Below are 72089 nucleotides of genomic sequence, written 5' to 3'. Positions count from 1 at the left end.
CTCCTGCCCTCCGACCCAGCCCGAGTGGTCCGCATGCCCTCCGACCCAGCCCGAGTGGTCCGTCTGCCAGGGTCAGCCCGAGTGGCCCGTCTGCCCGGCGCAGCTATCGGCGCCACCAAAGTGGGCGACGTCGAAGGTGGAGCGAGGTCCACGTCCTGCACCTGAGCCACCTCCAGGATAGGTGGGTTGGGGAGGGAGGGTGTAGCACAGTGCCGTCGGTGATGGCAGCCACCCTCCCTTCCCTCCCTTATTGTTTAGGGGTTATTGTTTATGGGTTTTTTTGTTGGTGTTTTCTGTTGATAGGTGCATTCCAGGGTCTGCACCTTGAGGGGGGGGGTACTGTCACGTCCTGACCAGCAGATGGAGCTATTGTTTTAGTTTTGGGGTCAGGACGTGGCAGTTTTGTGTATGGGGAATGTTTGTATTGTTGATTGGGACTTCCAATTGAAGGCAGGTGTGTTGAGTTGCCTTTGATTGGAAGTCCTATATAGGTGTGTGTGTTTTTCTTTGGGGTTGTGGGTGGTTGTTTTGCACTGCGTTTTTTAGCCTGCAAACTGTTGCTGCTGTCGTGTTTATTGTTTCCTGTGGATGCTTTACTCCTTTTGTTGGGTAATTAAATATGAGTATTCACATACCTGCTGCGCCTTGGTTCATTTCTGAAGACAGCCGTTACAGGTTCATAGATAGGTTCTGAACTAATATGTATACCCACAGATTGGCTACATAGCTAGCTACACATGATCTTCATCAAATGACACTCCTAGGACATTATGTTATACAATACATGCATGTTTTGTTCAATCAAGTTCATATTTATATCAAAAACCAGCTTTTTACATTAGCTAGCATGTGACTAGCATTCCCACCGAACACTTCCGGTGAATTTACTAAATTACTCACGATAAACGTTCACAAAAACATAACAATTATTTTAAGAATTATAGATAGAGAACTCCTTTATGCAATCGCGGTGTCCGATTTTAAAATAGCTTTTCGGTGAAAGCACATTTTGCAATATTCTGAGTAGATAGACCGGCCATCACAGGCTAGCTATTTTGACACCCACCAAGTTTGGTACTCACCAAACTCAGATTTACTATAAGAAAAATTGGATTACCTTTGCTGTTCTTCGTCAGAATGCACTCCCAGGACTTCTACTTAAACAACAAATGTTGGTTTGGTTCCAAATAATCCATAGTTATATCCAAATAGCAGCGTTTTGTTCGTGCGTTCAAGACACTATCCGAAGGGTGATGCGCCGGCGCATATCGTGACAAAAAAATTCAAAATATTCCATTACCGTATTTCGAAGCATGTCAAACGCTGTTTAAAATCAATTTTATGCGATTTTCCTCGTAAAATAGAGATAATATTCCAACCGGGAGAAGTTGTTTTCGTTCAAAGACTCAAAGAAGAAAATGGACTCTTCACGTGCACACGCGCGCCCCCGTCTCATTGTTCTCAGATCGACCACTTACCAAATGCGCTACTGTCTTTCAGCCAGTAACTGCAGTCATCATTCAACGTTCTGGCGCCTTCTGAGAGCCTATGGGAGCCTTAGAAAGTGTCACGTTACAGCAGAGATCCTTTGTTTTGGATAGAGATGACAAAGAAGGCCAAGAAATGGTCAGAGAGGGCGCGTCCTGTTTGGAATCTTCTCAGGTTTTGGCCTGCCATATGAGTTCTGTTATACTCACAGACACCATTCAAACAGTTTTAGAAACTTTAGGGTGTTTTCTATCGATTTCAAACAATTATATGCATATTCTAGTTACTGGACAGGAGTAGTAACCAGATTAAATCGATTTAAAGATTTAACCTGTTAGGGCTAGGGGGCAGTATTGACACGGCCGGATAAAAAACGTACCCGATTTAATCTGGTTACTACTCCTGCCCAGTAACTAGAATATGCATATAATTATTGGCTTTGGATAGAAAATACCCTAAAGTTTCTAAAACTGTTTGAATGGTGATTCCTTACAGGAAGTGCCCTCTCTGACAAGATCTTGTTCTTCTTGTCTCTGTTTATTGAAGACTGAGGATCTTTGCTGTAACATGACACTTCCTACGGCTCCCATAGGCTCTCAGAGCCCGGGAAAAAGCTGAATGATGTCGAGGCAGCCCCAGGCTGAAACACATTATCGCGTTTGGATAGTGGCCGGTCAGAGTACTCTGAGACTCAGGCTCGTGCACGAGGGCATGAGATGTTTTTATTTTCTCTCTCTTTGTACGTATACACGCTTTCCCGGTCGGAATATTATCGCTTTTTTACGAGAAAAATGGCATAAAAATTGATTTTAAACAGCGGTTGACATGCTTCGAAGTACGGTAATGGAATATTTCGATTTTTTTGTCACGAAATGCGCCATGCTCGTCATCCTTATTTATCCTTTCGGATAGTGTCTTGAACGCACGAACAAAACGCCGCTGTTTGGATATAACAATGGATTATTTGGGACCAAACCAACATTTGTTATTGAAGTAGAAGTCCTGGGAGTGCATTCTGACGAAGAACACCAAAGGTAATAACATTTTTCTTATAGTAAATCTGACTTTGGTGAGTGCTAAACTTGCTGGGTGTCTAAATAGCTAGCCCTGTGATGCCGGGCTATCTACTGAGAATATTGCAAAATGTGCTTTCACCGAAAAACTATTTTAAAATCGGACACAGCGAGTGCATAGAGGAGTTCTGTATCTATAATTCTTAAAATAATTGTTATGTTTTTTGTGAACGTTTATCGTGAGTTGGAGTAGCAGTGGTCGAGTGTTTTAGCAGTATGAGTACTACAGTCAAAGTGTTGATAAAACTTCGGTAACGTTATCCTCAAATTTGATTTGTTAAAATTCCCAGCTACAATAAATGTGGCCTCAGGATATGTGGTTTCCAGTTTGCATAAAGTCCTGTGAAGTTCTTTGAGGGCAGTCGTGGTATCGGCTTGAGTGGGAATATACAACATTTTTGGAGTTTATGGCACCTGGTATTCCCAGACGGTCTCCCATCCCAGTTCGAACCAGGCCCGAGCCTGAACAGGCGTATGGCCACAAGTACGTTCTTCTCCCCAAATTAGGTCCCTTGGTTTATCTCTGCAACTCCTCAATGGCTCTGCTGTTCACTGGGGCTGTTACTAGAATATATTATTAATTTATTGTCTTTAAAATGTAAAGATAAATGATGCTCTGAACGAGATGGTTCCATGTACTTAAAGGCAACAATTTTATTCCTGTACGGTTTCACAAAACTAACAAACAACAACTTTAGGTTATCGGTCTAGAGGGTTCCAATGCAGCAGTCAGGCTGTCATTTACATATTGAACTGTTTGTGAGTAGTATGTCAACATGTACAGTATGTTTTACTCAACTGGTTTCAACACCTAGAACTGAAATGTTAGACCTGTGGCAGACCCCTTACTTTGTTAACTAGAGTGATTCATAAACCGTATGTTTTTCAGCTCTTGATCAAGGGAAGTATAAGGACTATACTTGAGATCTGTGCACTTTACTTCTGAGTTCATACAGATTTTGACAAAACTTTAAGTTACGCATGTGCATCTCAAGTTAGGATTCGGCCCTTAATGAATTAGGCTTGCAAATAAACATGTGAGGTTTTGTGGAAGTCATCAGTAAATATTTTTACCGATAAAGTGAATGAAATAACCAACATTGGCTGACAAGGTAAAAAAATGTTGCATTATGAATGGTCATATCATGTTTGTGATAGCAAAATGTAGGCATCGAGGTGCATAGATTACTGTAGTGTTGCCGGGAACAGAATTACTTGGATTAGATTGCATACACAACATCACATTTATGTACATTCTAAAGAAATTTAGATAATTGCAATTACCTAAAAAGGGTGATCATAGGTCTGCCATATTTTGGACCTAACTATGTAGGGCAGGTGTAGCCAATTATTCTCCTGGAGAGCTACTAAGTACGCAGGCTTTTACTCCAACTCCGTTGTTACACCCCTGCTGAAGTGCTGTTTAAGAACCTGTTGGGGATAGGGGGCAGTATTTACACGGCCGGATAAAAAACGTACCCGATTTAATCTGGTTACTACTCCTGCCCAGTAACTAGAATATGCATATAATTAGTAGATTTGGATAGAAAACACTCTAACGTTTCTAAAACTGTTTGAATGGTGTCTGTGAGTATAACAGAACTCATGGCAGTCAAAACCCTGAGACAAATCCTAACAGGAAGTGGAAATCTGATGTGTGGAATCACTTTCAAGCTTTGCCATTGAAACACACAGGGACTTATTAATCATTTAGCACTTCCTAAGGCTTCCACTAGATGTCAACAGTCTTTACAAAGTGGTTTGAGTCTTCTATGGTAGAAACTGACCCAAAGAGAGGCTTGGGAAGTTGGTCACAGGGGGAGGGCCATTACTACTATGACGCGGGCGCCCATGGGAACCCTTTTGTTCCGAAACGTTTAGTAAGACAATGCAATCGTCCGCCTTGAATATTATTGAAGCTCTGGTTGAAAAAGGCCCTAAAGATTTATGTTATACAACGTTTGACATGTTTGAACGAACGTAAATATATATTTTTTGCACATTCGTGATAACAAGTCCCGCGCGCTTCAGTACATTATGAGTAGCCTTCGGAACGCGCTAACAAGAAGGAACTATTGGGACATAAATTATTAACTTTTTCGAACAAAACTACATTTGCTGTGGAACTGGGATTCCTGGAATTGCCTTCTGATGAAGATAATCAAAGGTAAGGGAATATTTACAATAGTATATTTGATTTTAGATGGTTCCAAGATGGCGCTAACATGTATCGCCTAGCCTATTTTTCTGAGCATACCACGTCGTTTATTGCAAAGTGTGATTTCCCAGTAAAGTTATTTTTAAATCTGGCAATGCGGTTGCATTCACGAGATGTTAATCTATAATTCTTTGAATGACAATATTACATTTTAACAATGTTTTCGAATAGTAATTTTGTAAATTGTAGCGCTGATCCACCGGAAGCATTTGAGGGAAAATATTTTCTGAACATCACGCGCCGATGTAAAATGCTGTTTTTATATATAAATATGAACTTTATCGAACAAAAAATGCATGTATTGTGTAACATGATGTCCTAGGAGTGTCATCTGATGAAGATTGTCAAAGGTTAGTGCTGCATTTAGCTGTGTTTTGGGTATTTGTGATGCATGCTAGTTGCTTTGAAAATGGCAGTGTGATTTTTTTGGCAGGGTACTCTCCTAACATAATCTAATGTTTTGCTTTTGCTGTAAAGCCTTTTTGAAATCGGACAACGTGGTTCGATTCAGGAGAGGTGTATCTATAAAATGGTGTAAAATAGTCATATGTTTGAGAAATTGAAGTTATAGCATATAGAGGTATTTGTATTTCGCGCGACGCGATTCCACTGGCTGTTGACTAGGGTGGGACGCAAGCGTCCCACGTTCCCAGACAGGTTAACTGACATCTATCATTCTGTCTTTGTTCTCTTTGTGTACTCTGTACCCTGGGCCTGTCCCTCCTGTTGCCTCCAGAGTCCTCCTATGAGTGTTACTCCGTGAAACCTGTGACAGGCTCTCCCAGCTCCTGCCGCCGGAGCCCCCGCCTCCTCAACAACACCTACAACGTCCTGACTGAGGACAGCTACACCTGGGATGATGAGGGTAATGTCTCCCTCACCCCCTCCAAAATAAAACTGTCCTACAAAGAGAATCTAGTCAAGTCAGTTGTTCCAAAGAGCTATGCCATGTAGAATCCAGACCTGGGTCAAATACTGTATTATACTAATATGTTAAATACCTGTATTGTGCTTGATTTGGTTTACCAGATACAATGCAACCAATGGAATTGTCCGGGAAGTGCAAACTTCAAGGTAAATCAAGTGTAACTCAGTATTTGACCTGGTCTGGTTGAATCTCTGAGGTATATATTTTAAAGTGTAGAACGACTATGGGTATTAAGCTAGAATTTTTGCATTGGATGCGTCTCAATCTACCGATGTCGCACTTCTACATCTTGGTGAAAGTTGACAGAGCTAGAGCGGTGTTTGAGTCTTCTCACAAAATCGTCTGTAGTGTCCTAACAGTTTGGCCTACACACTATTATTACCCCACAATGGAAAGATGAGACTCTCACAAACACAATGGTGTTCTCTGTTTTTTGCTGTAAGTGTCTTGGGACTAGTCTGAAGATTGTTCTGCCAACTTCTGTCTGTAGTGTCGAACAGTTTGGGCTACACACTAAAATGATCCATCGGGAAAGGCGAGATCTCACGAACATGTACATGTTGGTTATTTTGCTCTAGGATGCCCACAGGCCTCACAAGACTCATCTGAAGGTACCCCGGTACTAGCTGAAAAAATTTGTGGAAGTACAGTATATATGAAGATGGTTTAGTGCCAAAAATAAGGGGTTACATACATGTAAAAAAATATATATATATATACACTGCTCAAAAAAATAAAGGGAACACTAAAATAACACATCCTAGATCTGAATGAATGAAATAATCTTATTAAATACTTTTTTCTTTACATAGTTGAATGTGCTGACAACAAAATCACACAAAAATAATCAATGGAAATCCAATTTATCAACCCATGGAGGTCTGGATTTGGAGTCACACTCAAAATTAAAGTGGAAAACCACACTACAGGCTGATCCAACTTTGATGTAATGTCCTTAAAACAAGTCAAAATGAGGCTCAGTAGTGTGTGTGGCCTCCACGTGCCTGTATGACCTCCCTACAACGCCTGGGCATGCTCCTGATGAGGTGGCGGATGGTCTCCTGAGTGATCTCCTCCCAGACCTGGACTAAAGCATCCGCCAACTCCTGGACAGTCTGTGGTGCAACGTGGCGTTGGTGGATGGAGCGAGACATGATGTCCCAGATGTGCTCAATTGGATTCAAGTCTGGGGAACGGGCGGACCAGTCCATAGCATCAATGCCTTCCTCTTGCAGGAACTGCTGACACACTCCAGCCACATGAGGTCTAGCATTGTCTTGCATTAGGAGGAACCCAGGGCCAACCGTACCAGCATATGGTCTCACAAGGGGTCTGAGGATCTCATCTCGGTACCTAATGGTAGTCAGGCTACCTCTGGCGAGCACATGGAGGGCTGTGCGGCCCCCCAAAGAAATGCCACCCCACACCATGACTGACCCACCGCCAAACCGGTCATGCTGGAGGATGTTGCAGGCAGCAGAACGTTCTCCATGGCGTCTCCAGACTCTGTCACGTCTGTCACATGTGCTCAGTGTGAACCTGCTTTCATCCGTGAAGAGCACAGGGTGCCAGTGGCGAATTTGCCAATCTTGGTGTTCTCTGGCAAATGCCAAACGTCCTGCACGGTGTTGGGCTGTAAGCACAACCCCCACCTGTGGACGTCGGGCCCTCATACCACCCTCATGGAGTCTGTTTCTGACCATTTGAGCAGGCACATGCACATTTGTGGCCTGCTGGAGGTCATTTTGCAGGGCTCTGGCAGTGCTCCTCCTGCTCCTCCTTGCACAAAGGCGGAGGTAGCGGTCCTGCTGCTGGTTTGTTGCCCTCCTACGGCCTCCTCCACGTCTCCTGATGTACTGGCCTGTTTCCTGGTAGCGCCTCCATGCTCTGGACACTACGCTGACAGACACAGCAAACCTTCTTGCCACAGCTCGCATTGATGTGCCATCCTGGATGAGCTGCACTACCTGAGCCACTTGTGTGGGTTGTAGACTCCGTCTCATGCTACCACTAGAGTGAAAGCACCGCCAGCATTCAAAAGTGACCAAAACATCAGCCAGGGAGCATAGGAACTGAGAAGTGGTCTGTGGTCACCACCTGCAGAACCACTCCTTTATTGGGGGTGTCTTGCTAATTGCCTATAATTTCCACCTGTTGTCTATTCCATTTGCACAACAGCATGTGACATTTATTGTCAATCAGTGTTGCTTCCTAAGTGGACAGTTTGATTTCACAGAAGTGTGATTGACTTGGAGTTACATTGTGTTCCCTTTATTTTTTTGAGTAGTATATATAAACCTCTAGTGTTTTCAGTGTGGCTTTTGAAGCAAATTCAAAGCATATCAAAATTCGGAACATGAGTGTAATACATTGTCTTTTCTCCAGTCCTCACAAAGTGTGGGCTCATGGGCAAGTAGAGGATGTAACAGGTGTCGTTGGGTATTGATGACCAAAACGCAGCAGGAATGTGGATGCTCATCTTGAATATTTATTTTAAATAAAGTGAACACCAAAACAACAAAACACGACAGTTTAACAGGCTATACTCACTACAGCAGTGCTAAAGACAACTACCCATATAATACCAAACCAAACACACAGCTATATATAGGACTCTCAATCAGAGGCAACTAGAAACACCTGCCTCCAATTGAGAGTCCAACACCCAATCCTAAACATAGAAAAACTAAACTAGACAGAACGTAGAAATACATACAAAACACAAACCTTCTGCCACGTCCTGACCAAAACTAATACAATTACTCCCTCTGCTAGTCAGGACTTGACAGAGGAAAGCAAATACGGAGGTGAGTCATATTCTCTAAATGTTAAATTACATTACTTGACCTCAGAGAATGACATGTTCCATATTAAATGTGGCCATTAACTTTGTTTAAAATGTTTGTTCCAGGATATTACATCAAGAAATTAGTAGATGAAATCTGTGTACACACATGCACACACTTCTGTTTACTCAGGATATCAAGACTTTTTGCAAGGAGACAGAAATTATGCTGTGATAATGAAAAGGGTGGAAGTAGACCACAAGAAGAACAAGAGAAAATTATAATGGAGATTATCTTACATTTAATTGAATAAACACATGTAGACTGCACTTGCACATAATGTAACATGAGTTACAAAAATCTGGTCATAAAAAGGTTATTGGGCTCAATTGAGCAGGTATATATGGAACGCCGTTTGGGTCTTTGCGTGTCAAAAAGATACACGTCAAATAACACTATTTAACGCGTCAAATAATATGTAAACTATATGGAAATGTTGGCCAATCACTATATGAAAAACTTCTCATTCATCATCACCAAACAACGACTAAGTCATGTCGAACCTTGAAAACATGAGAGACCGCTTTTTAAGTTATGCCAGCCAAGTGCAACCACCCTAGGAGGATCGGGTGGTTCAAAGGTAGGATTCATTCTGGTAGGTTAGGTAATACCTGGCAAAAGCCAACATTAACCGGCACAACTACCTAGTAACGTTAGCTAGCTAATGATTCCAACAGCTACCGTGGGGTGCGCGAGTATGGGCGGCGTCGATTATGCTGAGTGTCATTATTGTAACTTTTATAACGTTTGCACGTCAGATTTAAGTCGTTCAGGAGACGGAATAATGCTGGTGTCCAAAGGCGGCAAACCCGGAGAAGCAGGTTGATAACTATGAGGGTTTGCCTGGTCGCTGACCCTACCATCCGGCAGCTGAACAGGATAGGTACATTTTCCCTATATCCATGTAGTACATGAGGACACAGTGCGATGCACAGTGCTTGCTTTGTAAGTAAACTAGGTTTGACTCTATCTTGTGATTAAACATAGACTTATTGTAGGTTATTTTACTGATTTAAAGATCATGGACTATTTCCCTGTTTTATATTAGGATACTTTTTTATTAGATTTAAATAATGTTTCCATATCTCAGTATCTTTAGAGTATCCTGTGAGGCAGATCAAAGTGCCCTATGGTCAGGAGAGCAGCTTCTTGAAGGTTTTGGGGGAAACAATTCCCCCAGATGAATCCAAATGTAGAGGCCTTTAAGACAGACAGGAAGCTCGTTCCCCTACAAAAAAAGGACTGTTGTCAAGACAATGGAGGACAGAGATAGTGTGGTTGAATTGGTGGCTCAACAATTTGTCCAAGGGAGCTTGCAGGTAGCCTTGGAGCAGTAAGTCAACTCTGTCATAAATCTGTGAAGTACTTGTCATTACCTCCTCTAACATAAGTATTTTTAATCAGTCCACCGCCCTAAATCAATACACATCACTATATTGTCCTTAACACTTATTTTAAGTATACATACTGTCTCTTAACCATAACAGGCTCAAATATCGTCTCAACTCTCTTGGGCTGCTCGAAGCATTGGGGAACCACCCAGACAGCTTCCGAGCACTTTTTGTGCACTCCATAAAGCCTCCCACTGCCAGGGACCTGCGGGACCTGTTTAAAGTAACCTATTCCATACCTGGCGGCAACCGGCAGTGTTTGGAGAATGACACCATCTGCCACTGGTTCAACTGGCTGGCTGAGGTGCAAGGTAAAATAGTAAATTGTTCAAGTTTATCGGTAACTGCATATTTGTGATTTAAATGTGTATTTTAAATGTTTTACTGTGTACTCCTCAGATGGAGAATGTCCTCCTCTAACAGTGGCGATGGTGTTGGAGTTTGCTCCTGGGGCAACGGTGGTGCCACCCCTTGGGTTTGAGGACACCCCGACCGTCGAATTCCTCCACACAGCGCGAGGGCGTCTCGCTGGGCAGCAGAAGAAAATGTACCTAGAGGCAAACACGTGTGCTGTGACACTAAGGCTGTCACGTCCTGACCAGTAAAGGGGTTATTTGTTATTGTAGTTTGGTCAGGACATGGCAGGGGGGTGTTTGTTTTATGTGGTTCGGGGTTTGTTGGGATATGTGTTTATGTAGAGGGGTGTTTGTTTAGAGTATTCCGGGGGGTTTTGGTTATGTTCTATGTTTTGTATTTCTATGCTCTGTCTATGTTGTTTATTTCTTTGTGTTGGCCGAGTATGGCTCTCAATCAGGAACAGCTGTACATCGTTGTTGCTGATTGGGAGTCATACTTAGGTAGCCCTGTTTCCACCTGTCCTTTGTGGGAAGTTGTTTTTGCACTGCTAGGGTTAGCCTGCAAAACTGTTTAGCTGTCATTCGTTTTCTTGTTTTTGTTACGTGTTCAAGTTTATTAAAATAAACGTTAAAATGAGCACTCAACCCGCTGCGCCTTGGTCTACTCCCTTTGACGGCCATTACAAAGGCTCTCTCTTCATAGCACCTACAATGCCTTTAGGGAATTCATGACCTCCGGTATTGTGAATTACCCACATTTTGGTGTTGCATAAAAACATTTTTACGATACATAATTGTCACTAGTAGCACTAAACTAAAGTAGCAATTGAGTGTTTGAAAATGTAACTGCGCATCAACATTTAAGCATTTATCTACTTACATCTGTATTGTTTCCATATTGTCTGTTATTCACTTAATGATCATTAAAATTCAATTATACAATCCTAATTGCTTGTCTTGGTGTTAAGGTTTAGTTTATTTAGAAACACTTTACTGACACTTCACTAATAACCAATATCCTTTGCTGATATTGACTGAAGTACTGCTGCCATATTGCAGCCAACTCATCCAAATCTGATAATTTGATGTCCTACATTAAGAACAAATTAACTTCAGCCATTATCATTTCATTAGAACTACATGAAATAAGGCTTCCCATCCACTGCATTAAGTGACAGCTCCACTTCTGGGAACTGCACCTTCGTAGTGACTTATCGAATCTCAAATGCATTGATCTAAGAACTAGATCCATTAGTCCTAGGCTCTCCAACCCTGTTCCTGGAGAGCTACCCTCCTGTAGGTTTTCAATCCAACCTCAGTTGTAACTAACCTCCTTAACTTATTAAGCAGGTAATTATTAAAATCAGGTGCACTAGATTAGGGTCGGAGTAAACCTACAAGACAGTAGCTCTCCAGGAACAAGGTTGAGAGCCCTGCACTAGTCCATCTTCAACCACATAATTTGAGCTGTCACAATGTGTCAACAATGTTATGTTACTAACTGTAACAGGTTGCTGTTAATCACAATTATATCAAATGTAACGGGGGCGAACCACTATCTTCATAGTTTATTTTTTTAACTATAGGGAGTTCTCCACACAATTATTTATTTTAAAAATTTATAAAAGTCCCGATTGGGCATTACAAAAATGTAAGTTCTGTTTTAATAATGTCCATTCAGAATGTTCTGTTGTCCTCCCACAGCAGGCACGCTCTGAAGGCTCCAATCCAGTGCTTGCAGTAGGCCTCTCCTGGGTCATGTTGTACTGAGTGGAAGACAAATATTGTGTCAGCAGATGGAATGTTGTGCTAAAGCGCCATAGAGCAAAATACAATAACCATAGGCCGTATATCTTAACAGTACCTGACTCTCTCCAAATATGACCAAACAGAATCGTACTGGAATGGGGAAGTACTTAACTTTTGTTAAGGCCACTTGTGTCTAAACTCTGGTCCCCATCCGTTTAGAGTTGAAGATGTCTATCATATCTTTCTAGAGACCAAATCGTACAGTGTGTGAAAGAGGGGGAATGTTAGTATTATAAAATGTATAATAGTATTATAAAAATTAACTGATTCAAAGGAACGAGTGGCGCTGAATATATAGCGTCCAATCCTTCATCCCAGTAGGGGAGTATCAGGGGTGTAGAAAGTCAGGTTGGAGTAGGAACGAGTGGCGCTGAAGATATAACTGCCATAACCCTCTGTAGATTGTCAACTCCCAGGCTGCCTCTGGGGCCTTCCAATGGAATTATTGTCTGCAACAGTTCCATCTGTGTATTGCTGATGGTCAACTGGATTTGTGGCACAATCACCCATTCCGACCAATAAAGAGCTGCGGCGCCAGTGGTTGGGGGAGCTGAGGTGGTGGTTGGAGGAGCTGAGGTGGTGGTTGGAGGAGCTGAGCTGGTGGCTTGAGAGCTGATGGTGGTTAAATTTGGGGCGAACAAATCCCTTACTGCTGTCAGATTGGCCCTCTGCATTGCCAGGGAACCCGAGACGAACAACTGCAGAGGTGACTGCCGTTGTTCAGTCCTCAGCCCATGGTGGTTCCACTGACTGGCAAACACAGCAAGATCTCTGTTCACCCATGGTAGGAACACAAAGTGCAGTGCCCACAGGTGCACCTCATTGTTGATGTTGATGATCTGCTCAGTCTCCAAGAAGGTGAACAGGTCATGGTAAACGTTGGAGACTCCATGCCAGACGTCTCCCCACAGCCGCTCTATCATCTGGTTGTGAATGCTCCTTCCTCTGAGGGCACTTCCCCTCTCACCACCCCTGAACTGCTCCATGAAGGCACAGATACGGTTGTTTTCACCACCCGGTCACATCTCACCCGGGATGGTAATCCATAGCTGGTGATGGCTACTTCGAATGACTCCATGACTGTGGCACTCCTGTTGTTGTCAGAGGCCTTCAGAAACACAACAAGTCTGCTTTAACCATCCACAGCACCATGGATAACAATCCTCCACCTAAAAAACATGATACGTTTGTCTTCCAAATACTTTTTATTCTCTTATAGTGACACCATTCTGTTTTTATTGATATCAGCTCTTTGATCCTCTCATCCAGCTGAGTGTCTGACAACAGTGAGTAGGACCTGAAAAGCTGAAAATGTCTAAATACAAAAAGAACACAAAAAGATACATCAATCAGAAATGTGATCAAATCTAGAGAGGATGTAGAGATCTCCCTCTTGTGTTACAATTGTTTTATTCAATTACGATAACTTACCTCATGCGCCGCTTGACCACAGAGTGCGACACATTGAGAACATCTGCCATTTGTCTGATGGTCATGTGACAATCTACGAGGAACTCAAGCTGCTCCTTGGTGATGTGATACTGCCTTCCCCCCAAAGGCGCTTGTTAGGATACTGAAATCAAAAAAATTGTTGTGACATATGATATACGAGTGAGAGTGTAATCAATGTGTAATAACTACGTACAAAATTAATGAACGTGTTAAATTATTATGTGACGTGGAATCATATTCAGGTCCTGATTGATAAAGAAGCTTATTTGACGTATCAAATAGTGTTATAATAGTATCTTTTTGACACGCAAAGACCCAAATGGCGTTCCATAGGTATAGTGCGATATTTGTTATGCAAAAGAGCAAAGATCATTGGAAGAAGTAGAGTAAAATCAAGAACAATTTAATTTGAAACTCCAAAGATGTGTGTTAGGAGAAAATGTAACTGTCGTTTAATACAATCCATGGTGTAAAGTACTTAAGTAAAAATACTTTAAAGTACTACTGGAACTGTATCTGTACTTTACTATTTATATTTTGGGGAACTTCCACTTTACTATATTCCTAAAGAAAATAATGTACTTTTTACTTCATACATTTTCCCCTGACACCCAAAAGTAATTGTTACATTTTGACAGGAAAATGGTCCAATTCGCACACTTATCAAGAAAACATCCCTGGTCATCCCTACTGCCTCTGATCTGGATGACTCACTAAACACAAATGCTTCGCTTGTAAATTATGTCTGAGTGTTGGTGTGCCCTTGGCAATCTGTCAATAAAAAATGAAATTAAATTGTGCCTTCTGGTTTGCTTAATATAAGGAACTTGAAATGATTTATACTTTTACTTTTGATACTTAAGTAAATTGTATCAATTCCATTTACTTTTGATACTTAAGTATATTTAAAACCAAATACTTTTACTCAAGTAGTATTTTACTGGGTGACTCACTTTTACTTGTCATTTTCTATTAAGGTATCTTTACTTAAGTATGACAACTGAGTACTTTTTTCACCACTGACTACAATACACTCAAGGTCTTTGTAAATTGTATAGGATATGTCTTCTAGTCTATTAAAATGTTTGTTATTTTGCTCACTGATCACTGCTATTTGCTTGTGCAAGATGTCACCCATAACCCTGAATATAATAAATCAAAATCAGTCATATTCATATTGTACATTATGCACATCGGTTTTTATGTGTTCTTGAAATACCTGCATTTTTATTGTTAGCTGATCTTGACTTTTTTTGGAACTGTCCAACGTGACTTATTTTTCTAGATTCCAGTATTTTGAATACAATTGCAGGGCCATTAAAGTAGAAGTGTGAGACCTGTTTTTTCTCACCAAAATGACAGCTGCAACTTTAATCTGTATATAACCAAATGGACAACATGAATTTGTTATTATACCTGAACTAACTGGAAGTTAATTTTAACTACAGAATGATAAAGTGCAATTTTTCCTGACGAAATACATGCCAAGTGCCTTCTTTAGCTTAGCAAAAAGCATGCTGTGCCTGCTAAACAAAACAGGGCTACATATCAGTAGAAGCGGTAGACTGCTGAATCCTTAAGCACAATAAGGAATTGTTAAAATACAGGAAAGTGTCTTTGACAGACGAAATGCTGCTGAAATAGAAAAGTCAGCACTGTGTTTGGAAGTCTATATGATCATGGTAGTACTGAAATGAAAACACTCTGGACAATGAATTGTATTCAGTGTTCATTTTTCTTGGGAGGAATATGGGAAGAAGGTACAGTGCATTCGGAAAGTATTCAGACCCCTTGACTTTTTCCACATTTTGTCAATATACACATAATACCCCATAATGACAAAGCAAAAACTGGTTTGTAGAAATATTAGCAAATTTAGTAAAAATAAAAACCAGAAATACTTACATAAGTATTTAGACCCACTACTCAGTTGAAACACCTTTGGCAGTGATTAAAGCTGAGTCTTCTTGGGTATGATGCTACAAGCTTGGCACACCTGTATGGCACACCTGTATTTCTCCCATTCTTCTCTGCAGATCCTCTCAAGCTCTGTCAGGTTGGATGGGGAGCGTCGCTGCACAGCTATTTTCAGGTCTCTCCAGAGGCTGGGCCACTCAAGGACATTCAGAGACTTGTCCCAAAGCCACTCCTGTGTTGTCTTGGCTGTGTGCTTAGAGTCGTGGTCCTGTTGGAAGGTGAACCTTCGTCCCAGTCTGAGGTCCTGAGCGCTCTGGGGCAGGTTTTCATCAAGGATCTCTGTACTTTTCTCCGTTCATCTTTCCCGACTAGTCTCCCAGTACCTGCTACTGAAAAACATCCCACAGCATGATGCTGCCAAAACCATGCTTCACCGTAGGGATGGTGCAAGGTTTTCTCCAGATGTGATGCTGGCATTCAGGCCAAAGTGTTCAATCTTGGTTTCATCAGACCAGAGAATCTTTTTTCTCCTTTAGGTGCTTTTTTTTCAAACTCCAAGTGGGCTGTCATGTGCCTTTTACTTAGAAGTGTCTTTAGTCTGGCTACTCTACAATAAAGTCCTGATTGGTGGAGTGCTGCAGAGATGGTTGTCCTTCTGGAAGGTTCTCTCATCTCCACAGAGGAACTCTGGAGCTCTGTCAGAGTGACCATTGGGTTCTTGGTCACCTCCCTGACCAATGCCCTTCTCCCCCGATTGTTCAGCTCTAGGAAGAGTATTGGTGATTCCAAACTTCTTCCATTGAAGAATGATGGAGGCCACTGTGTTCTTGGGGACCTTCAAAGCAGCAGACATTTTTTGGTACCCTTCCCCAGATCTGTACCTCGACCCACTCCTGTCTCGGAGCTCTACAGACAACTCCTTCGACCTCGTGGCTTGGTTTTTGCACTAACATGCACTGTCAACTGTGGGACCTTGGTTTGGGGGCGGCAAGTAGACTAGTGGTTAGAACGTTAGGCCAGTAACCGAAAGGTTGCTGGATTCAGTCCCCGAGCTGACAAGGTTAAAATCTGTCATTCTGCCTCTGAACAAGGCAGTTGGCCTCCTGGGGAACAGTGGGTTGTCATTGTAAATAAGAATTTGTTCTTAACTGACTTGCCTAGTTAAATAAAGGTTAAATAAAATTACAAAAAACTTATAGACAGGTGTGTGCCTTTCCAAATCATGTCCAATCAATTGAATTTACCACAGGTGGACTCAAATCAAGTTATAGAATCAAGGATGATCAATGGAAACAGGATGCACCTGAGCTCAATTTCGAGTCTAAATACTTATGTACATTTATTTTATTTCACCTTTATTTAACCAGGTAGGCCAATTGAGAACAAGTTCTCATTTACAACTGCGACCTGTCCAAGATAGAGCAAAGCAGTGCGACACAAACAACACAGAGTTACACATGGGATAAACAAACGTACAGTAGAGAGAATAAAGTAGACGGCATCGGTCAAAATCGTGATTTATGACCCTATGTCCGGCTGGGGCGTACATGCCCAAATAAGGGCATCCGGTCAGGACATCCTGGCGGGAAGGTGTCACGTGGTTAGGGTCATATAGTTTCATCCTGTTCTGTCACGTGTTAGAGTGTGTGTTATTTTATATCTATATTGCATCTCTTTGAAGTTGTCATGATGATTGATGTGTAGGGACCTTGTTGAGCTGGGGGGGTTGTGTTTGAACATTTCAAAGAGGATGGCCCCAAACCCCCCCTATTTTATTGCTATTAGGGTTGTTGTCTATGAATTAGGAATGTCCGGGGGGCTATGTGTTGGAGGCAGACGTCTTATAAATACGCCCCAGACACACATGCGGCCCCAGAACACTAAACAAGATTTTAAAAATAAAACCCTGAACATTAAACAGAAAATTATGTCTCCTAGGCCAATTGCGAACCCAATGATAAAAGCATCTAGGATCTTTGGGGTGAGGCCCCAGAATGTTTTAAAGCGTTTTTGGATACTAGTGATGGCCATATGACTTATATGTTCAAACCTGAGGATTCAACGGTGAAGATTTTCACAGACAGCGGCCCCAGACCCCTTTATCATGCAAAACCCGGGGGGTTTTCTCCTGCACTGCGTATGAGAGACTGGCTTAAGATACGGCTAGCGCTCTGTCAAATTGAACATGCCCTGAGTGCTACAAAAGTACCAGGCTATGCATTGGAAGAGTTTGTGGGAGGTCGCGATGATTTGAAAGCCATCCGGATCTCTTCAATGGCTTATAGCCCCGACTCCAAAGTGACAATTTTAGCATGTGAACAATTTGATAGTACAAATGCGACGAAGTCTGTCAGTTCATATGTATTTTCCAAAGCCTGCAAGGATGTGAATTTTTTTATGCCTGTGTTTAGCTTTAAATGGAGGGATTACCCTATATTTATAACCCTGATGAATAAGCTGGACAGTATTTTCCAAAATCGTGAACAATTACGTCGATGGCCGTTTCTATCCTTAAGACACACGGGCAAGTGTCTACAGGCCTGACGTATGATCTATCCCTGGAGTGAAAACTTACCGAGTCTTGACGCTGGGGAATTGGACACAGACAGCGGGTGGGGTTCAGTGACAACCCTATAGCCGGGCCCGTTATCTGTAAGAAAGGAACAGTAAAAAAAATGTTTTGTATTGATTATTCAAAGGTCTGTACTAAATATTATGAATTAAATAAATGGTTTTAAAGCTACCCCTTAACGAACGGGAATCTGTCATTTCTTCAAACGTTGTTTTGCAGAAAAAACATTAATGCATGTTACAATATTGCACAGTAAAACATTTTAAGTGATTATTGCATGTTTAAAAAGGTCAGTACTAAAGATTTACAATTAAATAAAAGGTTTTAAAGCTGTATCTCACCTTTAACGGAGGGGCTGTGCATTTTCGAGCCATCCCCAGGCATGGCCCTGAGAAAAAAGGATTGTGTGTGTGCGCTGGGGGTTGCGTGCGTGTGCGTGAGTGTGTTTCAAAAACAAAAAGGGGGGGGGGGGTGTCTCTGCATGGGTGGCTTTTGAGACCAGAAAAGTGTGTGTGAGTTTGTTTAGGATTGGGTGCGTCTTTTCAATTGGGGCTAGGCATTTTCAATTGTATTACCACACAAGCCTTTCAAATACGTATTTATCTCACCCCCAAGGATGTGGGGGGCTAAAAAAGTTAAAAAAAAAGCCCAGGCATAAGATATCTTGTCTAGACGACATCCTAAGGGTTTAAAACATATGTTATTTTCTAATCAGCGCCCCACAAGCTGCGCTATGAAGCATAAATGCAATATCGGCAGACCGAATATGTCGAGACACCTGCCTGTGGTTTTTGGATATCTAGACATTCGGGAGTACTTTATATGACCCTTTTATGCACACAGGATGTCGCCCGAAAAAACGGCACCCCCCAGCTCTGTAAACTCATTGCTGAATAGTGAAACTAGCCAGTCGATACGACAGCCTAAAGCGCAACTCAAAAGACTCCCGGCCAACAGACAGAAGAGTTATCAGGCCAACAGATAATCGCTGAATCGGTCCTAATGGAGCTTTCTGAAGGTGAGTTAGTGAAAATAATATATTAGATTTGGAGAGGTATTTTCAGGGAATTGTATGGATATAAAAAATTTGACATCGCTATTCTAAAACGGATGGACAATGATTTTTAGGTAATATGTCAAATGCACGTATTCTTATATTTTAAAAATGATATATATATATATATATATATATATATATATATATATATATATATATATATATATATATATATATAGTATAAATATATGTTAATATTATCTAACGTCTGTAGGGTCTCAATCCTTTACACAGATGCTCCGGGGAATAGATGATTGGGAACAGCATTCGTTAGAGGGGGATTCTCAGAATCAAACTGCGTGCAGCCCTTTAAGTAGCCAGTCCCCATTCCACTATTGTCGACGTAAGTCCAATAATAAAATCCCTAAGTCTATTTATACATTAAAAACAAAAAGTGTGAACCCTATATTAAAAGCTATTTTTGTGTTTACAGCGGACAGACCCAAAAGAAGGATCAAGGGTGTTTCATGTACTCTGAACGATGACATCGATGCTATTCTACCGTTCTGTTCGAACGGGTTTACCCTAACTCCCCCCAGGAACCAAGCTACATATTTCCGAACCAAACATGGCACAACATGTGCGCAAGTGCATTGCGCCGAATCCCCCCGGCCCGAAAAGTTACTGCCTCAAGAAACGGCCCTACATGGACAAGGTATGAAGCCATTATATATGTTATTAGTAATACATCGTTTATTATAATTTATACATTTTTATGATTGAATATGTTAAAACAATGACAAATAATGTTTTTTCAGACTCCAACGAGACATGCCCTGCAGAATCTGCAAGGCCTGGTGAAAAAAGTCTAAAGCCCCTGGTTTCCGCGATTCGTCAGAACAGCCCGCGTCAAAAAAGCCGAGGTAATTTAATTATGCATTGTTAATATATAGTATTATATCTGAAATGTATTTGACATTTTAACCTAATATATTACATGTTTAACAATCTATTTTTATGTACATATTATTTTCTTTCAGACTCCTCCCCGGCGTATAACGGCACAGAAGACCATACACACCGAGAAAACGCGGATGATTTCGGCGCGCCGACATTCACAATAAAACAACGAAACCGGATGATTTCAACGTTTTAAATGACATTCCAGAGGTAGACGACTGGATATTCTGTAACGCAGCCAATCTTGCGTTTAAAAAACGCAAATACAGGCGCTAAAAGCAGTTACCGAAATGGACGTGCCAATAATTGAGACAGTTGAAAGCCTTTTGGCGAAAATACCCCCGATCTACAAGCTTTAATTGAACGGATGAACGAGGGTGGGGTATCAGACATAATTCCGATAGACGAAAATCTATTTTCCCAAATTCCCGCCAACCTAATTGAAATAATTAAACATATGAACGAGTCAGGAACAACCGATGAAAAACAATTATCACAAATTCCGCCTGCCCTAGTTATTTTAATAAACCAGATGAACGAGAGCATGAGATCTTCTACACTGGAACCCGCACATACCCCGCCATTAACGGCCCTTGTCAGAAGTGTCTGAAACGCAAAACGATGTTTTTGAGGAATTGGAAAATTGTCTAATAAATCAGGAGGGAGATGGTCTTGATAGAAGTGTCAGGGTTGTGTACAGAAATAAATTCAGCAATACAGAGATTAGACAGTTTTTCAATTTCACATGGTTTAATCAAAATCTCGATTATGCGTTTTTTTACGTGATGATTTTGGATACTCTGAACGAACTGTTAGACAGGGCCAGAGATTATGGTGAACCTCGTGATGTCTTACAGTTGGAAATTTGTGGAGATAGCATGCAAAACACTGTATCTCTTATTTTACCCAATGGTGAAGCAGATCTTGAACAATTTATAGCCCTGCTGGAACAACTTGTTCAATCAAATGTATCCGTCATAGCCGATAGGTCGCTAGAGCTTGTAGTGCAAATAATACAGCAACCCCTGGGTGGTGGGGGGCAGAGAAGGAAACTAGATAGCCTAATGCAATCAGAAATCATAAACAATAAAAGGGCATGCCTCATAAACGTTCATAATCCCGGTAATAAGCTATGCTTTGCAATAGGCCTAGCACATTTACTAAACCCTGGATGTATGGATCTAGAGGCATTACAAAAGGCTAGAGAGCTGGTCTGGGCATGCAGGATGCAGTGGCATTCTCTGACATAGTCAAATTTGAAAACTTTCTGAACATCAAGATTGTGGTTTTGTACCACAGTAGAGCTAATGCCGCTCTCTTCAAATTCCAAAACAACCCCCAACCTCATCCTCAGATTCTGTACTTTTATGTGCAAAACAACCATTAATATGCTGTTACCAACATCGGAGCGTTTTTAGGCGCACCGTATGTGTGTCCAGCCTGTCATATCGGCTACACCCGAAAGGGGGGGCACTTGTGCCGTTATAACTGTTCCGTATGTCTGGATGAAAATTGTCCGATGCAGCCCTTATACCTGACACCCTGTGCCGATTGTCACCGGACATGTCACTCGACCTACTGTTACGAAAAACACAAAATTGAAACATGGCACCCCAAGGCCTGTAAATCTGTAAGCAGTTGTGATATTAACAAGAAATGTCCAACATGTCAATGCAATTACAACCTCAAAATAGACAGCCCTAAACCTCATGTGTGTGGAATCATACATTGCCCAATCTGTAAAGGGCCTTTGAAAAGCAGACTCTGAAGTGGTTCAAGAAGTGCCACACGAGTGTTATATTCAACCCTTGGCTGAAGATGAACATTCAGAGAAATACTTTTTTATGATTTTGAGACTAATCAACAATCAGGGGTTCATTTACCTATTTTTGTATCTACCATGACTTTCAAGGGGGATAAGTGGTCAGCACAGGGACCCAATTGTGCACTCCTCTTTCTAAAACACTTCAGAAAACCCCTGTACAGAAACTTCACGTTTATAGCGCATAATTCTAGAGCATATGATTCGTACCTTCTTTTGAACCCTCTGATACAGCAAGGCGTTGCACCCAGTGTCATAGGTCAAGGTAGTAAAATCTTGTGTTTCGTAGACCCCGCTTTCAACCAGAGATACATTGATAGTTTAAGCTTCTTACCTATGTGATTAGCTCAAATGCCCGAGGCCTTGGGTTTTGAGAACTCTGTGAAAGGTTAGTTTCCCCATTTTGTTACATCTGAGGAGAATCTACACTATATAGGATCTTATCCGAGACCCGAAATGTACAGTTGTGATCAAATGTCTCCCAAAGAGCGAGAGAGATTCATGACATGGTACGAGACAGTATGTCACAGCACTTTTGATTTCCACAAAGAGATGGAGTCATACTGTGACAACAACGTGGTTATCCTGCGCGAGGGGTGCCTCAGATTCAGAGCAGAGGTCATCAAAGATGCAGGCATTGACCCTACAACTATTGCATCGGCATGCATGAAAACCTATCGTACACACTTTCTACCTACAGCATCTATAGCTATCCCCTCGCCTGACAACTACCGATGCCAATTCAAGTCATACTCTAGTGGCTCCATTCAGTGGTCGGAGTACTTGGCCCAGGATAAAGACATTTTTATTCAACATGCTTTGAATAGGGGTGAGAAGGCGTTTGGGGCTTATCATGTAGATGGATACACACAGATTGACGGTGTTGAGACCGTGTTTGAGTACAACGGTTGTTTCTTCCACGGTTGTAAATCTTGCTTTGAGCCACAGGCCTTGTGTGTCCTAACCCAAAAAACTTTTGGTGAAATGTACCTAGAGTTTCAAGACAAATTGGAATCTTTACAGGCTACTTATGGTTTGAAAGTGAATATTATGTGGGAGCATGAGTGGACCGCGCTCAAAAAGTCTGATCTTCATGTTCGAGCTTTCCTTTCCAGCTTTGACACACCCGAAGCCTTGGAGCCACGACAGGCCTTGTATGGAGGCCGTACCAATGCTTTGACCTTGCGGTATGTAGCGCAACCAGACGAGACAATAGGATATGTAGATTTTACATCTCTTTATCCTCATGTAATGAGTTCCTCATGCAATCCTATGGGGCATCCTGAAAATATTCACCGCGACTTTGACTTACCACAAAACTATTTTGGTCTGATCAAAGCAACTGTCTACCCACCTAGGGGTTTGTTTATACCAGTGTTGCCTACAAGGGACCTCAAGGAAAACTTTTCTTTCCCCTATGTCGCACCTGCAGTGAAAACAACAACCAGGAAAAGCCTTGTGATCACTCAGATCAGGAAAGAGCCCTTACAGGTGTCTGGGTCACACCTGAATTCTCTAAGGCTCTAGATAAGGGGTACCGTGTGGCCAAAATCTTTGAAGTGTGGAACTTTTCCAGGAAATCAGACACTCTTTTTAAAGAGGACATCAAGACCTTCTTGAGATGCAAGCAAATGGCTTCAGGCTATCCTGCATCGGTCACAGATCAAGAGAGCAAAGACAAGTACATTCGAGACTATCATGACAGAGAAGGCATAGTTCTTGACCTCGACCGAATAGAGGTCAACAAGATGAAACGAAATGTGTCGAAATTGTACTTAAACTCGCTTTGGGGGAAGCTTTCGCAGAGATGCAATATGCTAACAACGTTGATCATTAAAGACCCCAAAGAATTTTTGGAATTTCATTCTTGAGTCAAGACATTGCCCTGGTGCAATGGAGACGTAACAAGAAGTGGGTTCTACCCCCGGGTAATGTAAATGTGTTTCTTGCAGTATTTACCACGGCCTATGGCCGACTTGAACTGTACACCCTCATGGAGCAGCTTCAGAGGAGGGTTCTTTACCATGACACAGACTCTGTGGTCTATGTAAGCAAACCGGGTGACAGGAGCCCCCCACTTAGCAACTATCTGGGTGGTTTAACGAGTGAACTCAAAGATGGTGACCATATCACAGAATGGTCCTCCTGTGGGCCCAAAAGCTATGCTTTTAGGACTAGACAATCACGTGGTGTTGAAAGCCAAAGGCGTGACTCAAAACTACGAAAATGCCCCGCGTGTAAACTTGGAATCAATCACACGCTTGGTCGAGGGGTTCATAAACGATCGGAATAGTGACTTGGAGATTTTGAGCTCCTACAAAAAAATGGTTAGGGATAAAAAGGGGTTCCATCTCAGGAATGCCCCACTTACTAAAAGATTCAGGGTAGTCTATGACAAGAGACTGCTTTTACCTAACGGGATGTCACGTCCTGACCAGCAGATGGAGCTGTTGTTGTAGTTTTGGGGTCAGGACGTGGCAGTCTTGTGTGTGTGATTGTTCTGTGTTGGTCTTGTGACTCCTGATCAGGAACAGCTGGGGATCGTTGTTCCTGATTGGGAGTCATATATGTAGGAGTATGTTTGTCACTTGGTTTTGTGGGTAGTTGTTTTTGCACTGCGTGTTGTGTGCCTGCAAAACTGTTCCTGTCGTATATATTGTTTGTATTGTTAAGTGGATGCTCTACTCCTTTATTTTTATTAAAGATGAGTATTCACATACCTGCTGCGCCTTGGTCCATTTTTACAGAAGACAGCCGTTACAGAACTACCCACCACCAAAGGACCAAGCAGCGGAGAAGAGGACAGAGGCAAGTGAGGGAGGAATGTTGGAGGCAGCCCCAAGAATTTTTTAGGGGGGGCACAAGGGCTATTTGGCGGGGCGAGATTACAGCCCCAGGCCAGCTCCCCGTGCACCCTTGTAGGGCAGACTGGACAGGTCCCGTGCTTTGGGGTTGGGGCTGTGGTGAGGCCTGGGATTTTCAGGCCGGTAGGCAAGGTACCAGCGCCCCGCATGTGCCAGGGCGAAGTAAGCATCGAGCCGGAAGGGGTGATGCCAACCCTGCGCTCAAGACCGCCAGTGCGCCCTTTCGGTCCGGTGTTTCCCGCTAGACACACTAGCATGGAGGTGCGTGTCTCCAGGCTGGTACGTCCAATACCTGCCCCACGCATCAGGAGTCAACAGTCGTCATCAGAGCTGCCCGCCAGTCAACAGTCACCAGAGCTGCCCGCCAGTCAACAGTCACCAGAGTTGCCCGCCAGTCAACAGTCGTCGGAGCTGCCCGCCAGTCAACAGTCGTCGGAGCTGCCCGCCAGTCAACAGTCGTCGGAGCTGCCCGCCAGTCAACAGTCGTCGGAGCTGCCCGCCAGTCAACAGTCGTCGGAGCTGCCCGCCAGTCAACAGTCGTCGGAGCTGCCCGCCAGTCAACAGTCGCCGGAGTGGCCGGACTGCGCTGAACTGCCGGAGTGGCCGGACTGCGCTGAACTGCCGGAGTGGCCGGACTGCGCTGAACTGCCGGAGTGGCCGGACTGCGCTGAACTGCCGGAGTGGCCGGACTGCGCTGAACTGCCGGAGTGGCCGGACTGCGCTGAACTGCCGGAGTGGCCGGACTGCCCTGAACTGCCGGAGTGGCCGGACTGCCCTGAATTGCCGGAGTGGCCGGACTGCCCTGAACTGCCGGAGTGGCCGGACTGCCCTGAACTGCCGGAGTGGCCGGACTGCCCTGAACTGCCGGAGTGGCCGGACTGCCCTGTTCTGCCGGAGTGGCCGGACTGCCCTGTTCTGCCGGAGTGGCCGGACTGCCCTGTTCTGCCGGAGTGGCCGGACTGCCCTGTTCTGCCGGAGTGGCCGGACTGCCCTGTTCTGCCGGAGTGGCCGGACTGCCCTGTTCTGCCGGAGTGGCCGGACTGCCCTGTTCTGCCGGAGTGGCCGGACTGCCCTGTTCTGCCGGAGTGGCCGGACTGCCCTGTTCTGCCGGAGTGGCCGGACTGCCCTGTTCTGCCGGAGTGGCCGGACTGCCCTGTTCTGCCAGAGTGGCCGGACTGCCCTGTTCTGCCAGAGTGGCCGGACTGCCCGGTTCTGCCAGAGGTGCCCGCCTGCCCTGATCTGCCAGGGTGCCCGGCCTGTCAGGATCAGCCCGAGTGGTCCTCCTGCCCTCCGGTCCAGCCCGAGTGGTCCTCCTGCCCTCCGGTCCAGCCCGAGTGGTCCTCCTGCCCTCCGGTCCAGCCCGAGTGGCCCTCCTGCCTTCCGGTCCAGCCCGAGTGGCCCGCATGCCTTCCGGCCCAGCCCGAGTGGCCCGCATGCCTTCCGGCCCAGCCCGAGTGGCCCGCATGCCTTCCGGCCCAGCCCGAGTGGCCCGCATGCCTTCCGGCCCAGCCCGAGTGGCCCGCATGCCTTCCGGCCCAGCCCGAGTGGCCCGCATGCCTTCCGGCCCAGCCCGAGTGGCCCGCATGCCTTCCGGCCCAGCCCGAGTGGCCCGCATGCCTTCCGGCCCAGCCCGAGTGGCCCGCATGCCTTCCGGCCCGGCCCGAGGGGCCCTCCTGTCCGGCCCGCCGAGGTCTGCCCGTCTGTCGGCCCGGGGGTCTGTCCCCCGGCCCGGCCCGAGGGGCCCTCCTGTCCTCCGGCCCGGCTCGAGGGGTCCGTCTGCCTGGCGCAGCTATCGGCTCCACCGAAGTGGGCGACGCCGAGGGTGGAGCAGGGTCCACGTCCTGCACCGGAGCCACCTCCAGGATAGGTGGGTTGGGGAGGGAGGGTGTAGCACAGTGCCGTCGTTGACGGCAGCCACCCTCCCTTCCCTCCCTTATTGTTTAGGGGTTATTGTTTATGGGTTTTGTTGGGGATTTTGTTTGTTGGTGTTTTTTTCGTTGTTAGGTGCATTCCGGGGTCTGCACCTTGAGGGGGGGGTACTGTCACGTCCTGACCAGCAGATGGAGCTGTTGTTGTAGTTTTGGGGTCAGGACGTGGCAGTCTTGTGTGTGTGATTGTTCTGTGTTGGTCTTGTGACTCCTGATCAGGAACAGCTGGGGATCGTTGTTCCTGATTGGGAGTCATATATGTAGGAGTATGTTTGTCACTTGGTTTTGTGGGTAGTTGTTTTTGCACTGCGTGTTGTGTGCCTGCAAAACTGTTCCTGTCGTATATATTGTTTGTATTGTTAAGTGGATGCTCTACTCCTTTATTTTTATTAAAGATGAGTATTCACATACCTGCTGCGCCTTGGTCCATTTTTACAGAAGACAGCCGTTACACGGGACCACATTGCCCTTTGGCTACTGACTTATGCTACAAGCCCCAGTGTGTCTTAAAGCTTAAGATATAATGGCTGCTGTAGAAGGTTTTGACCCCCGGTTGCAACTACCATTTGCGGGCTTAATCGCAGGCCCCTCCAACAGTGGTAAAACTTTTTTTGTAAAAAGTATTTTAGAGAATTCTCAGAAGCCTGACAATATTGTGTGGTGTTATTCGTGTTATCAACCTATGTATGATGAATTGTTGAAGAAAATAAAAAATCACGTTTGTTGAAGGAATACCTGAATCCCTGTCTGATGATGAACTTTTACCTCCTCATAAAAACAATCTGCTGGTTTTGGACAATATGCTATTTGCAGGTAGCGAACATCCTGAAATTGCACAAGCTTTTACCCAATATACTCATCATAGAAACCTGTCCGTGCTTTACTTGGTGCAGAATGTGTTTCACCAAGGTAAAAACAGCCATACCATTAGTTTGAACGCCAATTACATGGTTTTGTTCAAAAACCCTAGAGACAAACTACAAATTAACACTCTAGCTCAGCAGATGTACCCGGGAAGGAAATCCTACTTTATGGAGAGCTATGAGGACGCTACCAAAGCGCCATTTTCTTATTTAATCATGGATTTAAAAGCAAATACTCCAGAACACCTGAGGCTCCGAACAGGCCTGTTCCCGTGGGAGTGGCCGGCTGTGTACATTCCTAAAAAGTAACCGCTATGTCTCTGCGTTTAAAAAGAAACCTGCCCCTCTTGAGAAGCCTAGTTGGGGCTACAGCGAAAGAACGGAAGGCCATCTTGGATCACGGTTCTTCAGATCTCATATTATCCCTATGTGAGATTGCTTTCAATCTTCTCAAAGGGCGCATTCCACTCACCCTGACCCAATTAAAAAAATTAAAGAGACAAAAGACCGCGATCAAACTCTTTGCCAATAAAAGAGCCAGTCTTCGAAAGAAAAGACATAGCCTACAATAGTCTGGTGGTTTTCTTCTGCCGTTGCTAACTATAGCTGTGCCATTCATCACCAGCCTTATTGCTGCCAGACGTGGGGGTTGAACACAGAGTGTGATGGAAAATAAAATGTACTTGGTGCCTCAACAAGAGTTGGATAGACTTAAAAAACAAATGCAGGGTCCTGAAAATATCAGACAAACAGCGGAAAATGATTTGGATATGGCCATGAAGGATATTTTGAACCGAAAAGGATTGAACCCCTATGATAAGGTTAAAAAATACACAAACCTCTTGCAAAGGTATTTGGCCTTGGTAAAACAAGGTGAGAGAGATACCAACCATTTAACGCTTTCCCTACCTGAACCTTTAAAAGATGACGCGCCCAGGGAGAGCCATGCCCCTGTAATGCCTGTACCTGCGATCTTACCAGCTGAAGATCAAATGCCTGTTGAAGATAATGTTATGCATGACATGTTGACACATGTTCCGGCAAGTAACAGGAAAAATGCTAGATACATTATGAACAAGCTAAAAGACTCAAAGGGGACCGCTACTTGGAATGACAAAGGAGAGTTTATCCTTCAGGACGCTGTTGTCAAGGGTTCACATATGCTTGACTTGCTTAAAAGTACCACAGCAGCCCACAAGGTTGCTGATGACAGAAGACCACCAGGGTGGCGTCAGTTTCTTAAGGCCCTGGCAATCCTCAACATTCCCCTCTCGGGGGTACCTAACCATAAGCTTCGTCAACAGATTCAAGCTTTAAAACAAAACCCTTCACCGAGCTACAGCACCCCTAAAGATGCCCCAACAAGCCTTCCCCCCTATGAAGGGGATGATGATGACTCATTTAGCCCCATGAACGCCTCAGGACCTTTTCCTAATCCCGATCTCTCGGGGTGGTTAGACTTTTGAATGACTTTTGAATGACTTTTGAATGACTATGATTCAATTCAATTAAGTTTATTAGAAAAATTAAGCAATTTAACATTTGTGGCATTCTTGAAACATTTGACGTGAGCATACGCCTTGATTACACTTCAAAAGAAACTCCACGGGCTCTTTGACACAGGTAGAATACACAGTGTTGACCACATGTAGTGGAAAGGTTATCTTGCACTTGTTTGATGCTGTAATAGATCTTTGATCCGTTTTTGGTCAAAAAATCTTTAAATTGAATTGGGAAAATGTGAAAAACCGGGGGGAAAGCCGTAGGAATAAAAAAAAGTTGAGATTTTTCTTCCTCCTTCATCTTCTAGTGTCACAGCTAGCCAGTGTTCACCCGGCATGTGTTTAGGATGGGTATTGACAATAAACATGGCCGGCCGCTCAGGCCATTTATCAATAGGTAATTCATCACAAGCCCACGCTCCATAAAATTGTTTTCCAATCAAGCGGGTCATGAGCCCTTCCAACTCTTGGGTATTCATGTCTTTGCTCAACGATCCTTAATAATAATCCACTAAGACCTGTCTTCGGGCATTCACTTCCAAGATTGAATCAGAGCACGCATAAACAATCATGCTAACTGTACAGGCTAAAGGTGTACGGAAACGCATTTCCAGCCTGAGGTTACCTTGGGACACCACAGACAGATTTCCTGAGGTGTCATCATCAGGGGATAAATTGAAAGCATTCAATGTGTAACCCTCTGCAAAATCATTTCTGTCAATAGGTAAAGAGAGATCTTTTAGATGCCTCCCGGTAGCCAGGAATAGATTGTAAAATTCTCGCACAGATATGTTGTTATTAAATTGCGTTTGGAAAGCCTTAGCAGGGACCTGACGTCCGTCCTGACAGAGAGCTACATACTCTGCATTGAAGTGTTGAAAATTAAATGGGTTTTTATGTAAGCTGCCCGTATTAGGCGTGACCAACCAAACCTATAACCACGTACCGGGGTAAAGGGCCTAGAAAAAGGTTTTCTTGACTGCAGATTCTACTGCCCACAGGTATGCTAAAGGTTTTCATGGTAATTCTTTGGAGAGGGTAAAGGGCATTTCCTTTCATCAAAGCCTGTGTGTGACCCAGACGAACTGCCGGAGATACAGACACTTTTTTTAATAAAAAGTGTTGCCCCCAACACTTTTAAACTAAAGTCACCGTCTTGGCCAGACATCAGACAAAACTCATCCTTGGCCCTGGTTAATTTGAGTCTTAAATCAACCGAATTTAAGAGTAAATGTTCTTGAAAGAAAATGTCAGAGTGTATAGGCCCTAGCAGATGAAACTCTGAGATTCGGCACAGTAGCGAGCGCGTGCCTCCAGTCCTTTGTTTGCACCGGTGGAAGGGTCTATCGATTCCATAGAGACTCCTGCAGTATCCTTGCTAAACAGCCCGGCGCTGAATTGTGTCTTGAGAGTGTCTTTGGAGTAGTTGAGTAAACACTCCATGATGGCCCTATAGGGGTATGTGGCACTGCTTTGACTGAGTAGGCGTTCACCCAAAGTCACATCCACTTGGGAGAAGATGGTGGCCAAGGGGTAATTAAGGAGACTCACTTTGGCATCGTTTGCAATATTAGTACCATCTCTTTTGGTCACTTTTAGACGTAAATGCACGAAGGTGTTGTTGAGGTCCAGATAGTTGTCACCGTGGCCTGGTATGAAAAATTCTATAGGACCGTTGTCGGTAAAGGCCGAGAGTGGGGCTATCTCCACATAACAGGACCTGTCTATTGAATGTTGGGTTAAGGGGGCCGTGAAAAGATCGAGCTCTGTCTTTATAGCTTCAGAGGACATGTGGTGTAAAAGAGCCATGTTTCTTTATTCTTTTTGCCGTTTTAGGCCTAGACCTCCTCACTTTACCACATCTTTGACTTACTGGGTTTGTTAACGGTTAACCTCTGCTTTTTAGGGGCTGGCCTGCGTCTTATACCCGGAGGTCTCTTTTTTGGTCTTCGAGACAAAATCATAAGCCTTCTTGATGCTCGGCATCTGGTGACGCCCTTCGGCTACAACCTCACTTACTATATTTTTAGCCGCTGATTTTAAATGCGGTTTGGCTATGCTGAGGCCTCTTCATAAACAGTAAAACCATCCTAAAGAGGTTACGAAATATACCGCCTATCCCCGGTCGGGGATCCATGGTCGGGGATCCATGATAGCCGGGTAACCCATTACCCACTTGATCAACATAGTATGAGACGAAGCGGTTAGGGTCGAGATGGTGGTTGTGTTCCATAACCATTTTAATTTATTTGTATTATGTTTATAAAAAAATATATAAAATAAAATAATATATATAAAATACTAATAATATATTATATATGTAGAGAGGCTTTGGAGGGCCTAAAGTGGAGTTTTACAATCGTTTTACCATAAGTAAATTCGATGTTTTCATTCTGATCCGTTTTAAGCTCAACCAGAATGTTCTCAATATATTTCTTGCTTACAGGTACGTAGTGTGGCTTGTCGTAGATGACAGTGACTATCCCTCCATCCTTTCCCTCTATATGAACTGTTCTCAGGAGGGGCACACAACTGTCTCCTACCCTCTGATATGATATGGTGTCGGTATACACAAATATGTTGTAAAATTATCAAAATTAAGTGTGTGAGGGAAATAAAAGTAGTGATGGAAATTTCATTCCGCAGGGAATGGGGTTAATTTATTTTTCACATACGTCCATTTATTGGGAACCAGCCCCAACATGTAGGCTAAATTACCGGTGGTCTTTATACCCCTATCCGCAGCCCCTGAGATTTGTACACGTTTATGAATAGGGTTGTAGCTCAAGAGTATTTCCGTATTGTTCTGGGTTAGGAGTTCATTCAACTCTGAGACGATCCTGTTGACAGTTCTATAGAAACCTTTTTTTTTATCTTTATAAGTTTCGCAGGTTCCGATATCCTTTTACAATAAAAATCCCGGTCCTTCTCTTTGATATTATACCAACTGTGGGGGTATGTAATCTCGCTGAGACCTACTTCCCAGGCCTTGGATAACTCTATAGGCTTTGGAAAAATTGGTTGTATAATTCGAACTTTGGTTCTTACGATATATGTGTGCTGACGCATTACTGGGGAGGGTCAGGTAGAAGCCGCTGTGTTCCATGATGCACTCCTGTGTACACGCGAATGATGTTGTATATATCATGCCTGAGGGTTTAAGTTAACCCCCGATGCCTCCACCACATCTTGCTCTAAAACCCAACTGTTAAACTTTTGGGGCCAGTTTTTCCAACGGACCAACACCCATTTTTTACCCCTTTCTCTCTTATGATCTAGAATCTCCTCCACGTGAAAGACTGTCTTTAACCATCTGTACCTTCTGTAGTTCCTTCTCATAAAACGATCCCTCTATAAGCGCTCCGTCATAATCTTTTAACTTGTAGACAGGGGGTATGCGAGGTATACACTCGGTAACGGTGAACACCTCGTCGCTGTAACCTTGCTCATATTTTTTGTCGAAAACACCCCTCAACTTGGATATACGTACCATGTCCCCCACTATGAATTTAAAATAAAAAAAATTATTACGGCGAAGGGGGAACAAACCATACAGATTTTTAAAGACTTGAAAAGAGTTTTCAGAAGAGACCTCTGCGGGCGTCATCCTTATACTCTTATGGTAGCTGTAGTTGTAACCCTTTACTAAATCTTGAACTATTTCGATATATCTATGCGTGTTGTGAGCTGTAAAATATCTCCACATCCGCTCCATCAGAGTTCTGTTAAAGCGTTCAACAACTGACGCTTTCAAATCCGAGCCTGTGGCAAAATGTACTATATTGTGCTTCTTCATGAGTTTCTGAAAAGTATTATTAAAAAAGTATTTTCCGCCATCAGTCTGCACTTTCTTGGGGGCTCCTCCTTCCTTCAAGATAGCGCCAAAGGCCCTGGTCACCTCTGCACCACTCTTATTTCTTAAGACCCTTACAAAGGCCATTTTAGAGAAAATATCTATAACCGTTACCATGTATCGATTTCCATCATTTTTTCTGCATGGGCCTGCATGTCACATAGATCCGCCTGAAACTGGGAAAAGGGATGAGTAGAAAAAACGATTTATTGGAAATTGTTTTCGTACAGGTTTATGCAGAGTATAAGCATCCTGCGCGGCTAACCACTCATCCACTTGAGCAACGCCTAACCGGCTACCTGTTCCTTCGGCTATAGCTCTCTGTAAACGCTCCTTACCCCCATAAGACCCAGGGTTAGAGGGGGTGTAATACACGTTTTTAAACACCTGCTCCGCCATCCTTCCTGCCTCTCTGAGGTACAATAACGTTAATGAGCCACTTTCAAATAACGACATTTCATTTTCATTTTTGTATTTTTATTTTTGCAAACATCATGTATTACATATACAGACAATTTAGGATTCGTTGCAGGATACTTGTCCCCGTTTTCTCAACGATCCCAGCATGCAACACCCTGTATATTTGGTTTAGTTTTACAGGCTTGTGTCGCTGAATTTTTAAAATACACACATCAGCTATATAAGTATATAAACAACAAATATGATACATGTTACAATTAAACGGTGTTTCAAACAAATAAAGTAAAATCTTAGACAAGTTTGTTTCTAGTTCTTCAGAATCATCCACAAGACGGGAGACCAGTTGTGTCCATTGCATACTCTTGCCCGTATGTCGTACATGATTCATGATTTGCTCCATTTTTAGCACACGCTCTACATTAGTCCATGTATTATGGGTTGTGTAGAACGATACATCGTTCACTTTATTTTCAATAATTTGATGCATCACATTTGTAAGTTCTCTCAAAAGAAAAAACGTATTTATTCTCTCTAACAACGTATGTATATAGTTCCCCATTGCTTTACATCTAAATAACAAATAGGTATTGTCACTCGGTCTCTGGGGTTTTGTTGAGCCAGAAAGTCATCACGTCCTCCACCACAGCTTCCCGGTATTTGTTGTCGTCCACCAGGGTGTGTCGGATTTCTTTGAGTTTCTCGTGGATGTAGATCGCCTCCTTCAGTTCATGTAGGAAAGCCTCGGTTACCCCGTAAACTCTGGGAATAGACGGCACAAGACCCATAGACTCCAGGGCTCTGACCAGCGCAGGTATAAACCTGCAGGACCACAGTCTTTTCACCAGCTCCTCAAAATGGTTGAAGAAGTAGTATCTTGGAGGCTCGTATAAACACGGATGCCGGCGCTGGCTGGGGTGATTGATCTCACAAACGATGCATTTTTCACGTATATACTCTCCAATCACCACGTTTAAAAGTGTGGCTACAGAGGCCTTGACGGTGTCCACAAAAATAGTACTGACCACCCCATCAAACACATCCTCAGGCTGTGTACATGTAGGGGGTGTCGGGGGTCTTGGCTGGGGGGAGTAGAATGGTTGGCTGCGAGGCATACAGTCCTTAGGGTCTGGCCCCCATGACGTATCAGAGTCCAGGTATGTTGTAGGAATATCCATGGTATATGCTGAAATGAAGAACTGGAGGCTTTAAGGGACCTCCTTTTATTGTAGAACCAGGCCTTTGGGGGGTCAGGGCGTGGTTAACGCAGCCGCGTACTTAGTTTTCTTCGGGGGCTGACCCTTCTGAGGATGACCCTTCTTGGGGTTCCTTTGAATCATAATCCTCAGAATTCGTATATATTATGCACTTCCTTAGCCGAACAATGCTCTGCCACCGTTGGCTCTGTACAAAAAGAAAACGTCCAAAACTCTAACATGCTCAATTCCATTAGATCCCAAATTTTAAAAGGAATAAGCATGCGCAACCTGAAATCCCCAGTCAGGCCACCATCACGAATGTTTTGGTTGCGGGATTCCTCGTTGCTGATATAGAACTCCACGCATCCACAAGGAAGGCCATTCTTTCTCTGTATTTATCACCCTGTGAAATACTCTTCCTGAGGAGTCTGGGGTACCTTCCCAACGGGTCTCGTAGCCCATGAACAAGCTATACCCCTTGGTGATAACTCTCAGTTCGGGACACAAAACCTTGTGAAAAACCGACCAGTCTTCAGCCCCATAGTCCACTCCTAATGTCTGGTCTGTATATTCTCCACCTTCGGCTACGGTATAGAGTTTCACTCTATGGGCCGGGTAATCAAACTGATACCCCCAGTGCTGTCAATTAGACATCACTTGATCTTTCAGTGCAGTTGCGGGCGGTATTTGGGTTCTATACACACATAGAAACCGCTTTTTTGGCGCATCGTATATTGTTGCTTTATACTGGGTCTTTTCTCTATGTTTTAACCGCGGTCCTGCTTCCGTTGTTACGGTCATCACTGCTTTACCAAAATCCATGTTTATTTTAAAAATCTTGTTTAGTGTTCTGGGGCCACATGTGTGTCTGGGGCGTATTTATAAGACGTCTGCCTCCAACACATAGCCCCCTGGACATTCCTAATTCATAGACAACAACCCTAAGAGCAATAAAATAGGGGGGGTGTGGGGCCATCCTCTTTGAAATGTTCAAACACAACCCCCCCAGCTCAACGAGGTCCCTACACATCAATCATCATGACAACTTCAAAGAGATGCAATATAGATATAAAATAACACACACTCTAACACGTGACAGAACAGGATGCAACTATATGACCCTAACCACGTGACACCTTCCCGCCAGGATGTCCTGACCGGATGCCCTTATTTGGGCATGTACGCGTCATCTGGACATAGGGTCATAAATCACGATTTTGACCAATGCCGTCTACTTTATTCTCTCTTACAGTCAATAACACAATAGAAATGTCTATATACAGTGTGTGCAAATGTAGTAAGATTAAGGAGGTAAGGCAATAAATAGGCCATAGTGGCGAAATAATTACAATTTAACAACTAAACACTGGAGTGATAGATGTGCAGAAGATGAATGTGCAAGTAGAGATACTGGGGTGCAAAGGAGCAAAAAATAAATAACAATATGGGGATGAGATAGTTGGGTGGGCTATTTACAATAAATAAGGTATCTTTATTCATAATACATTTGCAAAAATGTCGCTTTGTCATTATGGGGTATTGTATATAGCTTGATGAGGATTTGTATTGATTTAATCTATTTTTGAATAAGGTTGGAACGTAACAAAATGTGGAGAAATGAAAGCGGTCTGAATACTTTCCGAATGCACACATTTTCATAACTATTAGCTGTCTCTTGTGGATAAACACTTAAGTGGATAGAAATGATGCAATATGTGAATTGAGATTATACTCAAAATAACAGAGGAAAAGAATAAAACGTGAATCACCCCCTCCTATTTGACAAAAAAAAAAACAGCACAATATGTAATGACATTGAAGGTTATGAATATTTATGGTTGTTTATCAACCCAGAAGGAAAATGTGTTTTCCATTAAGAAAAGGAACAAGGCACAGCGGGTAGCTGAATAAATAGAATATGTACTGTATAGATTTATAAAGTTCTTATTTTATAAAGTTGAAATATTAGTGTCATGTTTGGGCCTCAAACTACACCAAGCATTTTAGAATCTAAAGAAAATAGAGGTTAATTGTGCTTTAGTTGTTAAATACTGTACAACTCAACTCTGTCATTTTCTATAAATTGATATTATTGGTGCTGTAGAAAAGTTGTATTTGATTGTCTCCTTATATGTACTGTTTGTCCAGAAGAAAGTGATTTGAGAAGTTTTGCTGTATTTATTCACAGCAAATGCCAAATCTGAATGTTTATCTTAAAATGAGACAATTCTCTGACCAGAATAAAATAAGATGTGTTAAATCCGCAATCAATGAGCCTTAATGAATATGAAAAATTGGTAGTGTTACCGGAAGAGACCATTTATTGCTAGTTTAGTTGCTTTTTGAACAGCCAACTTTTACAAATTCTATTGCTTTTTTTTAATCAAAACTTAGTCAGATAATAGTTAACCCCTTAACATTATAAAACAACAAATGACAGCTTAACATAGTTTTATATTTTTACTATATTACATAAAAAAATGCTTGTGATGCCTTTTTGTCACTGGTGTTACCTATATTTTAGATGACATTTCAGGCTTCCTAGAATGTAATTTCAGTCCTTAATTTGCATATATAATCAAAGACAGAAAAGGTTAATGATAATACTAAGAAATTGTTTGGATTAGTAATAATTTACTTTAAACATGCATGTGTAAAGTTGTCTGACATATTTCCATTTATACTATTTTTTTGTTTTGTTGTAACATTAGAAATAATTGAGGTCGAGTCAAAATTCAATGATAATATCCTTACAATGTTAACTAATTACATTTACATTTTAGTCATTTAGCAGACGCTCTTATCCAGAGCGACTTACAGTAGTGAATGCATACATTTCATACATTTTTTTTCCCATACTAATGAATGTAGCAACAGTTAGGCAGATACCAAAACCATATTCTATTAAATTGGGCAGCTCTGATGCCAGAACACCAATATGCCATACAGTAATACCAGTGAAGCAATGTAACACCAGTGGCACAATGTGAAACCAATGACATCATAAAATTATTTCAAACAAATTGTATACATTTATTAGTAATATTTTTTAATTACAAACAATTTCAGATTTCATAAGATGGGTTAATATCAACAATAAAATTAGGGTTATTGCTCAAAGATTAAGACCAAAAGATGAAGCCTATTGACTAAAATGTCTTTCATAACAACATTGTCATACAACATATAAAACATGTCCACTAGAACATTAAACATAAACTAAAACTGTTTTACTAACCACACTGATACGAACATTGTGTATGCAGTAAAACATGTTCATGGAATTTTTCCTGTATTGTTCTTCACTTTTACTTCAGATATGTTTGTCTTTGCCATGTTACTGTGTTACGTCCATCTCTTATCATCTCTGAGCCAATCTCCATTGCTTTCTAGCTACTAACGGCTTCTTTACCTGTAGCCAGATCACATCTGCCACTTTCACACAGTCAGGTGCTCCTCCAAGGACTTCCAGATAAGGGGCAAATTTGAACTGATCTTTTGTTCACTTGCAGCGGCTCTGGCATCAGACAAACAAACAATCTGGTCATCCCCATACCAGTTGATATTATCTCTTGGGCTTGGCCAGTAGAACTTGTTGACACCATTCCTGTGCATGCACTTTACTTCGACATTATGTTCTTCAACCTCCAGTATAATGCCAGGGTATGGTTGTTTGTCTTAGTTCACGATACGCCACTGTCCACTGTGGTGAGACTCGACATCTGGATGAAATGGAGCTAAGGTATCCAGGTCAATGACATCTGGTTGATGTGGAGGTGAGAGATCACGGTCATTAGTGTATCATGAACTAAGACATTGTCGGGAGGGTGACTTCTTGGAGTCCATAACATGGGCAATCCCACACGCCTGCCGCTGCTTGGCAGAGACAACTTATGTCTCTACATTTCAGGATGCCAGGTGTGATACTTACAACCTGGTGCATTCACATGGTACCCTTTAAGGTAACCAGAGATACCTCAGACATCTTCTGTGCCTTTGTTTCCACCTCTTCCTCGCTGACATAATGCAACTGTATTTGACTGCCAGAGTCCCTCAACTCCAGGTAGAAAGACATTGCATCCGTTATGTCTCACCTGTTGCGGACCAAGAGGTCAGCTGACCTCTAATGAACCCCCACCCTCACTCCCACTCCATCCGGAGTACCTTTTCCGTGACTGGCATCAAAAAAGTTTCACGTAGTCCCCTGGAAGCCCTTCTTGTAAGATTCTGTGCAAACCATGTAAAAGTTGCCCTTATTGTGTGGCAGGGCCATCACTGAAGAAATGAAGATGTTGCACGGCAGGGTACTGGTGTTTTAATCATGTCATTATCATTATCACGGATGGGGTCCAGGTGAGCCCATATGGCTGCTGGATCATGCCTTCTGCTTGGTGAGATGGTGCAGAAGGAGATGGGGGGGGGCTCCTCTGTCACATAGAGGACACCAGTGTGGAGCATCACTTGCTTGTGTGACCCCCTGAAGTGAACGGACTGCATCTCAGAAGCATACTTGTAAGTGAAGTTCTAACTGAAGTCTAGATGGATTGTTGAGGGTTTTATAAAACATTACATTGAGAAAAAAGTTTGTGGCGTTATTGTCACTGGCGTTATCGTCATGTCACTGGTGTTACCGGCAAGAACAGTAACATCAGTGACAAATCTGCAGACAAGATGGCATATCTAACTTAGCAGCCACTGTAACTCAAACCACACTTCTTAAATTGTAAATAAATCACTTATGCAATTTTATCAATAATTTTAATCCAATTTCCTTTCCCCTTACTATAAACTGTATAATACCCTGACTACCCCGCTCGCGTCACGTGCGCGAGCGTTGTAAAATAAATGTTGTGATCTATATTATTCACTGCTCACGAGCATCTGTGTTGCCAAGGGCTAAAATAGAAGTCAGTTCTATTTGTGATGCAGATCGCGGTGCAAGTCCTGCCTCTCCCATCTCCTCAATGGTTTATAGAAGCAGATACCCACGTGCCATCTCCTCATTGGTTATACCCACGTGGGTGATTGAAAGATGAACTGTGTTGTCGGTCGTCGTGGTAATACTATGAAAGTTTAGATGCCAATCACCATATTGAAGAAGAAAAAGCCTGGAAGGAGGAGAGATGACTAGAAACAATTTGGTTGACCGTTTTATGTGTGGATTAATTGTCGGAGTAGAGGACCTTGTGCATTTCAGGACAAACTAGCTAGCAACAGCAAGCTAGCTAGCTAAATTGCAATACATGTTTAATGCTTTTCGACCTGTCCCCAAATTAATTTAATTGGTTCAGAGTTTGTTTTGATATTTTAACCTGCATGTCGTGATCGCGTTTGGTGTGGGGGGGACAAAATAAATTGATGCACGACGGCGCACGCACGCAGCCGGTTTGGGTCCGTGTAACACCAGTGACACATCTTAAGTCCTCGCATGAAATTACCAAGTTAATCAAATTGTTAACATATGAAGAGAGTGCACACTCACCATGTGCTTCTCAAAACAGTCCCGTCTCCAATGAATCTTTGACCCAGGAAGAATTTGGCAAGGATGTTGCATTTTTTTCAAAGTGGTAGTTTTTATACATTTTAACACCAGTGACATGAAATTGAGGAACAGCTATTACTGGTAAATTTTTTGTAATATTTATTTGATATTTTAGTTTAAGTAGTCCACTAAATAACTATAATACTTTCCTTTGTATTATGACATTTAAAGAGGGAGGAAAATATCTTTTTTAACTCAAAATATTTCACTAAACCATGACTCCTGACCCGAGGGACAAGCCAATTTCATTGTACTGATCATGCTCCACAATACATAAAAACAATTGTTTGCAATATAACTGTCTTACACGTTTTATTAATAATAAAACACTCAATTAAAACAAAACATTTTTGTGTCATTATCTGAAACTTTTTCCTGGTGAATAAGGCCGGGACAGGAAAGCCACCATTTTCGTAGAACAACCCATATACTGAATGTACTTTACGAGACCATGAGACTTAAGTAATTTCCTATTATGTGTATTAAACCAAATTTTTGGTCACTCTTCCAGTACCTTTACATAAACCAGTTTGACATGTAACTTTTTTTCAATCATAATATTAAAATTGCTTTAAAAACACTCAACCAGTTTCTAAATGTGGAAAATGTGTGGTACAGTGCTTGTTGTATGCATGTTTGTCTTTTGCACTCACTCCTTAGGGTTTGATTTTAATGCGTTATAAAAAATAAATGTAATTGAAAATAATCAATGTCTGTTGTACTGTATGTTTTTATATTCTTTAACATTTAATGAGCTATATCGCAAGCATTGTCAAATAAAATCTTAAATATTTCCTAACAGATTTTAAAATAGTTAATTAAACCAAATTGGCTTGTACAACTATATCATCCTTTGAATAGGAAATGTAATGGATTTTTATAGTGGTCCAAGTATGTGACCTTTTCAAGATTCAATATTTGCAGTGCATTTTTAGGATCTATGGACGGTCATTTATAATGTGAGCGTATGTGACCATGAAAGATATCTTCTTTTAAATAAAAAATTTGTAGCAACATGAATGACCCATGTCATCTGTATTCAGTTTTCAAACCACTGAACAGTATTTCTGTACTAGGAGTAGAGAATCACTGATGTAGCAGTGAGCATGTGTATCATCCATTCACTCAACATGACTGGCTCTTTAGGAACCCTGTTAAATCATGACTACACACCACTCATATTACTGTCAAATCAACAACAAACACAGTATTTTTGCAAAATTCCCACCATGAAATACTTATTTTTTTGACAACACCACTTACACATCCAAAAACCACTTACAAAGTTCAAAAGTTTGGGGTCACTTATAAATGTCCTTGTTTTTCAAAGAAAGGCAACTTTTTTGTCCATTAAAATGACACAAATTGATCAGAAATACAGTGTAAACATTGTTAATGTTGTAAATGACTATTGTAGCTGGAAACGTCAGATTTGTAATGGAATATCTACATGGCGTACAGATGCCCATTATCAGCAACCATCACTCCTGTGTTCCAATGGCACATTGTGTTAGCTAATCCAAGTTTATCATTTTAAAAGGCTAATTGATCATTAGAAAACCCTTTTGCAATTATGTTAGCACAGCTGAAAACTGTTGTGTTGATTAAAGAAGCAATAAAACTGGTCTTCTTTAGACTAGTTGAGTACCTGGAGCATCAGCATTTGCGGGTTTGATTACGGGCTCAAAATTGCCAGAAACAAAGTACTTTCTTCTGAAAGTCAGTCTATTCTTATTCTGAGAAATTAAGGCTATTCCATAGGAGAAATTGCCAACAAACTGAAGATCTCGTACATGCTCTGAACTACTCCCTACACGGAACAGCGCAAATTGGCTCTAACCAGAATAGAAAGAGGAGTGGGAGGCCCGGTGCACAACTGAGCAAGGGACAAGTACATTAGAGTGTGTAGTTTGAGAAACAGACGCCTCACAAGTCCTCAACTGGCAACTTTCATTATGTAGTACCTGCAAAACACCAGTCTCAACGTCAACAGTGAGACTGTTGACGTCTCTCAACAGTGAGAATTCCTCTGTCCAGTGTGTGTTCTTTTGCCCATCTTTCTTTTTATTGGCCAGTCTGAGATATGGCTTTTTCTTTGCAACACTGCCTAGAAGGCCAGCATCCCGGAGTCGGCTCTTCACTGTTGACGTTGAGACTGGTGTTTTGCAGGTACTATTTAATGAAGCTGCCAGTCTAAAGGACAGTTTTATTTCTTCTTTAATCAGCACCACGGTTTTCAGCTGTGCTAAAATAATTACAAAATTGTTTTCTAATGATCAATTAGCCCTTTAAAATGATAAACTTGGATTAGTTAATACAACGTGTCATTGGAACACAGGAGTGATGGTTGCTGAAAATGGGCCTCTGTAGATATTCCATTCAAAATCAGCCGTTTCCAGCTACAATAACAATGTCTACACTGTATTTCTGATCAATTTGAAGTTATTTTAAAATGGACCAAAAAATGTTTGCTTTTCTTTCAAAAACAAGGAAGTGGGGAAGTTTGGGGAAGTGAAATACTTACACTCAGAGCTCTAACGTTAGAGGGTTTTCCTCTAAAACTGAGGCACTTCATGTACAGAGGATGAGTGACTAACAACTTCAATGATATACAGTACCAGTCAAAAGTTTGGATACCAACTCATTCAAGGGTTTTGCTTTATAATTTTTTTTACATTGTAGAATAATAGTGAAGACATCAAAACTATGAAATAACACATATTGAATCATGTAGTAACCAAAAAAAAGTGTTAAATGAATGTTAAATTTGAGATTCTACAAAGTAGCCACTCTTTGCCTTGACAGATTTGCACACTCTTGGCATTCTGTCAACCAGCATCATGAGGTAGTCACCTGTAATTAACAAGTGTGCCTTCTTAAAAGTTAATTTGTGGAATTTCTTTCCTTCTTAATGCGTTTGAGCCAAACAATTGTGTTGCGACAAGGTAGGGGTGGTATACAGAAGATGGTCTTTTACCAAATAGGACTAAGTCCATATTATGGCAAGAACAACTCAAATAAGCAAAGAGAAACGGCAGTCCATCGTTACTTTAATACATGAAGGTCAGTCAATCTGTAAAATTAAGAACTTTGAAAGTTTCTTCAAGTGCAGACGCAAAAACTACCAAGCACTATGATGAAACTGGCTCTCATGAGGACCGCCATAGGAAAGGAAGACCCAACTGCTGCAAAGAAACCACTACTAAAGGAAACCAACAAGAAGAAGAGACTTGCTTGGGCCAAGAAACACAAGCAATGGAGTTTAGACCGGTGGAAATCTGTCCTTTGAGATTTTTGGTTCTAACCGCCGTGTCTGAGACAGAGTAGGTGGACAGACGATCTCCGCATGTGTGATTCCCACCGTGAAGCATGGAGGAGGTGTGATGGTGCTTTGCTGGTGACACTGTCAGTGATTTATTTAGAATTCAAAGCACACTTAATCAGCATGGCTACCACAGCATTCTGAAGCGTTACGCCATCACATCTGGTTTGCACTTAGTGGGATTATCGTTTGTTTTTCAACAGGACAATGACCCAACACACGTCCAGGCTGAGTAAGGGCTATTTGACCAAGAAGGAGAGTGATGGTGTGCTGCATCAGATGACCTGGCCTCCACAATCAACCGACCTCAAACCAATTGAGATGGTTTGGGATGAGTTGGACCGCAGAGTGAAAAGCAACTAACAAGTGCTCAGCACGTGTGAACTCCTTCAAGACTGTTGGAAAAGCATTCCAGTTGAAGCTGGTTGAGAGAATCCCAAGAGTGTGCAAAGCTGTCATCAAGGCAAAGGGTGGCTACTTTGAACAATCTCAAATACATTTTGATTTGTTTAAAACATTTTTGGTTACTACATGATTCCATATGTTATGTCAGTTTTGATGTCTACACTATTATTCTATAAATGTAGAAAAAAGTAAAAATAAAAGAAAAACCCTTGAATGAGTAGGTGTGTCCAAAATTTGGACTGGTACTGTAGTTACAAAAACACTAATTAAAAAGTGTATGGAATACTTTTTGGATTATCTAGTCCCTCAGTCGAGCACCAGATTCCTTTTTTGTTCAAGCTGGTTGAAGCATGTTTCGGCATGCTTTCATTCATTGAAAAGTTGTTGGTAAAAGTCTTTCTCCATTGTGGACAATAACGTGTCTCTTGAGGTGATTGGCCGATATGAAAGTCTTTCCACACTGTGGGCATCTGAACTGCTTGCATCCTGTGTGTACCTTCAGGTGGTCTTTGAGTGAGCCTGACTGGGCAAAGCGTTTGCCGCAGTGGCTGCAGCCGTAGCGTCTCTCCCCCGTGTGAACGCTCTGGTGTCGCTTGAAGTTGCTGGAATCGGAGAAGCACTTCCCGCACTTCATGCAGCTGAACGGCTTCTCCCCGGTGTGAACCCTCAGGTGTGTCTTGAGGGTCTGCAGACAAGCCAAAGTCTTACCACAGAAACTACAAATTAACAGCTTACCTGCTGTGCAGTCAGTGGTGTAACTTGCAGCGCCGTTATTATGACGGTCATGGGTGACCAAACCATCCTTCATCAACAAAGCATTGGATCCAGTATCCATGCCTTTTCGTACAGTCATGTGAGGCTCATCTGAGGGCAATGATGCCATCTGTCTATTGTCTCTGTAACCTACAGGTTGTTTGTGCTCAGTTATGGGGCAACTCAGCTTGTTCATCACATAGGGAAGACCATTCTCTGAATCAGAGTGAATAGGTACGACATCCACACGAGAGTAAGAGCAGTCAGGAAGATCAGTCCCATGACCCTGTGTGCTAAAGGTCCCAAGTTGTCTGGGGAGGTCAAACAGCATACAATCAAAGCCAACATGGTCAGGTATTCCATCACCATTTCCCAATCGTGGGTTTTGAGATATTTTGTTCACACTCAGGTTTTTAATTGATTCTGGCAAGAGGCTGCAGTTGTCGGTTTCACCACTCACCCACATACAAGAGCTGGTGTTCTCCTGTTTACTGATTGGTTGAGCAGCCTCTGTATCGATGCTGGAATGCATTTCTCCTCCATCAACATGATTTAAAGCTTCTGCAAAATAAATAAGCGTGTGAATATAAAATGGATGATCATCATGAAAGTAATCATCAAATATCACAAATCAGTCTTAGGGTATGAGCAATTTCAGATAAATGTATTGCTTTACAGTGCATTCAGAAAGTATTCAGACCCCTTAACAAATTGTGGAAAAAGTTACAGCCTTATTCTAACATTTATTAAATAAATGTTTTCCTCATCAGTCTACATCAAATAACCCACAACGACAAAGCGAAAACAATTATTATATATATTTTTTAAATATAAAATAGTGAAAATTTCTAACAGAAATACAGTTGAAGTCGGAAGTTTACATAAACTTAGTCATTAAAACTCGTTTTTCAACCACTTCAACGATTTCTTGTTAACAAACTATAGTTTTGGCAAGTCGGTTAGGACATCTACTTTGTGCATGACACAAGTCATTTTTCCAACAATTGTTCACAGACAGATTACTTCACTGATAATTCACAATTCCAGTGGGTCAGAAGTTTACATACCCTAAGTTGACTGTGCCTTTAAACAGCTTGGAAAATTCCAGAAAATGATTTCATGGCTTTAGAAGCTTCTGATAAGCTAATTGACATCATTTGAGTCAATTGAGGTGTACCTGTGGATGTATTTCAAGGACTACCTTCAAACTCAGTGCCTCTTTACTTGACATCACGGGAAAATCAAAAGAAATCAGCCAAAATCTGTTCATCTGTACGAACAATAGTTTGCAAGTAAAACACCATGGGACCACGCAGCCGTAATACTGCTCAGGAAGGAGACGCGTTGTCTCCTAGCGATGAACGTACTTTGGGGCGAAAAGTGCAAATCAATCCCAGAACAACAGCAAAGGACCTCGTGAAGATGCTGGAGGAAACAGATACAACAGTATCTATATCCACAGTAAAACAAGTCCTATATTGACATAACCTGAAAGCAAGGAAGAAGCCTCTGCTCCAAAACCGCCATAAAAAAGTCAGACTACGGTTTGCAACTGGAGAAATGTCCTCTGGTCTGACGAAACCAAAATAAACTCTTTGGCCATAATGACCCTTGTTATGTTTGGAGTAAAAAGGGGGAGGCTTGCAAGCCCAGGGCTCTACACTAACCTTTTTCCCAAGGAGTACATGCGCTCCTAAACGAAAGAAAATGTAGGAGCACACAAAGAAATTTAGGAGCACAGTGAAAAATGTAACACAGAGTTTATTAACAAACAATTTATTACATACATATTTATACTGTGTGTGTGAGCGTGTACTAAGGGACACACATCTGTGGAACAGCACATATCACCAAAATCACACATTGACCCATGCCTACTTGACGCAAAGGATATCAGTTGTCCGGCTGCTTTTGTATGTTGGCTGTCTGGCACGCTTAGAGGTCAGCCAGCGGTCCACGGCAGGAGTGGGATCAAACTCCTTGACAGAAGACCCCTCCAGCCTGATCCTCATCAGGTCTTCGGTGGTGGAGACCCCAAGGCAGCTTCTTGTCGAATTCTTAATCCGGTTCTGCGCAGAGAAGCCTCGCTCACACTGGGCAGCTGAAATGGGCCCCACCAGCATAAGCTGCACCAACTCCAGTATGTTCTAGGGAAAAATTATATCTTTCAATTTCATTTAAACTCTTACCATTAACTTATCAAAACCAACCAGAGGATACCATACATAACCACTCAGGACTGTTACTCTACCTTGTAATAGTTAGTGCCTGTAGGGGTCCTTTGTCAACATGGTCTCCCACAGGCCACTGTAGCACTTGTCCTTGAAATTGTGGCTGACCAGGATTTTCAGCCCCTGCCACTCATCCTGGATTGCAGCCATGTTGCACCCCGATCTGCAGGACTGAACAGAGCAAGTGAGTTTGCAAATATGCAAACATAACATTGTCACATATGGCAATGCAGTGTCAAATAAATTCTTACCTCTCTAGAGGCTCCTTGAAATGCCTCATCAGGTATGCCACACCATCATCGCCAAAGGTGAGGAGGCTGGCCTGGTCTTCTGGTCATGTGTCAGGGTTTAGCAGTCTGAAAGACTCCACTGGGGTCTGGACACCCTCATCCTTCAGCAAACCACCAAACCTGGCTTTGAGATCATCCACGCCGATGTTGACGGCCACCTCCATGCGCTGCTTCAGCTGGGGATTGGTGAGGTCCGTGAAGCCTTTCAGATTCCCCTTCAGTGTTATTGCCTTTAACAGAAATAACACACACACCAACACACAATGAAATGTCTGGCCATTTGTCTGTCTCCCATTAAAAAAATGTAAAGACTTCTCCACTGCATTTCCCTCCTTATCCACAAATTGTTCTATTGGGCAACGAATACATAGATTCTCAGTGTGAGAATCAGTCTTAATCATTGATTTCTCTTACATCCTAGCAAGCTCTCATCCTAACACACCTGGAATCTCCTCTCATCACCCTGCTGCTGAGCAAGCATGGTCTGGATCTTCTCCAGCATGCCTCCTGCCTTTGCCCTAAGCTTTAGTGCTTCCAGTCTGGTCATTGTCTTCCTCAACTCTGATGTGTCTTGGGGGAGGATCAGGTCATTCCTTTGCAGGGTGAGGCTAAATGAGGATAGCTCCTCAAACATGTCTGAAAGAAAATGGCAGAATACACAAAAGAGTGCATCCTCCATTTCCCGCTTTATCTGTGAGTAAATAAACTGTCACCTCTCATTTACTTGATTCTGAAAGTTCATTTGAGTCTTGAATTTTTTTTTTTACAACTAGTGTGGTACTATATTTCCTGTGTAAAACTGACCTTCTTTGCCCGCCCTTGAACTTCCGCTGTTGTTGATGCTACGGCCAGGTGCTCCATGTGCTGCAGAACAACGGTGCACTGGTCTTCGTCAGTGGCAAGGTCCTTGTCTTGTCCATGCCGTAGGAACATTTTGAGGGCTCTGTGGACATGGGGGATCCAGCAAGTACCCTTGACGCTAGACAGTGTGCAAATATCCACACCGAGCTCTTGCCCGAGAACATAGAACTCTCGTTTGCATTTTCCGCTGAAGTGATACGTCTTCCATATCAGATTCAGAAGATCGTACACGACAGACAGCTTTGGCTTTCTTCTGAATGGTCAGTATTGCCAGCTGTAGTCTGTAAAAGTCAGAACAGAATCATCCAAACAATTCACCGTCTCCTTCCCCCCGTCTCTTGTGCCAACAGAAAATAATAATTCTGTGGTATTTACCATTCCAGCACTTAGCGCACGCACACAGACACACACACTGTATTGTTTAACATTCTCTGCCAGCAGATAAAACTAAATCAGAGATTATTAGATATTAGTTACAAATCTATGTGACATACAGTGGATTGGGATTATATGCCCCCCCCGCCTCTCTCTGCAGGTGGGCAATCACTCCCCCACAGTGGACCATGTTCACGGAGGCACCATCTGCCCCGAAGGAGATGCACTTCGTCATCATTGACCCTCCATCCTCCTCTGGGCAAACAGCACAAAATGTGGCCTTGGTGGCATCCAAAACACCTTGAATGACAACACAAAAAAAACAATTATACAAAAGTATTTTGACAAACTAAATTATCTCCATTATGAATAATGATTAGACTTTACACAAGAATAAAGCCTATGAAGAGGAACAACTCACCAATGGCATGAGAGTGCTCAAGGGTCTGTTGTCCGACCAAGAGATTGACTGGCTTCCCATCCTCCAACAAGCGTACGTAGACAATCTCGCATTCGGTGTTGGATATATCAGTGTCTCCGTCTATTAGAACCGCAAGATACTTCGCGGCTTTCGGCTTCGCTGACAGGCTCTCTCATTATGTCAGCAATTTGACCGATCATCTCTGCACATCTTACATCATTGTCTTCTGTGGGATTAATGTCAACTCCGTTTTTGTGGTGGAGTCTGATAAGCGGCACAAATTTGACGAAAGGTTCTTGTTCTTTCGCAATGAAGTATGCGATGTTTATCTTTATTTTCAGCTGCCTCCTCTTCTCCTCCTCAGACAGCAGCACTTGCCACCTCAAGGCTGCTGACACCATGCCTGATGGTTTCTCCTGTCTCAACTGGTACAGATCTTTGAACTGGATATACCGCCGCGAGATGTTATGTTTCGTTACGCTCTCTTTTCAGATGCGGGTTTCCTTCTGCATTCTACAATATTTGCAGAACATGACGTTGTTTTCTAACTCTAGCCATGGGAACAATTTGAGCCAATTCGCATTGAATCTATATGTTCTCCCGCCACAGTGGACGTTGAAGTGACAGCGGGCGTCACGGTAGCTTCGCTAACGTTGTTCTCAGCATCCCTAACGTTAGCCGCCATGTCAACATTAGCCGCCTCAGGTAAACCTTGTGAAGAGGCTTCATTAGTTGAAACTTGCGAATCCCCCTCGCTGGATTCCTCTTTCTCCTTGTCGATTAAAATAAAATTGAATGGGCTTCATTTTTGCGATGTCTGCACGTTAACTTATAGCCTATACCGATACTATTTTCCAGTGTTCACCTTTCTCTCTCTGACTGGACTGCGTCATCACAGAAAGCTACTGTGGTTGGCGCATGCCGCTTGTGGAATGTGGGACTTGTAGTTTTTAAACAATTAGCAGCGGGGGGAAAATAGATTACGGTAGGTTGTAATCTTTAAATCGCGCACAGTGCTCGTAAATATTTTTTCCGGTTCGCACATATCTATTTTTAGGGGGAAATGCGAGTGAAATACTCGCACTGTAGAGCCCTGAAGCCGAAGAACACCATCCCAACCGTGAAGCACGGGGTGGCAGCATCATGTTGTGGGGGTGCTTTGCTGCAGGAGGGTCTGGTGCACTTCACAAAATAGATGGCACCATGAAGAAGGGAAATTATGTGGATATATTGAAGCAACATCTCAAGACATCAGTCAGGAAGTTAAAGCTTTGTCCATTTGGAAGAACCATTTGCGACCATGTGGCCAAGCAAACTTCAAAAGTTGTGGAAAAATGGCTTAAGGACAACAAAGTCAAGGTATTGGAGGGACCATCACAAAGCTCTGACCTCAATCCTATAGACAATTTGTGGGCAGAACTGAAAAAGCGTGTGCGAGCAAGGAGGCATACAAACCTGACTCAGTTACACCAGCTCTGTCAGGAGGAATGAGCCAAAATTCACCCAACTTATTATGGGAAGCTTGTGGAAGGCAACCCGAAACGTTTGACACAAGTTAAACCGTTTAAAGGCAATGCTACCAAATACTAATTGAGTGTATGTAAACTTCTGACCCACTGGGAATGTGATGAAAGAAATAAAAGCTGAAATAAATCATTCTACTATCATTCTGACATTTCACATTCTTAAAATAAAGTTGTGATCCTAACTGACCCAAGAAAGGGAATTTTTACTCTGATTAAAGGTCAGGAATTGTGAAAAACGGAGTTTAACCTGTTAGGGCTAGGGGGCAGTATTTGCACGGCTGGATAAAAAAATGTACCCGATTTAATCTGGTTACTAATCCTACCCAGTAACTAGAATATGCATATACTTATTATATATGGATAGAAAACACTCTAAAGTTTCTAAAACTGTTTGAATGGTGTCTGTGAGTATAACAGAACTCATTTGGCAGGCAAAACCCTGAGACATTTTCTGACAGGAAGTGGATACCTGATGTGTTGTATTACCTTTAAACCTATGCCATTGAAAAACACAGGGGCTGAGGAATATTTTGGCACTTCCTATTGCTTCCACTAGATGTCACCAGCCTTTACAAAGTGTTTTGAGTCTTCTGGAGGGAGATCTGACCGAACAAGAGCCATGGAACGATGATGGCCCATTAGACACCTGGCGCGCGAGTTCATGTTGGGTACCCTCGTTCCAATACGTTATAAAAGAGAATGCATTCGTCCACCTTGAATATTATTCATGTTCTGGTTAAAAAAGGCCCTAATGATTTATGCTATACAACGTTTGACATGTTTGAACGAACGTAAATATATTTTTTCCCCTCGTTCATGACGAGAAGTCCGGCTGGCTTAGATCATGTGCTAACAAGACGGAGATTTTTGGACATAAATGATGAGCTTTTTTGAACAAAACTACATTCGTTATGGACCTGTGATACCTGGAAGTGACATCTGATGAAGAGAATCAAAGGTAATGGATTATTTACATAGTATTTTCGATTTTAGATCTCCCCAACATGACGTCTAGTCTGTATCGCAACGCGTATTTTTCTGGGCGCAGTGCTCAGATTATTGCAAAGTGTGATTTCCCAGTAAGGTTATTTTTAAATCTGGCAAGTTGATTGCGTTCAAGAGATGTAAATCTATAATTCTTTAAATGACAATATAATATTTTACCAATGTTTTCTAATTTTAATTATTTAATTTGTGGTACTGACTTGACTGCCGGTTATTGGAGGGAAACGATTTCCTCAACATCAATGCCATAGTAAAACGCTGTTTTTGGATATAAATATGAACTTGATAGAACTAAAAATGCATGCATTGTCTAACATAATGTCCTATGAGTGTCATCTGATGGAGATTGTAAAAGGTTAGTGCATCATTTTAGCTGGTTTTATGGTTTTGGTGACCCTGTCTTTGAATTGACAAAACATTACACACAACTCTTGTAAATGTACTGTCCTAACATACTCTAAATTTATGCTTTCGCCGTAAAACCTTTTTGAAATCGTAAAACGTGGTTAGATTAAGGAGATGTTTATCTTTCAAAGGGTGTAAAATAGTTGTATGTTTGAAAAATTTGAATTTTGACATTTATTTGGATTCAAATTTGCCGCTCTTGAAATGCACCTGCTGTTGATGGAGTGCACCAACATTTAGCCCATAGAGGTTAAATGTATTTGGCTAAGGTGTATGTAAACTTCCGACTTCAACTGTAGATTATTTACATAGGTATTCAGACCCTTTGCTCTGAGACTCGAAATTGAGCTCAGGTACATTCTGTCGCCATTGACCATTCTTGAGATGTTTCTACAACTTGATTGGAGTCGACCTGTGGTAAATTCAATTGATTAGACATGATTTGGAAAGGCACACACCTGTCTATATAATGTCCCACAGTTGACAGTGCATGTCAAAGCAAAAACCAAGACATGAGGTCGAAGGAATTGTCTATAGAGCTCCTAGACAGGATTGTGTCGAGACACAAATATGGGAAAGGGTTGTCTGTAGAGCACCAAGACAGGATTGTGTCGAGACACAGATCTGGGAAAGGGTACCAAAAAATGTCTGCAGCATTGAGGGTTCCTTAGAATGGCCTCCATCATTCTTCAAGGGGAGAAGTTTGGAACCACCAAGACTCCTCCTAGAGCTGGCCGCCAAAAGGCACCTAAAGGAAACAAGATTCTCTGGTCTGATTAAACCAAGACTGAACTCTTTGGCCTGAATGCCAAGCGTCACATCTGGAGGAAACCTGGCACCATCCCTACGCAGAAGCATGGTGGTGGCATCATTATGCTGTGGGGATGTTTTTTGGAGGCAGGGACCGAAAGACTAGTCAGGATCGAGGGAAAGATGAACGGAACAAAGTACAGAGCGCTCAGGATCTCAGACTGGGGCGAAGGTTCACCTTCCAACAGGACAACGACCCTAAGCACACAGCCAAGACAACATAGGAGTGGTTTCGAGACAAGTCTCTGATTGTACTTGAGTGGCCCAGCCAGAGCCCGGACTTGATCCCGATCTAACATATCTGGAGAGACCGGAAAATAGCTGTGCCAGCAATGCTCCCCATCCAACCTGAAAGAGCTTGAGAGGATCTGAAGAGAAGCATGGGAGAAACTCCCCAAACGTCATACTCAAGAACACTCAAGGCTGTAATCGCTGCCAAAGGTGCTTCAACAAAGTACTGAGTAAAGGGTCTGAATTAGAGGTCGACCGATTATGATTTTTCAACGCCGAAATCGATCCGATTATTGGATGACCACAAAACCCCGATGCCGATTAAATCGGACGATTATTATAGTTTTTTTGTAATAATGACAATTACAACAATACTGAATGAACACTTTTATTTTAACTTAATATTATACATCAACAAAATCAATTTAGCCTCAAATAAATAATGAAACATGTTCAATATTGGTTTAAATAATGCAAAAACAAAGTGTTGAAGAAAGTAAAAGTGCAATGTAATGTGTATTGTAAAAAAGCTACCGTTTAAGTTCCTTGCTCAGAACATGAGAACATATAAAAGCTGGTGGTTCCTTTTAACATGAGTCTTCCATATTCCCAGGTAAGAAGTTATAGGTTGTAGTTATTATAGGAATTATAGGACTATTTCTCGCTATACCAATTGTATTTCATATACCTTTGACTATTGGATGTTCTTATAGGCACTTTAGTATTGCCAGTGTAACAGTATAGCTTCCATCCCTCTCCTCGCACCCTAACTGGGCTCGAACCATGAACACATCGACAACAGCCACCCTCGAAGCATCGTTACCCATCGCTCCACAAAAGCCCTTGCAGAGCAAGAGGAACAACTACTTCAAGGTCTCAGCGCAAGTGACGTCACCGAAACGCTATTAGCGCGCACCCCGCTAACTAGCTAGCAATTTCACATCGGTAACACCAGCCTAATCTTGGGAGTTGATAGGCTTGAAGTCATAAACAGCTTAATGCTTGAAGCACAGCGAAGAGCTGCTGGCAAACACACGAAAGTGCTGAATGAATGAATGCTTACGAGCCTGCTGCTGCCTACCACCGCTCAGTCAGACTTAAAATCATAGACTTAATTATAACATAATAACACAGAAATACGAGCCTTAGGTCATTAATATGGTCAAATCCAGAAACTATAAATTCGAAAACAAAACGTTTATTCTTTCAGTGAAATATGGAACCGTTCCGTATTTTATCTAACGGGTGGCATCCATAAGTCGAAATATTCCTGTTACATTGCACAACCTTCAATGTTATGTAATAATTACGTAAAATTCTGCCAAATTAGTTCGCAACGAGCCAGGTGGCCCAAACTGTTGCATATACCCCGACTCTGCGTGCAATGAACGCAAGAGAAGTGACACAATTTCCCTAGTTTAATATTGCCTGCTAACCTGGATTTCTTTTAACTAAATATGCAGGGTTAAAAAAATATACTTCTGTGTATTGATTTTAAGAAAGGCATTGATGTTTATGGTTAGGTACATTCGTGCAACGATTGCGCTTTTGTTAAATCATCCCCCGTTTGGAGAAGTTGGCTGTCTTTGTTAGGAAGAAATAGTCTTCACACAGTTCGCAACGAGCCAGGCGGCCCAAACTGCTGTATATACCCCGACTCTGTTGCACAGAACGCAAGAGAAGTGACACAATTTCCCTAGTTAAAAAAAAATCATGTTAGCAGGCAATGTTAACTAAATATGCAGGTTTAAAAAGATATACTTGTGTATTGATTTTAAGAAAGGCATTGATGTTTATGGTTAGGTACACATTGGTGCAACGGCAGTGCTTTTTTCACAAATGTGGATGTTAAATCACCCGTTTCGAAGTAGGCTATGATTAAATGATAAATTAACAGGCACCGCATCGATTATATGCAACGCGGGACAAGCTAGATAAACTAGTGTAGCTACACTAGTGATTATGTTAAGATTGATTGTTTTTTATAAGATACGTTTAATGCTAGCTAGCACCTTACCTTGGCTCCTTGCTGCACTCGCATAACAGGTAGTCAGCCTGCCACGCAGTCTCCTCGTGGAGTGCAATGTAATCGGCCATGATCGGTGTCCAAAAATGCCAATTACTGATTGTTATGAAAACTTGAAATTGGCCCTAATTAATCGGTCATTCCGATTAATCGGTGGACCTCTAGTCTGAATACTTATGTAAATGTGATATTTCCGTTTTTATTTTTAATACACTTGCTAAAATTTATATAAAACATGTTTTTGCTTTGTCATTATGTGGTATTGTGTAGATTGATAAGGGGGACAAAAAAACTTTCCGAATGCACTGTAAATCTAGTCTATATGAAAGCCAAAATATTGGCATGAAATCTGAAACATTTATAATTAAATCAAATGTAAGCATTGTATGCAGTACGCAGTCTAACATTATTACAATAATTTTACATGACAGCATTTTTTTTTTTTACATATATAAAAGCTTGTTATATTCATGGAAAAAAGGCAAAATGGTACAGCCCAGAACCTGAGTGTAGAGATGTGCGTAATACAACACTTTTTCCCAAAAGGCATAAGGAAAAGACTTGATTTAGTTGGTCTCCCATTTACTTACCGGTGCTCTGTCTCTCTTGTTGGTCATGATTCTCCCAGGCTTCTTCCTGCCTCTCCTCTTTGATGGTAGGTGATTTGGGCTTTATATCATCGAATGCTGCAGGCTGTTGGACACAATGTAGTGTAAAATCAGTTGGGATACCAGATATCCAGTGCCTTCAGAAAGTATTCATAACCCTCGACTTATTCCACATTTAGTTTTGTTACAGCCTGAATTCAAAAATGTATTAAAAAGATTTCTCTCACCCATCTACACACCAATACACAATAATGACAAAGTGAAAACATGTTTTTAGAAATGTTTGCTAATTTATTGTGGAATAAGTCAAGGGGTATGAATACTTTCTGAATGCACTGTAACTGGGAATAATCCACTAACTGAGAAAATGTACTCTGTTCACATGTCAGTCAAAGAAAACTGAAAAAGATAACTTAAGAACACTAACAGCACAGTAAACAGGTAAAACAGCATCACTTGACTGCAAGATGACCACTAGCATGGGTGGGCTATAGGTAGGGACTTGAAACGTTCAGGTTGCTGCACAGACACAATGAATGCTCTAATCTTGGGAGCGCCCGGAGCATTTTTTCTCTCTAAATAATTAAATAATTAAGAAATGTATGTCATTGTTGCAATAGTTTGTGAGTGCGCAACACAGTGCACACTATCATCTTAAATTGGCATGTTGAATTATTTTGCCATATGATATTTTTTTACATTGTGCTAATTTCCCTAATGTGGTCAGTTCATGTTACTACCTTACACAAGCTTGCATTTTCACCCAATACAACTTAGTGAAATTACACATCCTTTTACCTCAGATTGGTGATGTTAGAATAAAAATCGACACGATGACATAAGATCGGTTGCTTAACCCTTTATACTTGTGGAAATTGGCCTATATGGATAGGGATAAATTAAAATGTTTCTTACAGAATAAATATGAACAGCATATGCATAACCATGGTAACAACTGACAGGGCACAGTTTTGATCACAAAGGTGAGGACAACAGTTCACCTGACAAGACTGAATCCAAACATTACATTTTGTGAATTTTACATTTACTGTACTTTTCAGTGCATTTGTGGATAAATTCTGAAAATACTCTGGATACATTCAGTAACATGCTAAGAATATTCCTGGAAAATGTGGGGTAGGTGCAACATAAGACAAAAAAAATGACAAGGGTTTGAGTGAGGACTAACTGGTGTCTCCAAGTGGCCACACACCTCTCCAAAGTGTGCACAGCTCCAAAGTAATTTCAATGCACTTTTATGACTCAGAGTCTTCAACTATAAGCTTTTTGGAGTACTCCTAGCTGTGCCGTTGAGGAACTAGAGCAAGCACACTTGTAGTTGTTTTGTTTGGAACATAACCCTGCATCCTTGCCAACACAATAACTGTTGTTTACGCAATCCAAAAATAGTCCATTATGAATCACAATCTGGGTCAAGTGGGCAGCATTTGAAAGCCTGTTCTATTGCAAACATGACTAGCTAAGTTATAAAATATGGATCACAGTTTTAGTTTTCCCTGAATTGCATTGTGAAAGCCTATCATAATTTGTGAGCATAGAAAGGAGTCATGAGTGCATTCAGGTGCCTGTGCAGCAGCAAATTCTCTTAACAGACAAACATAGTTGTTCTGAACAGAATGAGCCTAAGGGTATGATGCCATTTCATCTTGTACATCAAACATAGTGATCATAAACATTGACAATGTACATGATACGTTTCATGATATGGAAATACGAAATGCACATTTTAAATTATGGGTGTTTGGCTTGTTTGTCATCTAAGCGGTATTTATTATAATCCTCAACATCTCATCTTTCAAAATACTTAGTCCTCTTAATTTACAGCATTTCCCTCACTCAGGCAACAAAACATGTGAAAATGTTGCCCAATTAGCGGGCGGGACAGGGGCAACTTCTTGTCGCGTGAGGTGCAGCTGTCAGTCAAAACCCATGCAGCACTGAAGTGCAGACCCAGAGCTCTGATGTCATGTATGGCATGTTACTGTACAACCACTGCGTTCCAATTTAGGCGTTCATCAATGCCCAAATCTGGGCTACAACAGATCAATATATAGTTGGTTTTGTACCGTTGATTTTGTCACACATACTGGGGAGTGCAGGAGTTAAGGCTTCTGCATCCTTCTGTTCGGCTGGCACCGACAAGCGAGTGTGTTCGCATACTCCCTTAAAAAGACCTTCACTTGAAAAATGAGAAAAAAAAGCAGCAATAGTACTGTCTGTCCATCTTGACACTTCATTGAAGACTCCCTACTGTTGACCAATGACCGAGGAAGGGGCGTAGACGTCGGCTACTGAAATTTGGCTTGCCTCGAGAAAAAAGGTTGTGTGCACGAACAGCCGAAATAACTCTTGCCAAAAAAATAAACATCAAAATGTCTGAACTGTTCCAAACTGTTTCAGATGGTAAGCATGCAGACTGAGGCCTTTAGTATTCAGAGTTAATTTTAGGACTCAAATGGCATGGAACATTTTGGGAGGTCTCGCTATAAAAGTCACTAGCCACACCAATATACAGATTTTACAGTCCAACTATCACTTAAATAGCAGCCAACCGTTATCACTTGATATCTTATGGCGCGTCGTGATTCGTTGAAGTTAACTTAAAGAAGTGGTTTGTTCACTTTTGGAAGGTGTTAGGAAGGTGTTCCTAATGGTTTGTCCACTCAGTGTATGTGATCGTATACTTAGGATGTAAGCAAGGTTTGAAATGATTATGCTTTAGTCAAATGTGATATCCGTTCGGGCTTCTTGCGGTCAATTTGCATTCTACAAATTATTTGTAATTATGTTCCGGGCCCCTGATCATCGGCTCAATAAAAGAATCGGCCTGTGGTTGTATCTACACTGAACAAAAAAATAAACGCAACATGTAAAGTGTTGGTCCCATGTTTCATGAGCTGAAATAAGATTCCAGAAATGTTCCATACGCACAAAAAGCTTATTTCTCTCAAATATTGTACACAAATTAGTTTACATCCCTGCTAGTGAGCATTTCTCCTTTGCCAAGAAAATCCATCCACCTGACAGGTGTGGCATATCAAGAAGCTGATTTCAACAGCATGATCATTACACAGGTGCACCTTGTTCTGGGGACAATAAACAGCCACTCTAAAATGTACAGTTGTCACACAACAATGCCACAGATGTCTGAAGTTGAGGGAGCATGCACTTGGCATGTTGACTGCAGGAATGTCCACCAGAGCTGTTGCCAGATAATTTAACGTTAATTTCTCTGCCATAAGCAGCCTCCAACGTAGTTTTAGAGAATTTGGCAGTACGTCCAACCAGCCTCAAAACCACAGACCACGTGTGTGACGTTGTGCGTACGAAGGGTTTGCTGATGTCAACGTTGTGAACAGAGTGATAACGGGATGGTGGCGGTGGGGTTATGGTATGGGAAGGCATAAGCTACGGACAACGAACACAATTGCATTTTATCAATGGCAATTTGAATGCACAGAAATATCGTAACAAGATCCTGAGGTACATTTTTTAAAGGTATCTGTGACCAACAGATGCATATCTGTATTCTCAGTCATGTGAAATCCACAAATTAGGGCCTATAGAATTTATTTAAATTGACTGATTCTCATATGAACTGTAACTCAGTAAAATATTTGAAATGTTGCATGTTGTGTCTATATTTTAGTTCAGCATTGTTTATTGCTAAATTGTAATTACTTCACCACCTCCTTACTTAACTTGCACACACTGTATACATATTTTTCTATTGTGTTATTGACTGTACGTTTGTTTATTCCATGTGTAACTCTGTGTTGTTTTTGTTGCACTGCTTTGCTTTATCTTGGCCAGGTCGCAGTTGTAAACGAGAACTTGTTGTCAACTGGCCTACCTAGTTAAATATATCCCTGACGTATAGGTTATTCCAAGTTTCTGTGTGGCCTTTGAACACATAGTTTAAAGAGCGCTACACCCCAAATGTCTGTTCTATTGATTTCAGCATGAAATCAATGGAAATGATTAACAAAAAAAGTGTTGTGATACACTTACCGCATTGGCGACCCACTTGAATCAAAATGAAACACATAAAAATGTGTCTATCCTCTAAAAAGTGATGTACACATTATTCCCAGATGGTTTTTGAGCTGTGTTAGTTTTAACAAGAAGCGCAGCCTCATCCCCCCCTCTCGCACAGTTGATTTCAAAGGAATTGACAAAGCAGTGTTGCATTTCTCTTTCTGTTTTCGTGACCCCCGTATCCAAATGTAACATTCCAAAATGTAGCTTACTGTGTTCTGTAGGTTATCATTTAACCAGTGATTTAAAACTTCATCCAGTTTCCATGTGGTTTTTAGTTTTGGTAAATAAATGTATTGCCACTTGTCAAAACAACAGGGGTTTTGGTATTTATGCAGTTTATAAGGTGCTTTCTTAAAAATAGTAAATGTGTATATCGAACTGTTCCTGCATATTGGTTATTGACTTGGACACAAATTGTGTTTTGACATTGGGCTATTTATCAAAATGTCTTGTCAACAGCAAGCATAATTTAGGCATATAAATGTAACTTTCAAAATGTATTTCCAATAGTATTGTTCTTAACCAGGTAATAATTGCTGAATGAGTCAAAAACAACATGCTGTGATTTATTTATTTTGATGATATACCAGAAATCACCAAAACGGTTTTGCCCTGCTTACTATGTTATTTTTGCTTCCAGACCTGGTTGTGTTGATAAGCACTGAAATAGTGTGGGAAATGGGGAACACGTGCACAAGTAAAGCTTACCTTTCTCTGTGTGGTAGTCTGTCCAGTGTCACCTGAAGACTTTCCCTCCCTAAACAGGCTGGTGACCAACTGGGAATCAACTGCTCTCAGACATTGTATATCGCCTAAAATGAGTAGACATGAGAAATTGATTACACACACACACACACACACACACACACACACACACACACACACACACAGTATTAACGCTGTCTTGATAAAGTGGTTTCGTTTATAAAATGATGTAACTAATAAATGTTGCTAGTACGTGTTCTAATGGCACGACCAAATCTTACAGCTTGATGTTATTTTCGATTCCATGCCAAGGTGAGCTCGAGAGCAACTGTGCGCGAGGATGGAGCTCCCCATTCCCGCTCTCAGAGTACTTGCACGAGACACTTTCAGGTCCATCAGCCGTAGTTTTCTCCTCAAAGCTTCATTCTCCTTCTGCCCTCGAGATATCTCGGAATGCAGGACCGCATAGCCATTGTCAACAAGCTCGCAGATTTCAGCCACGGCCGCGTTGGCCAAAACCTCCATGATGGACGCTAGTTGAGTGTGAAGGGCAACGGAATTTGCCATTTTCGGGAACAGAAATTCCCTCAGAATAAGTTAATGGACGAACTGTAGAAGAAAAAAATGTATGTATAAGTATAGAAGCCCGTGCATTTAGTGTAGCATCACTAAAATGTAAACAGACAGTGGCGGCATTATTCTTGCTAGGTCTTGCTTATTCATACTAGCGTCTCGATCAGCGTCTTCTTCGAAGTTTATTGGCCGACTACACTCATAATGTGTATTGCGCCACCTACTGTACGGGGTAGTAAAAAAAATACCCCCCAAAGAAAATTATGTTTTGGATGAACAAATTCATACTTATTATCAAAAAACACTAACCAAATTCACGCTACTACCCTGAATTTCAAACAAAAAACTACTCCAGTCGGATTTAAATATTCAGATCCCCACACAGGCTCAGGAACATGGGAGGGGGAACCTCTTCATTCAGTACTCCCTGTAACATTTTGGCTGTAAAGTCCTGGAGATCCATAAATCTATTGGCCCCCTTCACAATGATGTCTAGCTTCTTAGATTTTTTTAGTTTGACTTCTGAAATGTATCACTTGCGCTATACACGCAACACATTTCATCTTCTTCACTATTAGTGTGTGGGGATCATTCTGCATGGCATTCACTGCAGACTGTGGGACATCCACTACCATCTACTCACTCCAGCTAGTTTCACTGCCTCTACATATAATATCTGCTGGACGGCCCTGATCCTAGTTACTGCGACCTCCTTCATCCTTACAGGGCACTCCAAGAACTCTGGAACATGATTCCCATCACAATTACAGCATGTTTCATCCGACTCTTCAACTACTACATATTTATTCATTCGACAAACACTTGCCAAGTATCCAAACTTTTTACAATTGTAACACTGCAGCGGCTTCTGTGAATGCGGTCTCATAGCGTATATCCCTTATCCAGGTTTTACATAAGTTTGGAGAACCATTTCATCAAACAACAGTAAAACCGATAGGCTTTGCTCCTTATTTCTGTCTATTATTTGATTCAAACTACTTGCTCCTATTATTCCTGGAATATTATCCCTAAAACCACACGGTCTCGATGTCCAACGAGACACCTCGATCAGCGACTCGTCAGCAACACAAAAAAGTACATCCGGGACATGAAATTGCGAATTTAAAAAATAAAAGTCCCCCACGTAATAGACAAGTGTCAATAACAGGGCTTAATTTGAACCGGCACCTCTCCATTTTGAACTGTTTTGTTCTGCAACCTATTTAGCCGTATCCGGTACCTCTCCTGACATGAACAATAATAGTAACTTTTTGCAATGTAAACATTTGAATGAAACTATTAAAGTTAATTAGAGTTGCCTCTTCGTTATTTCTCCTGCCCCCCAAAAAAACAATGTGAAAAAATAGATTTTCTGCCCGGGGCTAATATTTCACCCGATACAATTGCAATCCGTCGATATAATCGACAACTATCATCAGAAATCAAACAATATGAATCAGACACTGGGGCGCCGCCTGACCTACTAGTTGATCAGAAGGTTCAAATCAACGTTTCATATCGTGGTGTAGATGCACTGTAGATCGAATTACACTCAATAAATGTTATTCCCTACTATGGGTCATATTAGCGGGCTATCCCGGGGTAAAAACACCTAAAAAAAATAAATAATATTATGTACCTTTGATGAAGGGAAAGGACATCAGAAGATCTTCTTCTAGTTTCAGTTAAAGCACAATAAAAATGAGCATTACTGCCTACTCGAAAATTGCGCTATGAAACGTTGATTTGAACCTTCTGACCAACTAGTGGGTCTGATTCATATCGCGTGTTTTCGTTTATATCGACTAATTGGTTTTGTGTGGGGTGAATATTCTAAGAGTTGATTCGGGTTGGGGTGGCCCGGTTTATGGTTCGCGGAACATTGTAGCCTATATTTGAGACCAACGCATAGCCGTTGCCGTGTGAGAAGCGTGACAGTATCTCTTACATAACTAGAATGAGATTCACTTTCTATGATCTCTCTCCTCTGCTCTGATAGACATGAGCCTGCAACTCTCATCTCTCCAGCGTTGCACTTCATCATTTATTTCCTTATAGAATCAAAGCCTCGAAAGGGGTTCTGAAGGAACTGCAGCACCCCTGATCAATTTAAATAAATGTGTCAAAGTTATAGAATAACCACTGTCTGTTCAGAAATAAATGAAATCATTCAGAATAGCCTACTACACCATGAGAATGCCTATAATTTAGTAACAGAGGATCAATCGTTTATTTTTAAAAATAGTTTAGCTGTGGATTATAGCCCAATAACAAGGAATAGCCTACATTCGGGAATGTGCGGCAAATCTGTCATTGAAAAAAACTGTAAGCAGACAAAACAGGCCTTTCGCAATATTTCATTTAGAAAAATCTGTAAGCAGACAAAACACACCTTTCTCAATATTTCAAATCCAGTCAAAGGAAAACACAGGTTTGAAAGCAAATGGCTCCTGCTGAAAACAGATCACCAAAATATTTGGTCAACTTCCAAATATTCATTTACGAAAAACAGAGGGAGAGATAGACTTGGCAGTAGCGCATTGGCCATCAACAGCAAATGAGCTGAGCTTCGTTGGGTGAGTAATTGAAACTGGAAAGCTATTTTTTTACTATAAGTTCCTCCTCATATTGTAGCCTACAATACAGTATGTCTCCACACACCTAGGCCTAGGCTATTGATGGATTCAAGACAAGGACGTTTTTATTGATCTCAGATTCTCAGTTTGTCATGTCTGCTTCCGATCCCCCTCTCTGGCACTCGAGGTCGCCAGGCTGCTCATCATTACACACATCTGTCACCATTGTTACGCGCACCAGCACTTCATCGGACTCCTGGACTCCATCACGTCATTGATTGCCTCCCCTATATCTGTCACTTCCTCAGTTCCATTCCCGTGTCTGCTTTGATGTTTTTTTTTGTTTCTCTTGTCCAGACGCTGTTCTTGCTTTGTTTATGTCTATTTATTATTAAATCCTCACCATGTACATGCTTCCCGTCTCCCAGTGTCTGTCGTCTCAAGACCGTTACAGAATTGCATGAAGTGCGTTTTGAAAAGGGACATTTTTTCCTGGATCCTAGGCTACAGAAATGGTTCCCCATGTGTGCAACTTCTGTAAGTGTCTCTACTTTACTGCTCTATGCCAATACGCATATGCGGTGATATGCATGCAATGCTTTATAATAAAGATGATATATTAGTATTTTTTTCTCATGCGTTCAGGTACCTGATGCCCCGTGTACACTAGCACACGGCAAATCACCGCTTCCCATTCATTTTCAATGGAAGGAAAGCCGTGAGAAGCAGAGGGCGGTGGACCACCCAGGTGCGAACGTGGAGTGGGAGGCGGTGAAAAAAGTCAACATTTCCCAACTTTATGCAAATCACCAGTTGCGACCACAGGGTGATGACCAATCATATCGAGTGGTTTCCATGACAAATTTGACGCTATGCGACCCAAGGCGGGAGACTTTGGAAGCAAATGTCAGTAATTATGACCTCATAACGAATCGTGCAAAAAATGTACAGTTAAGAGGAATATGTTAGTTAATGTAGAGACAAACGGTTTTGCTGATTTTTCTGTCATAAAGTTAAGTTATGAAAATCGCTATTTAGCAAGCTAGCTGAATAGCTAACATTAGCCAGCTAGCTGGCTAGCTTTATGGGTGTTGTGACATGAGTATGAAATTGTAATTTGGTTGTTTAATGTTGTAATTATGGTTGTTTAATGACTCCTAAAACAACCAGCATACCAGGCTGTCGTCTTGTGAAACAGTTGATGTAAAACATTTCGCTAGCTAAAGAGTTTACTACAAATTGAATGTACAATTTTGTAAGCTTGCCTTGCTGATATTTGCCATGTAATGCAGCAGATGTAACGTAGCTAGCTAACTATTTTCTTGCTTATTGTGCAGTGGAGGATAAAAATACCTGTATGCCTATGGATGTGAAGCTAGCTATGTAGCCAATGTTTGTATGGACCCTAAAACGTTTGGTATACATATTAGTTCAGAACCTAGCTATGAACCACAGTTTTCATAGCCAGTTGTATCAACTTCAAAATGGTCTGAATGACATTAATGAAGCCTATGGATTGAGTGTAATATAACTTTGTGCCAAGTGTAGCGTGTCTGTTATGCACCACAGGAGAACCAAGAAATGAAGAGCGACACCACGGCTGTCTTTTAGGCTTTTATGTTGATCTGCAATAGTATTGTGAAAAGACAGGACAGGAACACATCAGTCTCCAATGCACCACCTGACAAGTTGTTCTTTCTCTCTCAGTGTTTTCTCAGACTCTCACAATCACACTCATACATAAATCCATAATGTATAGTATAAAATAATAACCAGTCCTTAATACAAAGAATGTATAATCTTAATTCTTAGACAGTAGAACCATACCTGCAATAGTATTGTGAAAAGACAGGACAGGAACACATCAGTCTCCAATGCACCACCTGACAAGTTGTTCTACACAGGAGCATGAAGAAAGGTAAAACACATATCCTGTCTCACATCGCCAATACATTGCTAGGTGCTTTCAGTGTTGACAGTACCAAAATACAACAACTCATGTACAAAAACACGGAGAACGGGAGCTACGAGTAGTACCAGAGTGTTAGTAGGGGACATAAGCACCCAGATTAAATAAAATACATTTAATGAAACAAAACCCGAAGATGTTAACATCATTCAGCTACTGTAGCTGCCTACCTAACATCAACAGGCATCACCAGTAGCGCAACAATTAAAATTAGAAACCAAAAGTAAAGTTCCTGGCGATCATAGCGATCTGACTCAGCCCTTCTGTCTGAACTTGGAATATTCCTGTTCGCGGACTTTGGCCACTGACCCTCAACCTGATTGTTCTGTTCTGCGTTGTGTACTATTCTAATAATTTGAAGTTTGATGGAATAACCATTTTAACTCTACTACACAAGGATACAAGTCGGATATACATGTAGTTATTGCCATGCATTGTCAGTCATATCCAAAACCAGGAGTATCAAATTCCAGTCTTTGAATGATGCTGTGTCTGCGCTTATGTATTACAATTATACACTTTAAACAGTGTTTACCAATCCTGGGACATCAATGGGCACACATTGTAACTATGCAATAGACTATAAACATGATTTAACTAGTTAAAGGCTGATTTGTAATTCATATATACAGAAATATGATTTAAAAAACAGTACACTACACTTCCTTTGCATCATGTAAATACTCTAAAACCGGTTAGTCTTAATATCTAATTTCCTTCATCTGTATCGATCTGAGAAACACAGGGTAGGTGTAGCATTTAATCAAATGAGAGACTTAATTTCAACCAGTAGAGAATGTGGAACGCTTTATTGAAATAAGTTAATTATCCAAGTGTTATGAATACATAATACATGTATTATAATTGATTTTATAAATACAAGTTAAATCTGTACTTCAATGCACATCTGGTGTGCATTATAAAAACAGGAAGAGAGGTGGCGAGAGAGGTGTAAAAGAGAATGGGAAAGAGGTAACAGAGGATCAGGGAAGACAGGATATGATTAATGAATCACAGTGCTACCCTAATATTCTCTGTTCATCACAATTACATAATAGTGTCTCTAGTGGTGTCTCCTAACCAGCCTTGGGCTCCCAGTCAGACCAAACGTTATCTTAAGAGCGGGTGAGTTGGCAATGACTGGACTCGGGGATCGCATCCTCTCTCACATCAAAACATACCTGCAGACGAGAGACAGATGGAGATAGAGAGCATGTTTAAGCCTTGTTTTTTTTATGATTCTGCCAGTCATCAATCATCAGGAGGTGAAATGCAAAGCTGACCTTGGATCATTAACTCTGGGACTACATCTCTCTGTATTTCAATGTAAAGCATCTCTTTAATAATACTTCCTGTTGACCTGAACAAGTGACCTCTCACCTCTGATCATGCTGTGCCCTCCATGTAGCCAGTTCAGATGCGGGAAGGGTTTCACTGACACAGCTGATATAACCTAGAGGATTTAGGGAGAAGGGGAGAGAGCGATGAAGTGAAGGAGAGACTGTTATTGAGAAAATAAGGTAGTTAAAGAGACAGTGTTCAACAGGAATCTGTGTGGTCTCACCTGGTGTCCACACTAAGTGGCTGTTTCTGGTCGTTTTTGTTTCGTTTTGTATTGTGTTCGTTCAGTCAATTAAAATTCTAATGATGAACACATCCTCCGCTGCACCTTGGTCTAATTCTGACGACGGCCCTTACAGAATCACCCACCAACAACGGACCAAGCAGCAGAGGAAGGAGCAGCACCAGGAGATGATGAAGCAGCGTGCTTGGGAGGTAATGGCATCCTGGTCGCTGGAGGTTTTGGAGCGAAGGATTGACTGGACATGGGATCAATTATTTGACCACTGCAGCAACCTGCCGAGGGAGCGCGACGGACACGAGAGGCAGCCCCAAACATTTTTTTGGGGGGGCACATGGGGAGATTGGCGGAGTCAGGTGTTAGACCTGAGCCAACTCCCCGTGCTTACCAGAAGCAGAGTGGTACTGGTAAGGCACCGTGTTATGCTGTGAAGCGCACAGTGTCTCCAGTGCGCGTTCATAGCCCGGTGCGCTATAGGCCAGCCCCCCGCAAGTGCCATGCGAGTGCAGGCATTGAGCCAGGACGGATTGTGCCAGCTCAGCGCGTCTGGTCTCCAGTGCGCCTTTTCGGTCCAGGTTATCCTGCACCGGCTCTGCGCACTGTGTCTCCAGGGCGCTGGGAGGGCCCAGTTCGCCCAATGCCTGCACTCCGCCCGTGCCGGGCCAAAGTGGGCATTCAGCCTGGAGTGTGGATAAAGAGCCTACGTACCAGAACCCCACAGCCCGGTTTATCCTGTGCCTCCTCCTCGGACCAGGCCTCCAGGGGGTCTCCCCATCCTGGTCAAGCCTGTGCCTCCTCCACGGACCAGGCCTCCAGTGGGTCTCCCCATCCTGGTCAGTCCTGTACCTCCTCCACGGACCAGGCCTCCAGTGGGTCTCCCCAGCCTGGTGAGTCCAGTGCCTGCGCCCAGAGCCAGGCCTCCTTCATGTCTCCCCAGCCTGGTGAGTCCTGGGCCAGAGCTGCCCGCCAGTCCGGAGCCGCCAGAGCCGCCCGCCAGTCCGGAGCCGCCAGAGCCGCCCGCCAGTCCGGAGCCGCCAGAGAGAGCCGCCCGCCAGTCCGGAGCCGTCAGATCCGCCCGCCTAATAAAATAACTCTTGCGGCTATACAGAAATCCATACCGTACGCGTTGTCGGTGCACAGACATACAGCTTAATGAGAAATCTGTTGGGCCCAGATAAACCAGGAGAAAAGTCATTCATAGATCTAGTCGATTTATTAAAAGATCACTTCAACCTCAAACCCAGTGAAATAGTGCCACGATTAAAGTTTGATTCACGCATGAGAAAACCTACCAAATCAGTAGGTTATATATGTGGCTGAGTTGAGAACTAGCACTGGACTGTAACTATGGGAATACATTATCGCAAATGCTACGCGATCGGCTGGTGTGTAGGATTAATGATGACAGGATACATATGCTTGTTATCAGAGCCTAATCTCACGTTTGAGAATGCACTCAAACTGGCCCAGGCCATGGAGTCCACTAATAGAAATGCACTGGATTATTCAGGCAAGGGGTGCAACTGCATGCCATACAGTAAAGGAGAGTAGCTCTGAGCGTGCTGAATTTCAAAGAGGGGAATCAGCGGGGCAGCAGCCAATAGAGAGTGGGTATAATTTGTGGAACGTTCCAAGAGGAATCTGTTCCAAAAACTTCGTAAATAACAAGGTTCCCAACAAACAACGCATAAATGAATACAAATACAATTTTTTTATGTGTTATTATGAAATGTCAGCTACATTCAGTCATCCGATTTTGAATTCATTACTTCTCACTCACCGTCGAGAGACAACGACAGACAGCTGCCTCTGATTAGCTGCCAGCTGCCTCTGATTAGGAACCATACTCGGCTCAACACAAAGAAATATAACACATAGAATGCCCACCCCATGTCACACCCTGACCTAACCAAACAGAGAAAAACGGCTCTCTCAGGTCAGGGCGTGACAGTACCCCACCCAAAGGTGCGGACTACCGGCCACAAACCTGAACCTATAGGGGAGGGTCCGGGTGGGCATCTACTCATGGTGGCAGCTCCGGTTCGGGGCGTAGCCCCCACTCTGCCCGCTGATCCCTCCGCTTTTGTGTCGCCGGAGGAACCATGGATCATCGCCAGAAGCTCCGAACCGTGGATCGTCGCTGGATGAACCGGACCGCAGACCGCCGCTAGAGACCGGAAGGGGGGATCCAGACCGCTGCTGGAGACCGCCGCTGGAGACTCCGGACGGCGGACCACCGCTGGAGACTCCGGACTGCGGACCGCCGCTGGAGACTCCGGACAGCGGACCGCCGCTGGAGACTCCGGACTGCGGGCCGCCGCTGGAGACTCCGGACTGCAGGCCGCCGCTGGAGACTCCGGACTACGGGCCGCCGCTGGAGACTCTGGACTGCGGACCGCCGCTGGAGACTCCGGACTGCGGACCGCCGCTGGAGACTCCTGACTGTGGGCAGTCTCAGGAGGTTACGGAATATAGGCTCCGTGCCATGGATCATCACTGCAGGCTCCATGCCATGGATTATCACTGCAGGCTCCGCGCCATGGATCATCACTGCAGGCTCCGCGCCATGGATCATCACTGGAGGCTTTATGCCATGGATCATCACTGGAGGCTCCGGGCCATGGATTATCACTGGAGGTTTCGTGCCATGGATCATCCCTACAGGATCTGGGCCATGGATCATTCCTACAGGCTTCTTGCCATGGATTATCACTGGAGGCTCCGGGCCATGGATTATCACTGGACGCTTCGTGCCATGGATCATCCCTACAGGCTCCGGGCCATGGATCATCCCTACAGGCTTCTTGCCATGGATTATCACTGGAGGCTCCGGGCCATGGATTATCACTGGAGGCTTCATGCCATGGATCATCACTACAGGCTCCAGGCCATGGATCACCACTGGAGGCTTCGTGCCATGGAACATCACTGGAGGCTTTGGACCATGGATCATCACTGGAGGCTTCTTACGTGGAGCCGGAACAGGTCACACCGGACTGGGGAGACGCACTGGAGGCCGGGTGCGCAGAGCAGGCACAGGGTATACTGGGCCGTGGAGGCGCACTGGAGGTCTAGAGCGTATGGCTGGCACAACCTGTCCTGGCTGGATCCCCCCTTCCGGCTTCTAGGCTGGTGGCACCGGTGGTATGGGAGGTGGACGCAGACATTGAGCGGGCATTGCGTTTGGAACCTACACCTCCTCAGTGTCCTAGGGGTCTGAAGTACGTGCCGCTTGGTGTTCGTGATCAGTCGATTCGGTGGGCTCATACTCTACCCTCTTCCGGTCATCCGGGTGTTGCGAGGACAGTGCGAGGTCTTAGGGGGAGGTACTGGTGGCCCACCTTAGCTAAGGACGTGAGGCTCTATGTCTCCTCCTGTTCGGTAAGCGCTCAGAGTAAGGCTCCTAGGCACTTGCCTAGAGGGAAGTTACAACCCCTTTTTGCTCTCCTGCAGAAGCTTTATAACTTTGTATCTGGCTCATACGTTCATCTCAAGTGGCTTGCAGTTCAGAAAGAGCTGTATCCACAGCAGCAGCCCAGGGAACTACAGAGAATTACGGATGTAAGGTGGGCATGCAGATACATGGCATGCCGTAATCTGAGGGACAGGCTTCCAGCAGTTCTGAGAGTGCTACAGGATATCACACTTGAAAATAGTGGTGATAGATCAGTGGAGGCAAGGGGCCTTCTTTCTCAGATAGATTTACATGTGATAGGGCTTTTGGTTACCTTTTGTAAAGTGCTTGGTGATGCCAAATGTCTTTCTGACATGCTCCAATCAAGCTCTTGACCTAGCAAGGGCTGTGGATCTAGTAGGTGCCCTTACAGACACATTACGGACTACAGAAGTGAGGGTTACTTTGGAGAACTATGGAAAGAGATTGAAGAGATTGCAGAGCACTGCAAAATAAGTGTACAAACAGTGTGTAAAAGACAGCCTAAAACAAGTTTAAGATTTCACGAGTCATTGATGTAGGTCAGTAGGTCAGAAAAATAGTGACCAAATTGATGGTGAGAGCTTCGAAAGAGCTTTCTTTTATCAGGTGCTTGACAGTCTCACAGCTGAGCTGCAAAGGCATTTTTCAAAGAAGAATTGTGAGATAATGCAAGTGGTCCAGTCTCTCAACCCAAACAGTACAACGTTCTTGAATGAGGAGCCTCTGTTTGCCTTTGCTCAGACCTTTGAGTCAGATTTAGAGGACCTCAAACATGAGGTTCATCAAACCAATCGGCTTCTTTAAAGGAGAGAGAAAATTGGAAAGGACAGGCCATCTACACTCCTTGACTTTGTTGGGCTTCTAGAACCTTATAAAGAGGTCTTCCATTAGCTATTCCGACTTTGTAAGATTTCTGTTTTTACACCAGTCAGCAGTGCTTCTTGCGAGAGAAGCTTCTCAGCTTTAAAACTGATTAAAACTCACCTTAGGACAACAATAGTTGTCACATTCGTCGTAAGGATGGGACCAAGGCGCAGCGGGAATGTCTAAACTCATCTTATTTATTGAGAAGAAAACGTGAACACAGAAAAACAAAATAACAAACAATGACGAAGACGCTAACAGTCCTGAAAGGCACAACACCATACCAGGAACAACTACGCACAAAAACCCTGAAAAAAACACCCCTACTAAATAGGACCTTCAATTAGAGGCAAAGAGGAACAGCTGCCTCCAATTGAAGGTCAACCCAATAAACTAAACATAGAAATAGAATAACTAGACACAGACATTGAATTAGACTAACATAGAACATTAACCAAAACCCGAAACACATAAAACAAACACCCCCTGCCACGTCCTGACCAAACTTACAATAACAAGTAACCCCTTTACTGGTCAGGACATGACAATAGTTGATGACAGGTTAAGTCACCTTGGAATTCCCAGTGTTGAGTCAAGGAGGGCACGCTCCCTCAACATGGATGAGTTTGTGAAACATTTTGCCAGTTCTCACCGGAACCGCAGAATTCTGCTGTTTTAAATTTACCAAGGATAATTTGGCACTTAGGCGGTCCCTGGTCATGATTAAAACCTGCACTGTGTACTAGTTAGTACACTGAGATTCTAAAATTATACGTTTTTAAGGGTATCATGTCACACAGATTTAATTTGGTCTTGATTAGCCCAATTCCCAAATTTTTCTTTGCTATTAGTTAACATAATATATATGAGCATAAATATGATACTGTAAGTTTGTAATATTGATGGGCACCAAAATTACTTATATTTTTCAAGTCCATTCCTGCTTGATACCTGGTATGTCAAATCGCCGTGTTTTTATGTAAATGTACTTTTTTCTAAATAAACTATGCAATTTATGTAACACAAATGCTATCTTATCTCCTTGATGCTTGAGCT

General features: G+C 42.5%; 2 protein-coding genes and 2 long non-coding RNA genes across 10 annotated transcripts; 1 reads left to right on the top strand and 3 right to left on the bottom strand.

The window, feature by feature from the left end:
• The first annotated feature begins 18903 nt into the window (after positions 1-18903).
• LOC123729342 (uncharacterized) lies at positions 18904-24146 on the top strand. Its single transcript, XM_045704277.1, has 5 exons — positions 18904-19068; positions 19342-19450; positions 19541-19762; positions 19866-19970; positions 20088-24146. The coding sequence occupies exon 5, from the start codon at positions 22286-22288 to the stop codon at positions 23354-23356; it is 1071 nt and encodes a 356-aa protein (XP_045560233.1). The 5' UTR covers positions 18904-19068; positions 19342-19450; positions 19541-19762; positions 19866-19970; positions 20088-22285; the 3' UTR covers positions 23357-24146.
• A 37-nt stretch (positions 24147-24183) lies between these two features.
• LOC106580208 (uncharacterized) lies at positions 24184-27185 on the bottom strand. Its single transcript, XR_001322839.2, has 3 exons — positions 27074-27185; positions 27033-27035; positions 24184-24241 (listed from the first exon to the last, which is right to left on the bottom strand). It is a non-coding gene; the product is annotated as an uncharacterized lncRNA (long non-coding RNA).
• Positions 27186-43842: 16657 nt separating this feature from the next.
• LOC106580209 (zinc finger protein 813-like) lies at positions 43843-62494 on the bottom strand. Of its 3 annotated transcripts, none has more exons than XM_014161031.2 (5): positions 62246-62494; positions 60315-60642; positions 60037-60140; positions 55249-55351; positions 43843-45038 (listed from the first exon to the last, which is right to left on the bottom strand). In XM_014161031.2, exons 2-5 carry the CDS (start codon positions 60598-60600, stop codon positions 44095-44097), a joined length of 1437 nt encoding a protein of 478 aa, XP_014016506.1. In that variant the 5' UTR covers positions 60601-60642; positions 62246-62494; the 3' UTR covers positions 43843-44094. The 3 variants fall into 3 exon arrangements, with proteins under 3 accessions (XP_014016506.1, XP_014016507.1, XP_014016505.1); XM_014161032.2 differs by lacking the exon at positions 62246-62494 and having other exon boundaries at positions 43844-44788; positions 44938-45038; positions 60315-61695; XM_014161030.2 differs by lacking the exon at positions 62246-62494 and having other exon boundaries at positions 43844-45038; positions 60315-61698.
• On the bottom strand, positions 46221-50124 carry LOC123729341 (uncharacterized). Of its 5 annotated transcripts, none has more exons than XR_006761128.1 (5): positions 47803-50124; positions 47441-47671; positions 46960-47228; positions 46729-46879; positions 46221-46624 (listed from the first exon to the last, which is right to left on the bottom strand). It is a non-coding gene; the product is annotated as an uncharacterized lncRNA (long non-coding RNA). The 5 variants fall into 5 exon arrangements; XR_006761127.1 differs by lacking the exon at positions 47441-47671 and having other exon boundaries at positions 47803-48534; positions 48656-50117; XR_006761125.1 differs by having other exon boundaries at positions 47441-47634; positions 47803-50115.
• Positions 62495-72089: the final 9595 nt, after the last annotated feature.

This window comes from Salmo salar, chromosome ssa20 (assembly GCF_905237065.1).
Source record: "Salmo salar chromosome ssa20, Ssal_v3.1, whole genome shotgun sequence".
Lineage (NCBI taxonomy): Eukaryota > Metazoa > Chordata > Actinopteri > Salmoniformes > Salmonidae > Salmo > Salmo salar.
The sequence above is the reverse complement of the archived record's forward strand: the minus strand, read 5'-3'. Positions and strand labels throughout refer to the sequence as shown.

Excerpts from the sequence above, each read along its gene's own strand:
- LOC123729342 (XM_045704277.1), top strand. The coding sequence starts at position 22,286 with ATGTACAGTTGTGATCAAATGTCTCCCAAAGAGCGAGAGAGATTCATG.
- LOC106580209 (XM_014161031.2), bottom strand. The coding sequence starts at position 60,600 with ATGGCAAATTCCGTTGCCCTTCACACTCAACTAGCGTCCATCATGGAG. Across the intron at positions 60,141-60,314 it reads ATCGAAAATAACATCAAGCT|GCGATATACAATGTCTGAGA; the intron begins GTAAGATTTGGT and ends TACTCATTTTAG. Across the intron at positions 45,039-55,248 it reads ACAAGAGAGACAGAGCACCG|AAGCTTTAAATCATGTTGAT; the intron begins GTAAGTAAATGG and ends TTTATTTTGCAG.